A 69510-nucleotide genomic window follows, 5' to 3' on the forward strand; every position below is an offset into this window, starting at 1 on the left:
GTATATTCATGTGGGACAAAAATAATGTGTTGTAACAGTATGATATACTGAATAATTCAACAATAATTCACCTTTTTTTACCAAGAGAAGCCACTTTCTAAATACAGGCATTTATGCAGGGATACAGTAATTATTATTTTAGATCGTCTATCTGGGTTACCTGTTAAAATTGAATGAAAGAAAGACATTGATTAAAAATATAAATTCTTCATTCAGTATTTGAACTATCAAAGAGTCTAGAAAATCTTGGTCAATGTTTGCCACTAAACTAGTGCTATACATTTTTAGATAATATACAGGGTGTTTCAGAAAGATGGACCCAATTTAAAATCACTGTATCTCTGCAACCATGAACTATCAACTACCATCTTGATGTTGTCCATCCAGCTGGTGAAGGGAGCACGGGGAATTTACAAGGAGGTTACTGCAACTTGACAACTCATTAAACTGTTTGTAAATTTTTGTGTAATTGTAATATGTTGATCCTTTTGAAGCACCTTGTACTACAGGGGGCACTCTGAGAATCATATATATAGCATAAAAGTGCATATAATATTTTCACAATGTAATACACACTTTTAAAAAGAATCTCAGATTTTTCACTGTTACTTCTAAATCTTAGAGAGACCTCTCTCTACCAGAAACTCACACTCATTTTTTTCCGAGATAGCATTATATTGGTTCTGCCTTCTTTATTTTTCCTGATAAGTATTATCATAATATATATTGTATGCATATTTATAGGTAGACTTTTCTGTCAAATTTGTTCATGGGTGGCCTGCAAGGTTACAGCTGAGACGCATTTGTAATTGTCTACTTTCCCAAGTAGGTTCAGAATGCAGCTTTTTCTTTTTTTTTAATGCAGTTATGTGAATACAGTTTTTCATACATGTAATTATTGTAGAAATACCTTTCTCCTGTGTGCATCACTCACATGTTTTGCCTTTATTATTTCACAAGAGCTTTTGACCTCAAGTGAAGTAAATTGACTGAAAACAGATGTATGAAAACTCTGTTTATTGCTTGCCCCCGTGAAGGTCAGTGACAATCATAGTGCCTGAGAGAGCAGATTCCCAGGCAGGCCATTGGGTGATATTTATTCTGTGCACTTATTTCCCACAGTTCAGGGAGCTGCTTCAAAGCTCATGGAATTACTGGGAATATTGTAGTTATCTCCTCTGTGTCTTACGTCAAGTCCCCCAGGTCTCAAAAGAAAACCATTTCTGGCTTGCAGATGTTATTTCATTAGAATACTTGTGTCTCTTATGAATGGGGCGAGTGGTTTTATTGATTCATACAGTGTGATCTGGCAAACATGTGACGGTGGCAGTGCACCCAGAGGATTTTCAGAAGCACCTGCTGCTCCTGCCACTTTTCCTGAGCTCGTGACCTCAGCTGTGACAAGAAGACAGCTGAGTACCTTTTGCTCTGTTTATTTCTGCCATTTCTTCTGCCCTCATTCTGGTTTGTTCTTAGTTAGATAATGGAAAAACTACAAAATCTTTATTATTTAGAACCTGTGTTCATTGAGATTTTCCTGTAATTTTTGCAGTATCATCAGTAGAGCATTAGCCATTATGGCAGACTGTCATTTTTTTAATATTTGTCTGGATCTACTCTGTGGAAGAGTGGCATATCTGACAGGAACACTATCAGTGATCTACAGCCACTTTTCTCTCCCTCTTCTCAGCACCAGTGAGGCTGCTTAGACAGGAACAGAAGAATTCCAGAAGATCTCTATTAGGAATTATTCATGTCACTTTACTGTAGCCACAGATACTGGAGGAACAAAAAGGAAGAATTCATGGCAGGAGAATTTTACCCTCAGTTATATATGTGTTCATTGCCAGTGTGTGTTTGTGTTCCTAGTTTGCACTAATTGTTTTTTCTTTAGAGATGAGAAATAGAACGGTCCCTTGAGCACTAATTAAATTATTGGTTAGAATAAAGTCTGTTTACAGCTACTGCAGCCATGATGCTGTAAAAATACGAGGCAGGGCAAAATTTCTAGGTAAGGCAGCAAAAATCTCACCTTTTCATTTTTTGATATATTATGTAGATATTTATCTGGACAGAAAATTTAGGGTTTTAGAGAGGACAGACTGTTCAACTCAGAATGGTGAGGTGTTTAGACAGACTAATAATACAGGCAAGCAAAGTGGTTCTTTCAGTCCCTGAACTGGACTGCTCGATGGTGCTGTGATTTTTTTATTCCCCTGACAGTTTGATTTTGCTGAGGGAATATTTTGCCTTTTACCGCTTTTAAGGCAGAAGTTCCCTGCACTAGTTCAAAATCTTAAAAGGAACTTATGCTGTTACAATGACTGCTATCCACTCAGCTGCAGCTGATCAAGGAGACAGAACAGGTGAGGGTGCATAACATACAAGATTCTTGAGCTTTCTATTCCTTAGATTCTCTCAGAGTAGAAGAAACTTTATAGCTCTGTTTTGTTGTTGTTGTTGTTTGGGGTTTGGAGGGTTTTGTTTGTTTATTTTGTTTTTAAAGGAAACTTAGTTGTTCTAATTTTTCTAATTTTTGTAGGAACTCTCCCAGAGGAAAAGAGTGGGTTGTATCAAACTCCATCTGCCCCAGCTGTGATAACTCTCTTGCAGGTGCTCATGGCACAGAACCACAATTAGGGACTAAGACCTTGGGGAATGCATTTGAGGTGCTGCCAGTTTAACCGCTTGCCTCCTACTCCTGAATTAAGCTGCAATCTTGCCAATCAAGGAGTTGGGTAGTATGGCAGCACAGTAAATTGTGATCTGGAAAAGAATGTTACCATGGTAAGAACCCAGAGAATCTACTTTAGAGTGTTTGTTCTGCACAGGGCAGCAATTATTTTTGCTTACTTTATAGTGAGATGTGTTTACATAGGAACAGGGTGACTAATGACAGCTTTTGAGTCATCTGATCCTCCAAAACAGTAATTTTCAAGCCCTGAAGAAAGGTAAAAGTACTAAACTCCAAGGCTTGGGTATTGTTTTCCACAAGAGAGTGGGACAAGCAGTAGAAAAGAGAACTGATTTCTTGAGCTGCAAAGACAGTTCTGAATGTTGAATAAAGAAGACACAACCCTCCTCCTTTCAAAAACCTATTTTCTTTGGAAAAACAAACGCAAACAAAAAGCTCTTCATATTTATGAGTAAAATAGTGTTTCAAAAATCCAGAGTGCCCAAGTGCCTATTACTTTAGCCTCTGTGGAAGCAAAGTGGGGCTTTCTTTAAAAGAACTCAAAAATTATTATAAAAGTCTTTGTTTTCTCAATTTTCTAATGCTGAAAAAAAACCCTAGAATGTAGATGCTTCACAGAAGTCTGAAGTCCATAATTTGGGTAGGCATTGCAGGGATTTGGAGTCTTGATTGATGCATATTCAAAAATCAGAGAGCTGTGTTAGAAACTTGACAGAGATAGACGCTTGTAAGATTTTCAGGATTTCCTGTGTTCCACTGAAGCAGGAAAGAAATATTTCACGTCTGTTTCCATTTTTTCAAAGAGCATAGGAAATGACCTTACCTTTCTTTGATTATTAAATTAACCATATCCTTTGAACTACTTATTTTTCAGATTGGCTTTTGTTTCAAAATATCTGCTATTCCTTTTCAAATTCAGTTAAAATCTATATAATGTTCTGATCAATGTAAATATCTAATCAGAAAAAGTTTCATCTTCACTAGGTATATTATACCAGCACCTGAAACTGAGTACTCTTTTAGAGAAGAAAAAGAGAGGGAAATAATAATACTAATGCCTGCTTTTATTTGTTCTATAATAAATTGCAATGAAATAAATTACTGCAAGGCAATTAAGCATTCCATTGGAAAGAAAGAGGAAAGGAAATAATGTGAATATAAAATTGGCAGAAGAGGAAATGGATAGAAATCTTCACTTCTATTTATCCTCTAAGCAGTGAAGCACAAATTTTTCTGCTAGGGTGTTTTAGATCTACAAGTGCCATGTGGAAAACTGAACATTGTCACTGACTTTAATGAAAGAAGTGTAGGACATTGGATGTGATTTAGGTGTCTTGGTATCTTCTTGCTCACTTTGGTGAAGAAAAAATAGGCAGACAGGTGTACTTCTTTTAAGATAAGCTAGGTTGTAACTAAAGTAGGTGAAGTTGCGCCAGTTTACGATAACGTGGTTCTTGCCCTGTGATGACTATACCAAATAATAAGGGGAAAGCTGATAAAGTAATGCATATTAAACTTTAGTATCTGGTAAACAGAAAGAACTATTCACAAATAATCCTGTAAGATTGCTAGAGGTAGTCAAGACTAATTATTTTCTTTATTCTATTAAAAAATCAACTTTCTTTTATAAAAGAAATAAGATGATTACGAGAAAAATTATGATCTAATTAGATATTGAGACCTGTGTAGCCAACATTCAGTGTATCAGCTCTAAAGTACACAATGAAATAAACACGTGAATTGAGTTGGTTTTTCACCAAAATGGTAATCTAACTAAAGAAGCCTCAGCATAGGCTTCTATTTTGGTAGGACAGTTGTCTAAAAGGAATTACAGTATGGCTGCATAAGCAGTGTGGATTTAAAACTTATATTTGTGGATGGTAACTAAACAATATGAACTCAGAAATCCTGTGTCCCAAGTCCTGAGCTCACTGTAAGATACAGGACTGACATAGGGGAAACCATGAAGTGAAAACGCCAAAGCAGAGGTGGACATACTACCCATATTGTAAGTTTTCAGTTCATATCAGAAATTCAGTACTTACTTGAGTTGTTAAAAGCTAATAGTGATTAGCTGAACCAGTCATCAATTTTGAGGCACTGATAATGGTGAGAGAGGGTTAAATGTGTTCTTCTGTCTCACAAGGTCTGATGGTGCTTCTTGCAATCCAAATATAGGGATATATGAGTAAAGAGGTTTGAAGAAGAAATTTGGTGCAGTTTGAGCAGGTCTGAGACAAGATCCCTAGGGGCATTTAGATCTGGCAAACGTTAATTGGTTTTTGAACAAAGACGTGCCCCATGAAAGGGCAAAGTATCGAGTGTAAGACAGTTGCTATGTATGTGACTTATGAAGATATGTACCCATTTCCCACTGATTTTAGTGGCATTTAAACAGGGGATTGAATGTTTTCTTTAATTGAGGTAATTTTCTGAAGAAGGGTCTTTGATTCCTATAGTTTAGGAACAAATGGGGAAGAAGGTAACAAGTACATTTTGATGGAAAACATTAGCTTATAGGAAAACAAAGAGCAGACTTCCTCCTTACACTGGGTGAAAGGCTTAAATAGATATTTTATTAAAATTTGCTTGAGGAGTCCTGGGTTGCATTTTTTTAAGGTTACCTTGGCCTTGGGAAGTGGTAATATTTGCTGGAGTTGTGCCTAGGTTGTTAACTGACATCAAAAGCTAAGGAAACCTCAGTTCTGACCAACTTATCTCTACCCAACAGGCACAATGAGAGTCAATGGAAAAGTGAGTCTGGGTGAGTACATGACATGGGGACAGTCTGCTCATATCAAAGAAGATAACTAAACCATGGAAACGTATCTTTAATCAAGCTTCTGCGTTAACAAGCAGAAAGAGTTTTCTTGAGAAAAACATAATTTTGTTGAATACTTCTTTTAGTTAGTTGGTCAAACCTGTTTACTGCTGAATGTGATAAAAAAATACTGCTTCCTGCTATGTAAGTAAAGAGTTAATAAACTCTTAGAAAATTTCTCCTGGGCCTGTTGAGTGAACTTGAAGGTATCTTGTGCCTGAGGTATCCAGCTCAAGACTGGACATCGGGAAAACAACAGTCTTATAGCAAAAAACAAAAGAAACAAACAAACAACCCCCCCCAAAAAAAACCAAACCAAACCAAACAACAACAACAACAAACTTAGGGTAAAAGTTCTCAAAACAGCAAAGGCTTAACTAATGACTGTTTGTCCGCACACTCCAGGGAACAGCTTTTTATATGTGAATGAAAAAATCAGATGGCAGCAGATGACAGTAAACAAACACAAATGCTCTCAAAACATAGCTGGAAATTATGTTTTTCTGTATTATGGTTGAAAATGTCCAAACAGCACTACTGCTGAAGCTAAAACGATGTGCTTCATAAAGATGATAAGGTATTATTACTTTTAAAATCAAGGTCCATATTACCAAATTCTGTCTTTAAATTAGAACATTTACACACAATTATTCAGGAAAAAAAAAATCAAAAAATATCTACACTGGTCAAAACAGCTAGGCTAAAAGTGGATATCACAAGCAAACTCTCATGTTGCTTATAGACAGGGTGTTCATGAGGAGCTCAATTACAAAAGAAGATTGTGATTGATGACTTTTTTTCCTTCTGAGTTGTTGGAGATGGAGTAGTAGGGACCACTGACCTATCGTTAAGGTCATTAAATAGCACTTGCTTTCCTTTAGAAGGGAAGAAGAGGCTGAAAACAAGACAAACAAATAGTTAAAATTTAATTTAAAAAAACATAAGGGAAAAGTGTTTCTTTTTATACAAGAAAAAAAAACCCACATTGTATTGTGGTAGCTAATAACACAAATTAGTGATTTCTAAAGCTTTGACTTTGAATAAAAACATTTTCCTGTTTTGAAGAGCCAGATCCTGAGGCCTTTACTCATTTTTCCTAGAAATAAATATACATTGATGCCTTGGCATGACAAAAGGGTAAAACGTGGGAGGAAAAAGCGGGGAAAGAGAGGGACAGGGAGTGGGAAAGGGGGAGGAAAGGAGATGAGGAGAGGAAACTGCTAGTTGGAAGTGATCTACAGTGATCATCTAGTTCTACTGCCGGACCACCTCAGGGACGACAAAGTATTGAAGTCTATTATTGAGAGCATTGTTCAAATGCCCTTTTTAAGGTACTGGCAGGCATGGCACATTGATCACTCCTCTAGGGAGCCTGATCAAGTGTCTGACTGTCCTCTTGGAAAAGAGACTTTTCTTAATGCCAAGTCTGAAGCTCACCTGGTTAGCTTTGAACCACTCCCACATGCCCTACCAACTGCATCCCAGGGAGAAGAGCTCAGCAGTTCCCTCTCCATGTCCCCTAATCAGGAAGCTGTAGAGATCAGTGAGGTCAGCCCTCAGCCTCCTTTTCTCCAAACTAGACAAACCCAGAGCCCTCAGCCGCTCCTCACAGGACACTCCCTCCAGACCTTCCACCAGCTTTGTTGCCCTCCCCTGGACACATTTAAGGACTTTCACATCCTTCTTAAATTGTTGTAATATTCAAGATGTTATTGAATCACTAAATGCAGTGAATACAGGACCACCAATACAAACTTGCAGACTGGGTTTTTGGAGGGAGTTTATTTTAGAAATTCTTATATAGTAAAAAGGCTTATAATGGAATGGAAAGACTTTCTGGAATAGATTGTGTTAAGTTGTGAAAACTAAAGTTTCTTTGTCATTACTTTAACTTTATCCTTACTTATACCTACATTTCCTCTTTGCAGATTTTGCAGGCTCACATCAATGAGACAGTCTTCATGGCAATACAGTCATGGTGCCACCTGAGAAACTTCCACAAAATTTTAGGTTGTCTCCCCTCCATCTCATTGGCAGCCTTTTAGGAACTGAATCCATTAATGACCACAACCTCTCTCCACCCCAAGAAACTGGTGCCCTTTGTTCATTGTGGAGAATTATGCAACCGGTTGAAAATTTTCCTATTGCAGGTTTATACAGTCTGGTTATTTTATACACTTATACACTTTGTTTTTTAAATGCATTATTCATAATGATGCTTTCAAATCTGCTTTAATCTGCATTTATGTGATTAAGTATATGCAGCTGTTAACAATCATTTAGCTTCAAAATAATCTGACATTAGGTAATAGTTTACAGGGCTTTATTAACAGAAGTTACAGACTGTTTTGATCAAGATCATCTCTGTTAACATCTAGTCTGTACATTACACAGCATTTTTACCTCCTCTAGTATGTTGTTTTCTTCTTTCTTTGCAGCAGGTCCATTAAATTGAATAGAGGGTACTTGCAGGTGCCAGAAATAAAACAAATAAACAAAAACCCTCAACAACCTTGCTTGCCTTTCTTTATTAATGTCTTCTTCCCTAGCCAGTACAGCTGTACTTAAACACATGAATTATCTTGTTGCAGTCTTTCACTGAGCTTTGCAGCATCGATTGTCTATATTGCTTCTTCATGTCATGTTAGTGCAATGTGAGACTAATTCATGGTGAAGACTCTTGATCACAGAATCACAGAATGGAAAGGACCTCTGGAGATCATCGAATCTAACCCACCTGCTCAAGAAGCTTCACCTAGAGGAGACTGCACAAGAATGCTTCTAGGCAGGTTTTGAATATCTGCAGAGAAGGAGACTCAACCTCTCTGGGCAGCCAGTTCCCGTGCTCTGGCACCCTCAAAGTAAGAAGTTTCTCCTCATGTTTATGTGGAATCTTCTGTCCTTCAGTCTGTGCTCATTGCCCTGCATTTGATTGTTGCACCACTGTAAAGAGTGCCCATCCTCTTGACACCCACCCTTGAGATACTTATAAACATTGATGAGATCCCCTCTCAGTCTATTCTTCTCCAGGCTGAACAGAACCAGCTCTCTCAGTCTCTCCTCATAAGAAAGGTGCTCCAGGCCCCTAATCATCTTCATAGCTCACCGCTGGATGCCCTCCAGTAATTTCTTGTCCTTCTTAAACTGGGGAGCCCAGAACTGGACACAGTACTCCAGGTGCAGCCTTCACCACAGCAGAGTAGAGGGAGAGGATAACCTCGCTCGACCTGCTTTTCTTTATGCACCCCAGGATACCACTGTTCTTCTTGGCCACAAGGGCACATTGTTGACTCATGGTCAGCCTGTTGTCAACCAGGACTCCCAGGTCCTTCTCTGCAATGCTGCTTTCCAGCAGGTCATCCCCTAACCTGTACTGGTGCCTGGGGTTATTCCTCCCCAGGTGCAGGACCCTATACTGGCCCTATTGAACTTCATCAGGTTCTTCTCTGCCCAGTCCTGCAGCCTGTCCAGGTCTCACTGAATGGCAGCACAGCCTTCTGGCGTGTCAGCTCTTCCACCCGTTTTGGTATTGTCAACAAACTTGCTGAGGGTGCACTCAGTCTCTTCATTCAGGTCACTGATGAACAGGTTGAACAGGACTGGATCTAGTACTGAGCCCTGGGGAACCCCACTAACTACAGGCCTTCAACCAGACTCTGCACCATTGAGCACAACCCTCGGAGCTCTGCTGTCCAGCCAGTTCATGATCCATGTCATCAGGCACTCATCCAACACCCATTCTGTAAGCTTACCTGTGAGGAAGTTGTGAGATATGGTGTCAAAAACCTTGCTGAAGTCAAGGTAGACAACATCCATGGCTCTTCCCTTGTCTACCCAACCAGTCATAACATCAATTAAAAGGGTTTTAATTTGATTTGGTTTTGAACAATAGTGTGAAGACCAAGCCAACATCCTGTTAACTTGAAATATTCCTTGTTTTTTTATTCTAAATAAAGGAATAAAAATCTGAGCTCCAGGAAGAATGCTATTAGATTTTTGTTTAAAGAATACATTAATGTATGCAGTCTACTAGTCATCAGTATATTACGGTATAATCAAAGGTTTTCATCTGAGGGAGAGGAAATCCTTTAAAGGCTAAAATAACTTAATAAGATGGTGCTCCATCCTATTGAATATTATATTATTTGATAACTCCTTAATTGTAATATTTCCCCAAATCTGAGTGCATATTATTAATAGAAAGTATGGATTTTATGGATTCGACCATGCATGAATGCATGGACATGTGTGAAAAGCATTGTAACCATTCATGATGTTCAGAAGACAGAGCATGCATTTTGAGGAAATACCTTAAGCTTCCCCTCTCCCATACTAATGCCTTGCTGAGACTGAAATTTTGTGCTATGTTTCCAGTAAAAATAACATTATGAGATTTTTCTTGCCAAAAACCTAGAATAACAGCCTTGTCTTCAGCATTTTATCTTTATTGCTACTTCAAAAGGTGGACATTCTCATTTAATTGGACTGCTACTTGCATGTATTCTATGCTTACTTTTTACTAGTAATGTTCTTTTTATTATGACTGGGTGAAAATCTATGAATTTTCCAGTTTCTTAGTGGAAAACTATTCAGGATTTGTTTTGGAAGTTTCTGCTGCCTATGAAAACATCCCATTATCAAAGAGGAAAAATTTGGTAAAGTTCCCTTCCCTTCCCTTCCCTTCCCTTCCCTTCCCTTCCCTTCCCTTCCCTTCCCTTCCCTTCCCTTCCCTTCCCTTCCCTTCCCTTCCCTTCCCTTCCCTTCCCTTCCCTTCCCTTCCCTTCCCTTCCCTTCCCTTCCCTTCCCTTCCCTTCCCTTCCCTTCCCTTCCCTTCCCTTCCCTTCCCTTCCCTTCCCTTCCCTTCCCTTCCCTTCCCTTCCCTTCCCTTCCCTTCCCTTCCCTTCCCTTCCCTTCCCTTCCCTTCCCTTCCCTTCCCTTCCCTTCCCTTCCCTTCCCTTCCCTTCCCCTTCCCTTCCCTTCCCTTCCCTTCCCTTCCCTTCCCTTCCCTTCCCTTCCCTTCCCTTCCCTTCCCTTCCCTTCCCTTCCCTTCCCTTCCCTTCCCTTCCTCTTTCCTCCAACATATGTTAGTTGAGCCAGTTAGCTACAGATGGACTGGACACATGGCACTCAGAAATGATGAAGCCTGCATTGAGCTGTAAGCATGCATATGAAAGAGCAGTTCTTGCCTGTGAGATCTGCTAGCTCCAGATTACTCATTCGCAATTAGTTTTGCTCCGCTCTGTTTTCACCATCACCTGGATTTGTAAATCTGACTTAAACAAACATTACAGTCGTACTGCTCACACACATACCTGAGAAGCTAGACTGAAAACAGTGGGGATAGCTCAGCTACTAGCATAGATCCACATTACATCAAGGCATTTGTGTTTAGAATGTTATTGCCCTCTTCAGCATTTCAGAGACACTCATCACTATTGCTTTGTGAGGGACCTGATATAGTCAATTTCCAGTGTAAAGAGTAGAGATTCCATTGGGAGGTACTGCTACATGACAAAAAATTAGAGTAAGGTTTACATTTTTCAAGTGCCCAGTTTTGTCCAACTGAATGCATTTGTCTTTCTTTTCTTTGTATTTTCTACCGGAAAGTTTTCTCCCGTGAAAAGGGAGGTAAGAGTTTCTCGTAAAGTACTACCTCTTGTTCTATGTTCAACAATTTTATCTGTTCTTCTAAACTATGCTTCATGAACTATAGTGACTAAAGTATCACATTTCTTTACAGCTCTGTCTGGACCACAATGATAATGATCTCTTCTTGTGAAGATATCTCTTTCAAGCCAGCTGCTCTTCTTCGCTGTGAAATCTGACGCACACTCCTCTACAACTACATCCACTGTATGATGAATAATCATTGGTGCCTGGCCACAGATTTTAGACTTATACTCTTCTTATCATCTTTCTTTGCTTTAACATACCTTTAATAATATTGGCTAAAATCTTAGTTTCTTCTTTCACAGTACTGTTTACCTTAGAATCTGCTTATAATGTATGACTTGCTTTTCCTTACTTTTTTAGAAAAAAAAATTGTCCATGTGTTTCTTTTCTGTTTCCTTCTTTATACCATCTGTCTCCTGGATTTGGGGTCAGGAAGAGAATACACTTGATTTGTTTTTGGAAGTTGCTTCCATTTCCAGTCAGACCCTTATGAACCTTAAATAATATTTGTACTTTATTTTCAGTATATGTCCCTGTTTCATACTGCTCTTGATGGCTGCTAGCCCAGTCAGTTTTCATTTTCAGTGACTTTTCTATCAACAAAATGAATATACAGTGGAAGTCCAGTACAGCCATTATCATACAGCAGCAGACAGTTGCTACTGAGGGGTTAAAACCTGCCCATTATCACTTTACATTCAGTGTTTTCACTTAAGTCCTGTTCTCCGTGGTTAAATGCCAAATGAAAATGTAAACTCTCATGTTATGTATGTTCACAGTTATGACAGAGAAGTTTGAAACATGACATTATTGTAGAAGCAGAGAAGTCAGAAAAGAAGTATAAATATTTCGATTTCTTGTAATATCTTTATTTTTAAAGAACTCAGGATTTTGGAAGGTAACTGACAATACTGTGTCCTTGACAGAGGTTTCTGGATGCCAGTTAGCAACACAGCACAGCGAATGACTGCCTGTGACCGTTCCCGACGCTGGTGCCTGTGAACTTCAAAGAATGAAATATCAAGGTATGTAAATAAATCATAGGAGCCAAAAGTCTAGATTAAAAAAAAAAAAATAAATAAAACCAAACACGAAAAAGAAACACCGCCAAAACAAACAGAAAACGAAAGCCTTTCTCTTGCCTTTCTCTTGTGTGTGACAGAGCCCTTTCACAGTTTATCCTCCTGAATGCTTGATTAAAACAGCAGCTGGGCCTCAGAAACATGTAATTTACTTTCCTTCCCTTGTTCTTTATTAAGGAAAATATTTGGATAAAAAGGTATTTTTGTTTCCCAACAGTTCTTCCACCTCTCCTGTTTATTCTCTACCTGGTGTCATAGTCCTCTGAGTTTTGGTGGTGTAATAATTTCCATAGCAGTCTTGCTGTGATGTCGGAAACAGAGGATTAGGATTTCAGATTTTAATAAGTAGAAACAGAAAGATGAATACTTAAAGATAGATTTTGTCTTCAAGTAAATATCCTTAGTAACCTACAATAAGGCAAGAGAAGTAAGGGAAGTCTCTAATACCTAGGCAGAACTGCATAAGTGCAGTACAGATTTTTCAAACTTTTCCACACGCACCCAGTTGGATTTGGGGCATGCCACTTGCCTTTTGTCTTCATCCTCTGTTAGTAAGCTGGTTCTGTATTTTTTGAGCAGAAGAAAGCCCTTGGTGAAGTTTCAGACTTAAATGGATTAGATTTTAATGACCTTTTTGTAATGTGAAATGGCAGAATCCCACTTTAACTATAGGTCTGTATTCCCAAAATAAATAGTGCAGAGAGAATTCCTCTGACATGGAGCCAGAGCAAGATGGATATGAGGTGGGCTGGGGAGAGCCAGACAGTGCTGCTGCTCAGCATGTTTAGGGCCTGTGGCTCTGAAAAAATATCAGATGTGGTTCTAAGCAGGCCACCAACTACAGCAGTCTTCAAGGTCATTCTAACCTGCATTGCGGACCACACATTTTTCTAAAACAGACAGAGGGGTTAAACAAATTCGGTGGGTTAGTCAAGCACATAAATAATTGAGTTTGTAAGATTTTAAGAAAAAGCACTATGAAGCCTATGAAGCAATTAGAGTTTGAAACCATGAATACAAACCTCCAGGTGTAGCTTACATAGCTCTGATGCAAGTTAAAAACATCGCTAAGGGCTAGATTGTGCCATCAGTATTCCCATGGGATAGTTGTTTATTCTCCAAGTAGTCCCTTTGAAACTGAGCATGTTTAGAACAGCAAAATCTGTTCTAAATACCTGCTGGCAACTGACCAGGTGGCAAATAAGAACCCTCTGAAAAATTATGCTTCCACATTTTTCTCATAACTGTGTTACATCTAAAATAAGGCTTTAAGGGAGGTGTATTTTTACTACTGCCATAGTAATATTTCAGTGTTAGCTATTCAAGTCATAGCATTTCACACGACTTCATAGATAGAATGATACAACCAGAGCCCTTGGGAAATCTGTATTTGCTCTTGATTGAAGTTGTAACTTGCCTGAGACAAAAACATACTGAAATAAGCAGCTAAACATAGGCCAGTTTTAAGACCTGCAAAAAATAATGTCCTGTTTTCCATGAAACAGTAACAATAACCTGTTCCACTGCATTTTTACAGATACAGTAGGGACAGAATTTTTAAGTCTAGGTTAAAAGAAGCAGTACACAGTTTAAAAAGACTGATCTTTTACATAGTGTATTTGATTTTCCAGCAGTAATAATGTCTTATGTGAAATGCTCGTCACCAAAGCACTGAATGGCTTACTCCAGATGTACACTTTAGATGTTCTGAAACTGATTATTTTCTTGTTTACATTTGAGTAAAAAAAATCTACTCAGCATCTGCTGTAAAGGGAAAACAGGTCCTCGGTACTTAGTACCTTGCTGTGTTTACGCAGTCTCTTATACAAGTTCAGCAGTGAGAGCAAGGTATAAGGCAAATATATTCTGCTACTTCAACTACCCTTCACAGTTGTAGTCAGTCTTGTGTCAGAAATAAACCAGAAGCATGCTGGGTTGCAGTATGTTTCTGGATGTAAGAGCTTCCAGGAACTCCTTCTTGTATCTTTCTGCATCACTGGGCCAAAGCTGTCTGCCTACTTGTATGGCTTCTTTGTTATTTCCATTTTAGAATACAAAATGTTCACACTGGATAACCTATCTGCTGTTAAGGAAAAGAGTAATAATTTTCTGAAAATTAAGCACAAAAATAAAAGGTACCCCTTGAGTGGACTGGATAAAGTCTGTGATCATCTAATTCAAGCAGGTTTTCAGGACTGCATTTGCATTTTATGTATATATTACATGGAAAAATTAGTAATACTGTGATGTGTTTACTTATGCATGCCTGTAGCAAGTTCTCATGTAATTTGCCCATACACTGGTTTCACCTGCACACACAATCATTGCAATTATATTTGCAAATTAACTACATATTCATGTACACGTGTGATAACTGTATACAGATTTTTTTACTATTTGGACTATAATTTTTTTTTTTAAGTGAACATTTATCTTATCCATTTATCCACCTAATCTGCATAAGTCTTCCTTCTGGTTGAGCTATGACAGCCTGCAAATTAATTTGTTCTTATCTGCACTAGAAAATACATTTTCTGGCATTTGTACAGCTCTATCTATACACCAAGTTGTATAATCTGGTAATGTCAAAACACTCACACTTTCTCTTCATTACACTTTCTATTTCTGATGGTTAGAGTGCAAAGCCCTCCACAGCTGAGATATTCCCTCTAGCAGTTCAGCTATGGCAGCATAGTCTAATCATCCAAGTATTTCCACAGCTTTTGGGGTAGTCTTCTGATTGGCATTTAATTCTGTATTACTGTAGATGAATTTACAATGGTTAAAAATAGTAGTCCAAAGCTAGCCCTGTTTTCCCTATTCCTGTATCCTGTAGATATATGCAAAGACAGCCAGGGAAGAAAAAAAAAAAGGGAAAATTTAGTGCCACTGAAGGCATTTGGATACTTGGATGATGTGTTTGGGTTTTTTTGCTCTTCTTTTATGAAAAATTGATTTCTTGGTAGAAGATATTATGTCAAAGGCAAGGAGAGAAGGGGAAAAAATACAGCTGAGGTGAATGTTGAAGTAACATAAAATTGTTTTCTCTGCTGTCTCAGAGCAGAAGAATCTGTTACTTGCAGATCCATTGCATAGTGGCAAGCGGTGGCAGGTTGCAACTGCAGCTATGTGGCCTTTGGCCATGGGGTAGATGCCTCTGTACAGGTACCTACTGTTGAAGAGTGTTGCCACTATAGATCCTGTTTCCCCTACCAGCTCCTCTGAGTATCTGTTCCATGTACGTAAGCAGTCTCACTTTTTCTTCTGCTCAGGGAGCAGGAGCAGACCAAGACAAGGTGAAATAGGAAGCACAAGCTCAGCAGAAAGGGAAAAGTTATTGGGGTATTTGTGTAGCAGGTAAATGATGCAGACATACCCGAGACTGGGTGAAGCTAGAAAGGGACATGAGTTTCAGTGTGTAAGAGGAGAATTATGATGAATGGGCATGATATTGGAGAGGAAATGGATACAAGAAAAGAAAATTAATGTATATGCCTTTCTGTGAGGTTGTGTTAACTAATGTTCTTTCAGGGACTGCAGGTGCTCTATCACCACTCACAGCATATAATCAAAGTATGCTATGGAAGCCCTGGTATAATACTTGTGGTTCTTTAGTTGAGCGAAATTTGGTAAAGAACTTGGAAAGTGTTTGGTCACCAAATTGTCAGACAGCAGTAAATGCTTCAGTCCTCAGCATTTCAGAATCAGACTTGGGAAGCAGGATATGGTATATAGCGTGCTGAGAAGGGAAAAATACTACATTTATTTAGAAAACATGAAAAATAACAGGGAAGTAAATTCTCATAGTGCCAAGAATCCCTAAGGATTTAAAATGGGGATCATCTTTCCACAGCAACATATCCGTAGGTGCAAGTGAAAAGGTCTTTTAGTAGGAGTCACAGACATGATTTTTCTTAACTATGGACAGTGCAAGAATATATGTTTAAAAGTCAGAGGGCCTCCCAAGTGATTTTAGGGTAGTTTTGGTTTTGATTATATTGACAACCTGCTACCATCAATTCCTATTTTAGCTGGATTTATTTAACTGTTTATTCCTGAAAGGACAGACTTCAAAACTACAGCTCATGTGGGACTGAGGGTCTACGTGAAACAAAAAATCATCTTACCTTTGTGTATGTGTCCTGATATGTCACAGGTTGGCGTGCCAATGCTGTTCGAGCAGGCAAAAGCAGCTGCTGCTGCAAAGCTGCATGTCAAGCCTGATGCTGCACAGGGCTGTTATGGGAATCAGTGCTCCCCAGAGAGGACACGTGTACCGCTTCACCATCCTGCCTTCTGCTGTGGAAAGAGGGGGTGCTGTAAAATCTGCTCCATCATTTCTGCTGCTTTCTGTTGTTTTTTTGAGATTCAGAATGAATATTGTTCGAAGAAAAAGGTAGGGCATAGCCCAAAGTAATTCCAAAAATTTACTGTGTAAAGTGCCTCTACAAAATCTTGAATACTAAGGATCTCCCTGCTCAGACTGAACTTCACAGATTTCAGAGGACTTTTCTGTAGAGGGAAATTTCCCTCTGAACCCTTGCCATAATATTGCCTCCTATGCATTAGAGCTGCTGATTCCTAAAGTAGCTGTGTTACAATGGTCTGTTTGCATTTTAAAAAATCTGGAAATCCCACAGCTTTCTAAAGGTAATAGATCCATTGAACCAGACTTTGCCTGCAGCTTCCACTGAGAAAGTGTGCAGGCAAAGTGATTCAGAGAGCAGAAGTCTTTTCTAGAAGGCAGAATGACATTGTTACATTCGGCAAGGTTGAAGGTTCTTTATTTTCTGGCTGAGAAGTTAATCCTCAGATGACCAGAGGAGCTGGATTTAGGCTATGCATTCCTGTAACAGCCTGCCTGACAGCTTGTTTTGGAACATCATCTTATCTTTTTTTAATTAACAAGGATTAATGAGAAAAGACAAAACAAAACAAGAACAACAGTATCTAAGAACTCAGACATTAAAGGATCTGTAAAAAGAGAGTTTATCTGGTGAGGAGATGGTGATGCTGTGGGTTTCTGACGTATTTTTTTGTCAGGCAGCTCCTCCTTCTTTCTCATGAAGTTACATTTTATGGCTATTTTGGAAATACTGTCCCTATCCTGTAATGGCTGGGTTGCTTTCATGTCTTGCTTCTCTTTCATTCTCTCCTCTTTCATTAATCACTATTACCATAACTTCGTTCTGAGCATAATTGTGTGGATGGAAAAAGTATTTGGGTCTAAAAATCAGAAGAATGTGGAGCTTTATTGTTGCAGGTTTACTCTCATTTATTTTAAGAGGAGAAACTTTATTTGAAATTAAATTAATGAGAGAAAATCAAGGTTCTTATGTTTTTAGAACTTGCTGAGGTCCTTTTACAGACAGCAAATTAGTTTTTAGGAGTCACAATTTTTGTTTTATTTTAAAGTTGGTATCAAGGATATTGCAACTAATCACCTAATTTCTTCTGCTTAATATAGGACTTAAATAGCCTTTCATTTGCAGCTTCAGACTTTACTGAAAAAAAATATTGTTTGGATGAGCTATAGATCAACCCCTGTGAGCTGTTTGATGGAATATTTTCATTGGTTTCAGTGGAAGTTTAAGTGAGGCACTAAGGACAATTCCAGAAAATTTCTTAGCATGACTTCTGTCTGATTTTCTTTCAATTTCAGAGTGCTTACTGAATGTTCAGAACTTAAACCAATTTGGACTGTAGCTCACGGTCCTGGTTAAGAAGAGTAAAATACATTCTTGCCTCTCAGTTTGCAACATTATGTTTTGGAGCATTTTTATAAATGATTTAGCTATCTATGTTCGTATTTGTAATCTGATCTATCAGCAGAGAGTCTTTAAGCCAGTGTGTAGCCTCTTTTAGACTCTTTTAGCATCAAATTTTGAGCAAGCAAGAGCCAGCAAAGCAGCATGTGTTTCTAAACATACTTTAACTTCAGTGAGACCAAAATGTTTCATGTATCTTAACATGCCTAATATATCCAATATGGCAATATCATGAGATCATTAAATGCTGTCCTAACTGTGGAAACAATAATGATTATTAATGTTTTTCTTCAGTTTTTCATTCAAAAAGTTTACTTTCATGAATTAGCACCCCCCCCTTTTTTTTTTTTTTTTTTAAGAGGAAACTGCACGAATTAGGCAGTTGTATTTTAACTTTCTGTGAGTTTGATGCTGTAGGAGTACTGCTATCAGAATTTTGTCTCTGAAAGTTCAGTTTTGTATGTTCATTTGCTTGTAAGCCATATCTGTTTGTTTTGTTTGATTGGTTTGGTTGTGTTGGATTTTTTTTTTAATAACATCAGGTAAATTTCTAGTCACAGGAGTATATTTTCTATTAAAATCAAAGTTAAAAGGAAATATGTGAGCTGAAGAGTTTTATGAAAATACTTTCTGGAATTTCCTTTAGTGCAGAAAATATAATTCATCAGCATTGTGCTGAAGAATAAGAATTAGAAAACAAATTGAAATTATGTGTTTTCACTGGTCAAGATGAAAGGAAAATCAAATCACAGAAATAAGAACAGTAGTATTATCCAACAAAAACATCAAACTATATAAATAACTGCTCAATTTGTAGTATGTGTTTTCTTTTCAAGTATTAGCTGTGGCAGACATAGGCCCTAAAAAAGGGCCTATGAAAAAGGTGTTCTTCTGAAGACAGTCTTCGGAGCATACTTGCTAAAATTAAGGGATTAAGTCATTGATAAAATTGGTAAATTTTTTAGCAAGTAACTTTAGAAACTCCACTTACACATTCAATTAATTTGATTATTTTGACTATTAATTAATCAACAAATCAAAATAATGTCAAGTGCTGTCCAGTCACAGAACTAAACACAATTCCAGTCCTTCAAACTTGCAGTTTTACAAAGATACAAATTCAACAAAGTGCAATGCTTCTGCATCCAAATCTCACCTGGTGAGCTCAGGGATAATATATAGTTCAGTAGGAACAAAGTCTGTTGTCACTGAGAAGAGAGACGATATATTCTTCACAGAGCAGTTTGGAGCCTAACAGAGGTTGTCAAAAGTCATTCAGCCATGCTCAGACATTGCTGATGATCTGAAATTTCTATCACTGGATCCCTGGCTAGTGGGCTAATGTACATAAGATATAGTGCTACAACATCAGATGCTGTGAGGAGCGTCTTAAATATACTAGAAGACTTGGAGCTCGGAATTTTCTTTTTTTTTTTTTTTGCCCTCTCAATTGCGTGTTTGATAGGCCTCCTCTTTAATGTACTGTAATTCTTTAATTATTCCTCTGCATTACTTTGCATTTGTGTAACCACAATAAAATGCAATTCTGAAATGTGCAACATGTAAAAAAACATTCAAATATGTGCACCAATTAATTACATATAACTGTGTCTTATCCAGAAGACTAAAAGTGAGTTATCTACATATCCAAATAGCAGACATTTAAGGGTTTCAAAATGTGATTAGCAAAAATACCGTTATGCCTTAAGTAACAAGACATTTTGCACTATGGAGTCATTTTATCAAGAGTAAACAGACCTCTAAGGCTACTCTTATTTTCAAGAAGTGAAGCATGTGTACTAGTAATTTACCTCAGAGTTGCCTACAGTAATGAAATTTTGAAAGTGTTTATTAAAAATTTCATATGGAGAGAATGCAGAGACATAAATTAATCTGGAAGAAATGTAAATGACTTCTGTGTGCACTCTAAGTTGCCTTATTGAGCAAGCTGTGAGGGGGAACTGAACACTTGCTTAACACTGATGGCAACCTAAATGAAACATCACATACTGATTTATCGTCAACAGCAGACATGCAAAGGTCTTTCACATACTGCTACATTTGTCTAGTACAATTTGCTCTAGGAAGTGACCTACTTTCATATCCAGTACATGCTGTAATACCTGCAGAAAAACACTGATCTGTTCCACTGCAAGAGGAAAAAAATGGAGAATCAGTGGAAGCAAGACTGCTGAAGTGTTTGAGTAGTGTGGATGCTAGCTTTTCAAGTTTCTTGGTAGCACACAAGGCAAGCTACTGGGAAAGGTGTTCCTGCTCCAGCAGAGGGATTGGACTGGATGATCTTTTGAGGTCCCTTCCAATTCCTAACATTCTGTGATTCTGTGATTCTGTGAAATACGGAATGCAGCAGTAGTAACTATGTGGTCTCATGAAGTAGGACTCATTTTAAACATTGGGTTTAAATATTTCTCATAGTGCCCAATCTGCAGCTTTCAATGCTTGAAATGTCACAAGGAATGATCCCTATCTTGTATTATTGCCATCTTCCTCTGAAGAATATCCCAACTGATAGTGTTAGAGAACAAATTATACTTCTATAATATCCATGAAGAACAAGATACCAAATCCACCACAGCATCAGGAAAATAATTCCTTCTATTGCCCTTTAATTTGGACTCTAACTTTTTTTCTCATGTTTGCACAGTAATATCTTCATTGAAAATATATTTCATATCTTAGAACTCCCAGATGCTCTAATAATGCAAGTAACAATATAACAAAGAAATATCCACAGTAACAATTCTCTAATTTACCTTTAAAAATGGAAAAAGGACTTGGAGGCTATTAAACAGCTTTAGCTGATAGAACTGCTTTAGGTGACTGAAAGATTTTCTCTTTTTCATGCTAAAATAGTACTTGTTTGTTAATGATCACATTCAGATTTCATGGCCAGGGTTATCCACATTAGAGAACAGTACAGATTGTCAAAGACACTCAAGATGTAGGAAGACATGAGCATACTGATAGGTGAAAGATTGGACATGAGCTGGCAATGTGCACTTGCAGCCCAGGAAGACAACTCTGTCCTGTGCTGCATGTAAATAAGTGTGGCCAGCATGTCAAAGTAGGTGATTCTCCACCGCTACTCTACTCTGGTGAGACCCCACCTGAAGTCCTGTGTCCAGCTCTGGAGCTCTCAGCACAGGAAAGACATGGACCTGTTCAAGAGGGGCCAGGGGAGGCCACAAAAATGATCAGCGGGCTGGAACAGCTCTGCTGTGAGGACAGGCTGAGAGAGCTGGGGTTGTTCAGCCTGGAGAAGAGAAGGCTCCATGAAGACCTTCTTGCAGCCTTTCTATATATAAACCGGGCTTATAAGAATGATGAAGATTTTTCATGAAGGCTTGAAGTGACAGGACAAGGCTTTAAACTGAAAGAGGGTAGATTTAGACTCAATATAAGGATGAAAATTTTTATTATGAGAATGGTAATACACTGGAACAGTTGCCCAGAGAAGATGAGGATGCTCCACCGTTGGATATGTTGAATGTTAGGTTGGAAGGAATTTTGAGCAACCTGATCTAGTGAAAGATATATCTGTCCTTGGGGAGTGTGGTGGGGGTTCGACCAGATCATCTCTAAAGGGGTCTTCTAACCCAAGTCATCCAATGGTTCTATTCTATGACAGTTGTCTGCTTCTCTGTTCACAAGATTACAACCTGCTTCAGCTGTGATTTCCTCTTTGTTCCCCCAGAAACTTGAAAAGTGTCAGAGGAGTTACTGCTGTGTGCTGCATAAAGGTGCTTTTCTTATTTAATTCACTAACTGTCTAAATAATGAGAGGCTGAAACAATCAAGTCTTTCCTGAGTATCATTAAACAATATGACCATTGAGTACATGTTTTCAGTGTAAAATATCACCTGAAGACTCCTCAGCTTTTAACAAAACTGATAACAAATCTCAAAAGAACATGCTTATTGACCTTATTTCTTGACCTTAGAGAATGTTAAATTGCACAGTTGAAAACATGAATTTGGCTTTGTGTTTTCAGATTGTACTGAAACATCATATTACTCCAACCTTCTGCTTTTGCACTTGCTGCTTAGATGAGAAATGGCAGGCAAAGAAGAAAATATCCGTAAGCATTTATTACTACATATATAAACAGGAAATGTTCACCACACAGAGGCACTGGTACATTTACCATAGAGTTCGATGCATATTTACAGCATGGAGAAAGCCAGTTAGTTCTCACAGGGCCTGGAGCTTTCTAAGCGGTGAGCTTATATTATTGACCTCTATTTATGGAACTTCTGTTGCCATGTATACTCTGTGGGGAAATGTTCAGTGTTTCTTACATAAAGTCGTGTTTCAAATACTATGTTAGAAAGAATACTTCATGTAAACAGATAAAGTGCACAAGCAATGTGGATTTCATTAAGTTTTAGTTTCCCACTGCAGATGATTTCAAGTGTAGCTGTAGAGTTGTTTGGGTTTTGGTGGGAGATTTTTTGGTTCTTGGTTTTTTTCTTTGTTTGTTTGGTTGGTTGGATTTTGTTTTGTTTTGTTTTGGTTTGGTTTGGTTTTTTCATTTGGTATTTATAAAAACTAAGCACTTTGTTAAATTATAAACTGAAGCTTACCATAATTGAATAGTAGAGGTAATTGCATGTAGAAATACAAGAGGAACAAAATACCTGGTACACTGAGACAAATTGCATTTCTGTGGAATATCCTTGAAGTTATCATCTCTTATTTCTTCTTATTTGTTCTATCTACTCTAGTGACCTGTGAATTCAAAAAGGAGTAGTAATCTGGATTTCCTTTTCTGGTAGTTGTTAGTCATTCCTGATTTTAGCCTCCCTGAGTATTTGTATTTCTGTGACAGATGAATGAAAGCTGTGACTAGACCAAATGTATTAACAGTCTTGTGGATTGTCCAGCCCTGTTCTGGGTAACATAACTGTAATTTTGCATTTATTTGAGGGGTTCATAGGACATGTGAATGTCACACTAGCTAGTTCCACCAGATTCACAGCATTCTTGCGCCCAGACACCAGCACAAGGCTGCTTTAAAGAGCCACAGAATCAGAACCAGTTTCTTCACTTTTCTTCAGGTAAGAAATATAACAAAATTGTTTTAAAATAAGCAGGGAAGTATACATTTTAGAACCAGTAAAAACCAGTAAAAAAAAAAATAAAGCACAAAACTTGCTATGATAACCTAAGGGGCCATTTTTCAAGGTGATTCAGATGTTTCAGGGTAGGGAGGTAGACAAAAAATTGTGTTGGTCCCATTGGTTTAGGTGTTTAAATCCCTTTAAAAATCTGGCTGTCAGTCATGTGTACTGTACTTAGCTATCGCAACGCTTGCAGCCATTATTTTTCAGTCTACAATTTTTTAAACTGTATTTTGTTAGGACATATAACTGCTGTGGATCCTGTACTTAACACATTTCATAAGCTTTCCTTCCTGCTGTCTTCCCCCATTTTGTTCTACATCATTTTCAGGAACTGAGGAAAGGGGTAATTTTCAACAGCATGGAAAAAAGTTGTATACTGGATTTGAAGATCTTAGCATTTGTCATTGTTTAAGAAGCTAATAAACCATCAGATATTCAAACTCATTCTATGGTTAGCCCAGAGATTCTTCAAGTTCTATTCCAAATTCCTCTCTGTCAGTGTCATCATAGCTGTTAGCTGTTTGCAGCAGCGATAACAATCTGTCTTCACATACTTGGTATCAAAATATGCAGTGGTTAAAACTTCAGACAAAAAAAATAATTAGAACTCTTCAGATACAGCTGGCGTAGGTTTAAATTCAGAACTTTTCCAGCAGGAACATACACTTGTCAGCATTGGTTGCAAGTCCTTAACCTGCTTTTTGACTTTTCTAAGAATATGAATAACAAAGTGACCAGAGGAAAAGAAAATGTCTTATTTGTGTCAGGTGAAATTAAGACCGAACAAACTATTTTTAAAAGTGTATTTTAAAGGAAAGAGTGACAGAAGAGCTATGTAGAGATCTCAGACCAGTGTGGGAGAGAGACTAGGCTTCATTAGATTCTGGTGTCATCTGCTCAAGTTTCACTGTAGCATGAGAAGATAAAGCAACTGGAACAAACTTCAGAGTAAAGTGAAAAGAAGATGCAGCAGCTGGTAACAGCTTTTAAGTCCAAGGTTATTATGGTTGCTAAAATATCTTAAAATTATTTATCAAAAGTACCAAATGGCAACAATGTCATGACAAATTTCATGGAAATTTCTGAGAACTGGAACTTCCTTAATTGACATTATTGAGTTTACAATGTGATGTCAAATCAGCTAACTTTCACATAGTTCTCTGAAGTAAAAGGTACAATAATATTTCCCAACAAAAAAACCCCAGAACTTCTTCCTGCTTTGTTACATCATTTAGAACTAGAAAATCAACAAATTTCAAAGCCAAATCAGAAAGTGGAGCCTTCATGATAAACTTAATCATTTCATTACCAAGGTATGAATAACCTTGGACGAGATAGACACACTATCGGTTAAACTGGGAACAATGCGGCAGTCACACATTAGAGAAATCACCTAAAAATAAACAGAAAACTGGAGTTCAAAGGAACTAAACAACTGCATTTAAAGGATTAAATGTTAAAATACACATTTCTCTTCAGAAGTCCTAGTTATTGAACTGACTGCAAAATTGTTGTTAAGCAATAAATTATCCTGGGAAGTTTCTTCAAATATTATCTCAATTTTTTTTGCTGTTGTTTATCTTTTTTTTTTTTTTTTTTTTTTTGTCTGGAACACAACTGATTAACGCTTAGTAAATGTTTATAACACTAAAACCAACAATCTAGGGAAACTGTGGTGGGATAATTCCAGTCAAGAGGGCAAATTTCCTACAGTTGTTAAGATTACAAAGCTACATGAGAAAGCACAACATGGATACCTTTCTCTCATGTCTGTAGGTGCCTAAAAAAGGAAATGGATGCACTAATTTGTGTTCCACCTTGTTCAGACAGTATGGTGGGAGTAATCCTTGGGAGAGAAGGATTTTTTAAAGGGGAAAGAGAAATTTCAGTAAATCTAGAACTACTCCATGTCTGACCCCTGTACAGAATGCCAAAGAGCTGACAACAGCCTTACAAATGTTATGGGTCGGTCAGAGTTGCAGCCTAAGCACTTTTATTCTTCTTCTTCAGCTGATTAAATCCCACAGGCTGGGCAGAGGTATAGTCCTGACCACAGTTCACCAGCAGCTCAAGGAGGAGGAAAAGGGGGGCATGTTACTCCTTGCAGAGTAAGGTCTTTTTGTGTGTGCCAGTAGGCTCAGGGAAAACTTTGGATTCTTATATGATCTATTGTTTAGTGTCACAGTATAAAACATAATAAAATATGAAATCATATTAATACTCTGCAATCTGTAAGGATGACTTGTATCTTCACAGATAACAACTCTTTTTCATAACAGTTTAGATGTAGTGTTTCTGCTATCAAGATTCCAGATGAGGCTCTCCTATGGACTCTACAGTCTCTCCTAGAGACTGATGTACGATCTCTCCTAACTGCCAGTCATTATTATTTTCAAGAATTTTTTACAGGCCTATGACTTCTTTAAGAACCGTAACTTATTTTGTTTAATGAAACATCTAATTACAGTGCGGAGGAGAATGTTTAGGTAGACTTTGCATCATTTTATGGCGTAGAAAGAGAGCTGTATGAAGGACATTATGAGATATCAAACCACTGAATGGATCCCATTCATGTCACAGTTTAATTTTGTCACATGCCGTGAGATTATATATCCATAACACCCTTCAGCCCCTCTGGACTTCGAGGCTGCTGATACTGCACAGAATTAAACCCAGGGCTGGTAGAAAAAAAAATGTAAATAATTTTCCACTAGGGAGATCTGCTGTGACAGAAACTTCTTTGTTAAACAAATAATAGCAGTCTTGATCTATTTTTTTTTTTTTTAAATAAAAATTGGGAAATGTTTAAAAAATATCCAAAGGCTCATTTTTTTATTTGAAATGTAAGTTTTATTTTCTTTGGAAATTTCTTTCAAAGGGATTTGGAGACCAAATGAAATATTTCACATTTATTAAAGTAAAATACTTATGTTTATCTAATTTGGTCTTTCCAGACATGTGAAATTATTCATGAGCTTGAAAACCAACTTTCTGACAAGCTGTAACCAAGCTTGTGAGAGAAAATATGAATTCATCAACTATAATAATTAGCAAGATTTATAATCTTGCATAAAACAGTGAGTAAATTCACTTAGTCACAGAACAAACGCCCTGTAGTCATGTAAGAATTTGGTAAATTCAGAGAAAAGTAAAAGTTATTAGGGAGTCAGCAAGTCTCCTTCTAGAATGACAAAGCATTATTTTCAAAACCACTGTCATCAAGTTATGTTCATGTACTTATACTATTGAAAAGCTATAATCTGCAACTTCATTTGATGGATCTTGTATTGAGTTCACTGGGAGACTTGAATAACTATGACCCAAAGTAAGTGAAATGTACAGAGCAAACGGGTCTTTTCATATCTATGTACTTTACATGGACAAGCTAGCATTAAGATTCTTATTTGGCAAATACAGAACTTGAATAAGGTTACACAGGCAGACAGGCAGTTATGAAGCTGGTGAAAGAGCCCTGTTCTGACAAGCTCTGAAAGCCTCGTTTGCCATGTTTCCCATCAGAAATTATCCAGCTGTAGGAGAGTTGAGGAACTGCTCTGAACAGCTTCTGTCTGCTTTTTGTACAGCATGCCTATGAAAATCACCAAATGTAATATTTTAAATTTTTTAGAATGACCGGGTTACTGCTAGTTATCACTTAGGTTCTGACAAAGCAAAGAGTTTAAGCATCATTGTTCAATGCTTTGACTCCAAGGAGCTTTGAGTTAGTTGCTTTTTTGTATGCATACCCTTTATTGTAAGTGTTTTCTGATGCAAAACAGAGTCTAAGCTTGTTGCATTGCCTACTTGCATACAAATTCTGAAGTTGTTTTTTCTTTATGGTTAGTTACCAAATCCAGAAGCATGAGACTTGGTCAAAGTATCCAAAGCAGCATCATATTGCATTGCTTATTAGCTACCATCCCATGTACACAATATAATATGAGTATACATGACAACGTGATCCTGCGAGGAATTTGGTACCTTTAAACACCATTCCTTCTTGCTAAAGACATTGAAATCTCTTTGGAGCTATTTTATGAAAGAGACATCCCACTTAAAGAAATGCAAAGATGTTAATTCTGTTAAAGTTCTTCCTGTCAAAATGTATGAGTTTGTGACTGTAATTGTTTCTGCAATAGAGTCTGGTGTAATATTTACTTTATGTAAGAAAATTTTAGCAGGGTAAGCTAAATGTTTAGCTTACATATACAGTTAAAAACCAACCAACCAACCAAAACAAAAAACCAAAATACAACAACAACAAAACCAAACCAAAACAACAAACACCCCTCCCCCCACCTCCCCAGACACACACAGACAGCAATAAAAATACCCAAGCCCAGAAACAAACCACAAAATAAACCAGGCATCCGGCCTCCAAGCAACCAGTGGCCCAGGAGATACATTTAAGCTCAGGCCCTGGTGCCCTGCTCCCCACCTGAGCTGATCAGATCTTTTCTGGACTGGCAGACTAGACTTGCTGGGTTGATGTTGCCTAGTAGTTGTCTGATAATTGCTGGATTCTAGATGGTACTTGTTGTTCTCACCAGCTTGCCCTGCTCACCTTTCTCAGGTATGGTCAGACTGCAGCTTTTTTTGGGCGAACACCTGTGCCCTTGCCTTACTGTTGTAGAGCAGCCCCATGCTTGCTGTTTCCTGACAGAAAGTTAGTCTGTAAACTCAGGGTGCGGGATAGTAGACTGTAAATCTTTACAGCATACCTTACAGAGAAAATGTACTTATGAACATAGTAAAGGTATCACCTATTTGTCAGTTGTTGTTACGTGACTTACAATGCTTTATCCATGTACCTTTAGAAGGCCATGACAGTGAAAAGAAGACTGCAATCAGAAGTCTTCCTCACCAGAAGAAGTGGGATGAAAGGTCAGGAGTCAGTCTTTCTGTCCATGTATGCCCATTGTACCATGGGGCATACAGGCGCGCACTCAGAAGAAACCAGGCAGCAAAAGGGATATAATGACCCAGCTTGGAAATGGCATGGAAAAGGAGATCTGTTTTTAGGGTGCATTAATATTCTTTGGTTAATGGGGATAGATCTCAAACCTTTAGCCTGCCTTTGAAGTTATGGGTCATGAGAGGACTACATAAGGACAGAGTAGCCATCTTAGATAACAGAACAAGATAGACTTCATCTCAAAGGAGGGAAATTTCACCTTAGTCTAAGAAAAAGATACAGAAACTGATGGGCTAAACAAAGAAGGAACTGCAAAACAGCGTTTTAAGAGGAGCATATTGTTTTCTTCAGATATTGCCTGTCATTAAAGCTCACAGAGAAGACTGACATAAGAGCTAGCATCTCATTTCCACAGGCATGCTGGAAGTGAAAACCAGCAGTACTGGGACCTCTAATACAAACTGCTTCAGTGTATGTGAAATATAGAAAAGCAGACCTTCATATGACTTGCAGGGACCTGTTTGACAGCTGGCAAGAAAAAGAGCCTTGAATATAGGCTCTTTCCCTGCTGATTTCCAGCTTGGTTTAGGGGCTAACACGCACTTCTGGATGAGAGTGTTTGCAATAATTTTCTGTAAGCATAGACTCCTCACTGTCATATGTGCAAAAGCAGGCATCTCTGGTGGAACTGCCAGTAGAACAGCCAATGCAGCAGCTTAAACCACTTGCACTTTAGCTGGTGTCAGCCATCTTTATTACTGTTTTTCCTTCAAGGCAATTATCACCTAAGGATGTTACAGTTTTGGTTCTAAGTCATTGAAATAACTCAAAATGTGGATAGAAGCCTCAGTGGGACTTTCAAAAGCTGACATGTATCTTTAAATTAATTAGATGTGTAGAGTTTTTTGCAAGTTCTGCATGGGTATGGAATCTTCAGATACTCTTAATACCTTTAAATATCCGCACCTTAGTACATATCAATAAAAGCTTTCAGGGACATCATTCCAGTAAGTAATAAGCCCTCCTGTACAATGAAACTAATTTATTTCTGACGTTTCTTTTATTGCACATCTAAACAACAAATGCGTCATTTCAAGCTATAGAGTGGGGAAAACGAAGTTGATAGGAGTGCTACAACCTCTGGCAGATTACATAGAATATAAAAAGTGTGTGTTGCAGAGATCATTTAACACCTAAGTGTTTAAGCATTGCTATCAAATACAAATTATTGAAATGTGTACACAATCATTTCTTCAAATTTAAAGAGTGTGGCAATGTATGGAGAATATAGCATGATATTTAAGTTCGATTTTTTAACTCTTGCAAGAAGAAAAGCGGAGACTGATATTTTGGTGTGATATTTTTATTTACTGTATGCCAGAATGCTAACTAAATAAATAGCTCAATCAAGTGAGAACTTCTTTCCCGCTTGTCATCTTTTTGGGTCTGCAATAATCTTGCAAGTCACAGAACAGATCATCTCTCTGTAAACTTGCACTCACATAAAGTTCAAAAAGGTATGGTTTTTGCTATATTTTGTCTTTTAAACCTGCAAGTACTAATGCAATATTAACAGCACTTGGAATGAACATTTCCCAGTCTACCCCTAATAGTCTTGAAATTGTTTTCACTTCAGTCACCAGTGTCATACAGTTCAATAACACACAACAGACAGTAAAGACACTCCCCTCTTGGCTACATGTCCTACAGGGCAATAGGTCCCTCTTCCTTTTTTCCTTCTTTGCCCAAAACATGGGAATTTCCATGCAGCTTCCATTCTCAAGAGACCACCCACTGCCAAGTGCTGACAATAGTTACTACATACTCGCTGTGGATTTCCCAATAAGGAATGAAGCCAAATTCTCTGACCTTCCATTTAGCTTTCACAGTAGTTTTGTTCCACTGACAATGCATAGTCCTGCCTAGCCAGGTTCTGCAAGACTGGCTGTAAAACCAGTTTTAAGGGCAAATGTTTACAAGTGTCACTGCTTACTCACTCATTAACCTCTCAGTCAGAATCCAGGAACTGAGTATCATAGCTATGAGCTCAAAAATAAACAACCGGGATTATTAGCCTGCTCTCCCCCCAGTTCCCCATTGCCCCTCGCTTTCACAGAAAGCATTGTGGTGGCACAATGTGAAACCAGCAGCTGCCACACGCTGAATTTCGTACATAATTCTGAGTGCTCCATATTGAAATGCAAGAGGGCAGGAGAAGGTTCACTTAACCCAAGGAAAGCAGATCAGCCATGAGCAGGAGAGAAATGGAGGCAGGACCACATACACTGGAGTTCCTCACTTTGGAAAGGCTGAAAATGACCCAGAAAGCATTCTGTAAAAATCACTTGGGACAGGGAAAAGGCAAGTAGGCAATGAGTGTTGATTGCCTCTTCAAATACCAGAATTAGGAAACATCTAACAGAACTACAATCTGGTAGGTTAATCTAAAACAAAAGGGAGGTAGGTTAGGTAACATCTTGCCACAAAAATTGGGGGAAGATGAAAATTTTCATTTATTCAAAAAGTGACTGTACAAACTTAACAGGAGAAATATCCAGCAAAGGCTATTAAATATACTGGAGGAGTCCTTGGAGTGGCAGTTACTGGAGGCTGTGACTTTTCTGGGAAAATATTATTACTAAGTGACGTTAGCGTCCTCTGTTCTTATTTTACGTATACAATGTTGGTGGCCATTTTCTGGCACGCTCTTCACTACTCTCGTTGTTTGGTTTCTTCTCTGCAGATTTTGAAAAGGCAACACTGACGCTGCTTGTTGTTGTAATTTTTTTGACATTTCCACAAGTATCACTGCATGGTGATTGCAGAGCTCTGTCACTGACAGTATACTACGAATCAAACTCTTCCAAACAGGAGGGTTTCCCAACAGTACGGGTTTGATTCACTCTAACTTCTTTGGCAATAGCTGTCCTTATCCCTCAGGATAACTGGGAAGTCCCCATTTCTCGCCTCCATTTTGTTACATGGCAATGACCCTCTAACTTTGACTGCTTCTTGCTTACCTAGGAAAATCAGTGAGAGAAGCCTCACAGATAAGAACTGTCAGTTACGTAATAGCTTCTGTCCACAGTAAAGCCCATTGAATGTCTTTAGCATATATGTTCTTGGAAGTTTTAGGTATTATTTAAATTATTACATGCAAGTAGCCATTTATTTGTACATATCACATAGTGGGTTTTCTCCCATTTGCACTTAGGGTGCAGCCAGAACTTGGGTCCTTGCTTGTTGCTGGAAGTTTCCTGTCTGTCCTCACGGGCTGGACGACCACAGCTTGAGAGGCTACCGTGGAATTCATTCCAATTAAACTTGGTATTTATTGTGACCCTGCTAATTTATTCTGGCAAGAAGGTAAAGTGAGTATCTTTACAATGAGCTAGCAAGAGGGCTGTGACAGAGAACTGTTTGTAGAAAATTCTGTCTATTGCTGGTACTGACTTCAGCTGACTGCCTAAATAGTGGCCTGGATCCTGTGGAAAGAGGAAGGCCCCAAGAACTGAATTAAACAAGGCAGCAGCTGCCAAAATAATCACTTAATGTAGTTTACATGATGAAGCCTTGAGCACTTCCCATACACACACATCAAAAATTAGTGAGCATAAATCTCAGATTGCTTCTGAGCTGCCCTGCAAAAGATGACAAGGAGGTTTCTGAAACTGTGTCCAAGGTGACTGGAGAGGGTTGAGGTATTTGAAGCACAACATGCACATGCCAGCATCTGTGCTAATCCGTGGTATATGCAGTGTTGTAGCCTAACTATATATTGACCTGAACATTTTCTTGCCTGAAGATCAGTGCTTTGATCTTTTGGAACAGAAGTGAATTCTACATTTAACAGTGTCGAAATTTTGTGCCACTTCACAGTTGCTGTTTTCCCACTTTTCAAATTTTCTTTACCATCCATGAACATGGTAATCAAACTGATCACACTGTATTTGTGCTTTTTGCATGTCCTGAGAATATGAGGAAAAAAATGCACCAGCTAACTGACTTAAAAGAGAGAGCCATTCACTTTACCTGCCACAAGGAAAGTCAGAAAAGCCTCCTGAAACTTTTTTGCTTTTGAGAGGGATTAATTATTTTTTTCCACATTCCTGTGAGCAGAGAGTAGAAGCACTGCTCTTTTACATTCAATGAAAGGGGCACAAAGACATTTTCAAAAATCAGACTAAGAACAATCTCCAGAGTTTTGACTTTGACTTGGCAATCCTCAAACTAACAGGAAACACTGAAAAACTTTCTCACATACAGATTATTCTGTTCCAAATATGAATATAAGTATAAATATAAATAGTAAAACCTCACCACCATTTATAGGTGTGGTTTTATAATTCCAAAAGTAGCTGCAAGTAGAGCGTCTAGAGCAGGCATATTCCCTACAGAACTGAAGCAAAATTCCTATGATGTGATCACAAATTGTCATGTGCCTCAGGGTAATCTCCTTTATCACAAAACTCTATTTTTCAGCCTTGGTCTGTTGTTGAGACACCCAGTCATGGAAAATGGTGATTAAAACCCTCCTCCTAACACACTGTGGGAAGAGTCCTTTCAGTTGCTACCATGGCTACAAGATATAAGCCAAGGTCATTGTTTGTTATGATTGTAGCTGTGCTCAGCCTGTTGGGGTTTTTTCTGTTGTGGTGGGTTTGTTTGTGTTTGTTTGGTTTGGTTTGGTTTGTTCGTTTGTGGTTTTGTGTTTGTGGGGTTTTTTGTTGTTTTTGTTGTTGTTGCTGTTGGGGTTTTTGTTTGTTTGGGTGGTTTTTTTGCTTTGCTTATTTTTGTTTTGGCATCTGTTGCTTATCAGTGAAATTAAATCATGTTTGAAGCAGATGTAAAATATAGGATTTTTCTAGTTCAGGTGAATCATTCTGATATTTCTATCTCCTCTGAGGCCCGATCTCTGACCTTCATTATCACCATACTTTAAATACAAAGTAACACCTCTGCTTGTCCTGCAACATTAAAAAGGATATCAGAATGCATAACTTCATATGGATGATTTGAAATAAACTGGTAGTCATGGAAGTGAGTTAAGTCTGCATGCTTGCAAACTTTGCCATTTTTTAGAGATACATTTTCTAAAACTAATGACATTGCTGGCAATCTGTATTCATGCTTTATTTAAATCGTATTATCCTCTGAATTAATCAGATTTATCAGATTTATTCTGGGCGGATTTGCTATCAGTCATTCACAAGCAATTTCCCAAATAAGATCAACAAATAGATGTGGTGTAAAAAACAAACACCCTTCTCTTTTTAACTATAAGGTTGATTTGGCTAATTTTGTTGATATTTCTAACTTAAAGAAGAAACTTTTAAGTATCTGGACTGTAAGAAAATCTGTCATGTATTTTTAATGAGGCCTCTGTGCTAAGTACCACTTCCATTTTTCTGGTTAAACCATAGTGTAGGATGCAAGCAGCTGGTCCAATTCTACCTTCTTTTTTTCAGCCCCATTCAGGCAACAACAGAAGTAAACCCCTTTCCAAGAGTAAATTGAAGCAAATCCAACATTGCTTCATCGTATAAGAACAGGGATTATTTCCTCAAGTAGCTCTCAAGTGACTTAATCCTTATATTCATTAATATTACTGCAGCACTCTAGCAAAGGTTTCGTTACAGGGCAGAAACCAAGACAGTAAATATGATATGGTATGATATTGGCTGAGATACTAACTCCTTTGGGGTAGTTTTTAATAAACATAACAGACAACTTAGATATCAAAAGCACAGTCAGGTAATACTTTGCATTTTATTTAATTTCTGTTTCAAAAAGCTGCTGTTCTTGCGTAACTTTCCAAAATACATAATGGTAGTTCTGACAGGTATTTATCACAAAAGAGAAAAACTGCTAACATGTATATTCCTCTGCAGACAATTTTCCATACTTCTGCATTCTCCTTTAAAAATGGTGTAAAACAACATACTTGTTACATCTAGATCAAATATGATTAGTCTCTAAACATCCACTTCCTTAAAATAAAATTAGATATATACACACACATAATCTAAACTGTGCTTATCTTCCATTTCATGTGAACAGTCATGTAACACATGTTCTTAAACACACCCATGACCTTAGTTAAACCTTAGAGTGCAGGCTCCTGTTTTCCATCATTTCCTTTCTGACAGTGTTGACAGTAAACCAAGTGAGCAGAGAGAATCCCTATCTTGCTATATACTGAAAGGTACATTAAGCACATCACTTTTCCAGGACTGAATTATTCATTTTCAGAAAAGCATATGGAATAAAATATTTCAGAAATAATTTCTAGATATTAATTATCTCTTTACTCTGAAGCCTTAGCATATTGCAGTATTTCTGAATGTAAACAGACTGAAGATTTGTCGGTAAGGACAACACTGGATGACAAATTCTTGAGTAAAATTATTTACAGGAAGATAGGAAATGAGTCAGGAATCTCAGGGAAAAAATAGCAATCTTAGAAACTATTTTTTTTTTTTTCAGATGGAGAAAGGAAGCAGAAATGTATCAACAGAAGTTAGAATCACAAATTCCTGACTTCCTTCTTAGCCGCATACTAGTTTTAGATTTTTAATGCTAGGCACCAATGGGTAAAACAGGCAAAGGAGACAAATTGCTTAGCTTCATTCTGTACATTAAAGACTCCTTGATGCAGACACTGAATAGAACTTGAATAAGCAATTTGCTCTGCTTCTGAAATTCTTTGGAAATATCAATAGAACTGCACAGAAAAGGTTTCTGAAAGCTGCTTCAGAAGCTTTTAATATGCTATGCAGGATGCATTTTCATATGCTAAGACGAACAACAGAATAGTTGGTATGTAGTGACTACAGTTTCATATGCTAGGAGAAGTCCAAAAGGTTCTCAAAAAGAATATTTACTTATTTTTAGATTTTACCTTGGTAAATAAAATGCAGAAAATAAGAAGAGTTAGAAGTATAGGAACAAGTTCACAGGCTAGAAAAAAGACAACTTTATACTCTTCCATTTGCTCTAAGAAGGTATCAGGGCATAAAATCACTAAGTAACATTGTTTAAACTTAGATATTTCAAAGAAAAAGCTTTCTAGTCGAGAGAAGGAAGACTTCAATAGCATCAGACGGCACATTCTTTCGGGATGACGTGCCATTCACAAGTGTCAGTACATGAGATGGATGTCTTCCTGTGTTCTCAACTCTCTCCTTCTCCTTGGTATCCAAGATATACTAAGGAGTCCGTGAGACTCTTGCTAAGATCAAGTGCAAAAAGTTGCTTTCTAGTCAGAAATTCCAGGTGGATGAAGGACAGAGAAATACTGAGGATCCCTTTGATGATTAATTTTTGTTTTGCTAAACAAGTGAGAGGAACTTGTAAGATGTAAGTTTGCAAATGACATTAAGTTGGGTGGGAGTGTTGATCAGCTGGAGGGTAGGAAGGCTCTACAGAAGGACCTTGAACAGCTGGATCATTGGGCTGAGGCCAACTGTATGAGGTTCAATAAGGCCAAATGCCAGGTCCTGCACTTGGGTCACAACAACCCCAGGCAGCGCTACAGGCTCAGGAAAGAGTGGCTGGAAAGCTGCCTGGTGGAAAACGACATGGCAGTGTTGACTGACAGCAACTGAACACGACCCAGCAGTGTGCTCAGGTGGCCAAAAAGGCCAACAGCATACTGGCTTGTATCAGAAATAGTTTTGCCAGCAGGACTTGGGAACTGACCACTGCCCTGTACTCAGCACTGGTGAGGCTGCACCTTGAATCCTGTGTTCAGTTTTGGGCCCCTCACTACCTGAAAGACATGCTGCAGGGAGTTCAGAGAAGGGCAACAAAGCTGGTGAGGGGTCTGGAGCTCAAGTCTGATGAGGAGCAGTTGAGAGAACTGGGGCTGTTTAGCCTGGAGAAAAGGAGGCTGAGGGGAGACCTTATCACTGTCTACAGCTACATGAAAGGAGGTTGTAGCGTGGAGAGTGTTGGTCTATTTTCCCAAGTAGCAAGTGACAGGACAAGAGGAAATGGCCTCAAGTTGCACCAGGAGAGGTTTAGACTGGATATTAGGAAAAATTTATTCAATGAAAGGGTTGTCAGGCACTGGAACAGGCTGCCCAGGGAAGTGGTGGAGTCACCATCCCTGGAGGTGTTTAAAAGACGTGTAGATATGGTGCTCAGGGAAACTTGCAGTCCCTCAGGTACACATATATCAGCAGTAAAAAAAGCCAGGCCAAATGACTTTAAATAACAATATATGCTTATATACTAAGAAAAAGCATACACCAATAAGTAATGAAGTTTGGGTTTTTTTTTAAATAGAGGCCTGCTTATGTCAAATTACTAAGATTATATTTGCTGCTACTCCCCAAAAGCAGCATCAATAATTGAGTTAGGTGCATATTTAAATCCAGAGCTGCCCTTGCCTAAAAATATCTCCAGCTTTGACTCTGACAGAATAACTACCTTCCATTGTGCAATGGTCCCAAATGGTGATTTGGCAAAACAAACAGAAAATTACCTAGTTGATTCTCTGTACTCTTCTTAGTTTATTTCAGTCTTTCAAAAAATGCAGGCGAGTATTATAGGTATATAACCTATACTTCAGATAGTCTGTGTTCCCTTAGAAATATTATTCACTGAAAATAAATACTTAGAATATTTTCATATCAGAACAGTTCAGTCCCTTCTTTTATAGTTCCCAGAATGGGTTATCATCACAAAATGAATCACTAGCAAGTATTGTTATGCTATCATTTGGTGAGAGACCTTGTGCATTATTTACTGCCTGTAACTGAAATTATATTGTACATAAAGAAAGATTAATTTCCTCCTGGATTTTTCTCTGGTACTCTCATGTTTTTAGGACTTCTTCTAAAGTGATTTAATCAGCTTCAAAGGTTCTGTGTCTATTTGCTCTTGCAAGTTTTTAATATGAGTATTTCATCTTTGGATACTTGTTGCCATTAATCACCTCCCTTTTGGTTGTTCATACATGTTGCTTAATAACATGAAGTTAGTTGGTAGCTTTCCTACTTGAGGAGGGGAGGAGGGTAGGAAAATGTTAAAACTAATTCAAAATTGACAGCTTAATAATAGTTTGTTGGGTTTGTTTGGGCTTGGGTCTTTTGGGTTTTGTTTTGTTTTTGTTCTGTTTTGTTTCATTTTTTTCAGAAAGTTTAGTGTGTAAAGTTCAAGTCAAAGTCAAACCCTTGACTTGAACAGCAGCAGTAATTTCTCAAGTCTGCTGCAGATCAGATCCTCTATATTTTATGTTTAGCTCCCAGAATGCAAGAAAGGCATAGCATCTGGGAAAATGTGACTTGGCTAGCATTTCATACTATCTCATTATTCAAGGTTATATTCAAGTACCATGGATATGAAACTGTGTTTTTTTTCAGGATTTTATTTTGCTTGATTTGTTACCCACCTTCAATTACATGCAGTAAGTTATACAGCAAGACTCTAAATTTTTTTATAGTTGGAAAGGCTAACACAAGTATATGATATTAGCAATGCAATGTATGCATTATGTATGCTGGTACAGAATTACTATTTGTTGACTAAACATTTCAAATGTTTGACTCTTTAGCTTTGGATAAAACGTACAAATTACTTCTGCTATTAGGCTACTTATTCATTATTGATAAATTTGACAATTCAATGACTGCCTATGGATTACTAGTAAGGCACATTATTTTTATAATTGAGTTTGAATACACTTGCTTAAACTTGCACCTTTAGTTCTGTGATATATGATCCCTAAATACTGAAAATTATTTAATGTATATTTGTATGTACACTGGGCGTGAATGCAATAATTAGATGGGGGCGAAGTCCTTGTTTCTGAAATACCTGCTTAAGCCAAGTATTTTACAAACTCTCCTACTAAAATTAATATCATGTATTATGCTTTTCTTTCAGCCATGTAGCTGAAACAACAGTAGTTTTTGTTAATTAATTAATGAGAAGCGAAAGAAAGAAAAGAATCAGCTTATCAGCAAACACATTCAAGAGTATTCGTAATATGGTGCTCTCACCACCCTGTCAATTTTCAGGATACAGGACCAAGGAAGGTCAGGTACTGTTGATATTTCTCTTCCAGACAATTTGTGCAACCATCTGAATTCTCACCAGGCTGAAGCTTGTCAGCCAAATCCAGTTCAGCTCTCGAATTTTCAGGTCTCGTTTGCCTTTTTACATGTTGATGGATACAAATCTACAGAGTTTATTTATTTGAAATTTGATAATTTTCATGTAGAATCATATTTTGGTCTTAATTGCTATAGGTGCCAGACTTCTCCTTTCAATAGAGGGCATGTTCTGTTTTAAGAGTTTAAATTAAAAGCCAGAAAGCTATTTAAGATAGCAGTCCGAACAACTGTATATAGCTTAAAGATGGTGAGGAGGAGGGAGGAGGTGAGAGAATTATATTGTAGTTTTAATTATATAAATAAGCACTAGTACAGTTTCCTGATTCTTCTGTACTTATAGCAGTATTTGAGTATTTCAAGCAGGACTGAATTCTTACTCTGTTACATATTGTGCAAACACAACAAGAAACAGCCTGTTCACAGAAAAACCTCTGGTTTAAGCTGAGACAATAGTAGAATCACGAATACAAGTTGAAAATTCATATACAAAATTGCAACATCAAATTGTTATATAGATAGCTGTTGATTATTTTAATGTATTTATATACTTTCAATTAGCTTAATATTTATTTATCGCACCTTTCTGTTGATAAATAACAACCCTGCCTGTTCAGACTTTGCCCATACAACGTACACAGAAGCTCAGACTGTATAATTTGCATTATAGAGCTGTTACAGACCTCTTGTCAGCAACGACTGCCAACAAACCAAACAGTTTTACAGATAACTAATTAAAAGATGCATATCTATGCTTGTTACAAAAAAGCCTGAAAACATTGAGGGCAGGTTTAAAACCTAATGTTAATAAAAGTAGTACTGTATGAATTCTGCTACATGGATTAGCAGTTAACTCTCCCATTACTGCAGCAGGTTGACTGAAGCATGGCAGTTTCATTTCTCATACAAGATAAAACAGGCAAATCTGTGCAGCTGGTAAAAATTATTAAAATTAGAAGTGAAACTCCCTTAGGTTGTCTTTTGGCTTTTTGTCTATTTAAGGAGAAAGTAAGTCTGACAACATGAATTTTCCACTAAATTAGGACAGCAAAATAATTAGAATCCATGACTCACAATAGATGGAGCTTCATGTTTTATTATGCTTTCCTTTTCTCTCAGGACTGCAAGTCATTGTCCTTCTGGAATTAAGATATTCTTGACTCAAAAAAGAAAATTTGATATTCTTCTTGACCCCCTGCATGGGATGTTACTAGAATGGTATTTGTTTTCAATGACAAAGCACTGTGTTAATCATGCCCCAGATTAGCACCACAAATCAACTGTTTTGGTTGAAAGTGTTTGGCTTTAGCCTGTAAATAATCAAGCACATTTTCAACACATAAGAATCTCGAATTGCATTCATTAATTCATGAGACATCACAGTGGAAGAAAATGTGTCCTGTTGATTAAGTTCTTGGATGGGAATCAATGGCTTCTTTGCTTGGACATATTAACTTTCTAAATATCATCACTGTGGGTTTCATTACAGAGAACACAATAGATTGCACACGGCTGAGTGAGATATACCCAGGAAGCCAGTCACTTAGAATTAATATACAGCCCTCCATGAATCAAGCTGTCCTGCTGGTGTTCTGCAGAAAGGGAAAGAAGGACATACTTGAACGCCCCGAATCACAGCTGACATTCAATCTGACCACTCTTTTATGTAGCCTGAAATGAATGTGATGGGCCAGGTGTTTGGTTGGTTTTAGAATATGTGCTATTGTGATAAACTGACAGGCAAGGTGGTCAAACCCAGGGGAAGAAGTGAGGAGATGTGGATTTGGTAGTTTTAGGGAACACAGACAATTTGACAACAACACTTTCTTTGGCAAATGGGAATTTTTTCAAAAACTAACTGGAAATGAGTTCCCAGATATATTTTTCTTCTCTCTTTTCTTCCTTCTGTCTCATCCCATTATTCTTTTTCCCCAATTGAAGACAATGTAATCTAGTATTCAGGGCTTATTTTCTCCTGTTTCCATCTGAATCTTTTTCAAAGTGAGAGATGTCCAGTGAAAGAAAAAGCAATTAATTGTATTTTTTCCTCCAATTTTCACATTTTTTATAGCTTGAGAGTTTCCTTTTCTGACACACTCAGTTGCAAAAGAGAAAGAAAAAATAATCAACAACAACTTAATTTGCACTGAAATAATCATAGTGTTCTGGAATGAAAATGAGAAAATGTTTTTGCAAAAAAACCCTTCTCTGTCTGTTTTTTGTTTGTTTGTTTGGGTTTTGGTTGTGGTTGATTGTTTTTGTTTTTTGGTTTGTATTTTTTTCTTTCTTTTTTTTTTTGGTTGGTTGGTTGGGCTTGTTTGGTTTTTTTACCACTCTGGTTACAGGAGGTGTGGAGTTTCTAGCGTGTAACATAAGTATGAACTCTGCAAAATCCTGAGACGCTCAACTCAGACTAAATGTTGCCCTCATTTACAAAGAGAAAGGCTCTTTGGTGATGTCCCTAAACACAGTGATAACACTGGTAGGGGCACCTGCCAAGTCGGCTGTTATTGTGGAAGTGTGGTGTGTATGGGATGCTCCAAAGCTACAGTCTACAATACCACACTGTCTTTTGTTTTAATGAGTTCCTTGGGTTTGCTTTTCTTTTCTTACCTCTTTTGTATCAAAAACTTAATTGCCTTGTGGTTTTATTTCTGTTTTCAGTGCTTTTCTTCTAAATCTGTTCTCTGTAAGGAGAAAAAAAATTCTGAAATAAAGATGGAAATTGTTGATAATCACCATTCAGGAAATATGCCGGCGTCACTGTGCAAATCACCTATGTAGCAGCTACTGCCTTCCTAATTGGCATAAATTTGGCAACAGAAATGTTATGTAGTTTATTCTGGCAGTGGCTTCAAATGATGGTGGAGAGGCCTGCAGGCTCCCCCAGGATGTCCCCTCTTGGTGCAAGGGTGGGTTAAAGTACAGTTTCCCTTGAAGATGAGCAACAGCCTACATCTGTCAGATCTTTCTTCACCCTGTGATGGGTATGGTATACAGTGGATCCCAAGTACTACCACTACCTTAAAAATGTAAGCATTGCAGTAAGGTTATTTCCCCAGTCACTCTGCAAGTCTAGTGTACTTTCTGTGCTGTTTTTTTGTGTCAAGAGTAAAACTTAGAAGAGTAAATATAATCACGATATACTTTCTAAAGTATTTAAAATTCCTCTACAAAGGCTGCCATTTCTATAGTATTCTACACAGCTTGCCATTTTCAGAGTTGGAAAATGTATTTTACTTCACTTTATTTGATAGCTTGAATGAACACATGGTTAAAAATGTGTTTTCTCTAACAGGGAGCTGGATTCCTGATGTTCAGAATATGCAGAGTGTTGAAAAGATAAATAGCACTACTCTGTTAACATCTTAATGAACTTACTGAAAAGCCCATCTGATGTCTTAAATTCACATTTCACATGTGCTGAACAGTTTCACATTTCTTTTAGATTCCTTTGAAGTCCTTACATGCTAAAGAACATCACAGAATTATTTTTTTATCTCCAATATTAAGAGCAGTTGAGTGTCTGACTCAAGGCATGTTACTGGCTGCTGTTACGTGGCATATCAGAGAGAAAACAAAGTACCAAGCCTTCATCACAAACGCTACCTGTTTCAGAAACTGTCAGTCACTGGCCTTTCAAACTTCTCATTTTGTTACCAAGGGGACATTGAAAAGGAGGCAAGGGAGCTGGGGAAGGACTGAAAGGTTTAAAGGCAAAACCTCCCCAAACAAACTGCGGTTTCAGTCCAACTCAGGGACTAAAGCAGAAACATCCCTGCCTGAAACAGAGTGGAGGGAGGAAGGGTGAGACTGAATTGTGTGTTTCAAAGACTATCTACCTCAATTCCACATGAGTGTTTATTACAGATTGGGCCTGAAACATAGCTCTTTCTGCATCAGCACAGATGAGGCCACCTTGTTTCAACATTTGCTTCATAAAATAGTTTTGCAGTTTCATAGACACACCCTTCCATGGTCTGTTTGATCTGTGAGACTTATGATAATTATGAAGGAACCCACTTTTCAATCTAAGCCCCTTTGACAGGGATTTTGGTAATATCTTAAAAGGCTGAGTGGGAATTGAGTATTTAACTCCAGTGTCTGAAAATTCTTTCCTTACATTGTAATTTCAGGAACCAAATTCCAAACCCTTTAACTCCATCAGGCTCACTGCTTAATAAAGTGATCTGAAGACATTTGTTTTTTTATGGTCATTGTTCAGATAGGGTAATTATCTGCAAGATGATGTTAAAGAAATAGCTCTTCCACGATGTCAGTGTTTGTACCATGGTACAGAAGCCTAAGAACATTTTATAGAATTTTATCTCATAACACCAAGTTATGGATCCTGGAATTATTAACACTGTGGATTTACATTTTTGTTCACAGAACTTACCATGGGTCAAGGTTGAGAACCATAAGCAATATTACTACTTGTTCTTGAGTTTTTCTGGAACAACTTAATCGATGTATGTGAGGTGGAATACTTCTCAGATTTTTTTTTTTTTTCCGTCTCATTCTGGTTATATGGATGAAGAGGCATTTACTGAAGAGCTTTTTTAAAAAAGGTCTCTATGAGCAAAGTGCAAACTATGCACTTTTAGAAAGCTCAATAAACTGTGGTACTAGGATTCTGGGACAAGAACTAGGATTGATTTAAATTCTTGCATTGCTGTTGTCAATGAGAAAATAAGGTTTCTTACACAAGACTGTCATATCAGTAAGCTGTTTGACACAACAAGAAATAGTACCTTAATCACACTTATACTGCTTAAGGGAAAGTAAATGTTGTAAGGCACATTGAAGACCTTAAAAAGCAGCATTGGCTTGTTATGATTGTAATTCATATCTACGTCACTTCAGTTGTCACAGACTCATAAAGACCAGATAAACTGAATCATCCTGGATAATATCCAAAACCTCCCACATACAACCAGGAAAAATCTGTCCTTTATAAACATATATCTTTAAAATCCTATCCATTTTCTGTAGTTAGTTTGATATCCTGTTGTCTCCATATTGCAAGAGCCTAACTATACATGGCAAAGAATATGCTATTTCCTACTATTTTTCTAGTAAGAACTTAAAATCCTCAAATCAGCTAGAAGGCATCCTCATAGTAACATATAAACTACTGAGGAAAATAAGAAATTAATAGCAAATCACTGCTATTCTGATACGTGGTGCGTAACTTGTGTTTCTGTAGACTGGAATTAAATTTCTGTTGTAGGTCCTAAGTGAATAGGATTGAAATATTATCAAAGTATTCAATACAACCCAGATGTGCACTGAGCTACAACTGGACCTACTTGGCAATTTCCCATCAGTAACTCCCCATTAAAAGTGGGGACAGTTATACAGAATCAAGCCAAACTCTGAGAACCCTAAGGACATTAGGTATAAATGACTTACAGCTGTAGCAGATGTTGAATCATACTAAAAAAGCATAATTTATCTTTTTGGATCAAGCTGGAGAACCCCCTTCTCTGCTATATATTTACTGTAATTGGGAAAGTTACTTTAGTCAATTTTTGTAGAATCAGGAATAAAGGTTTTATTTATATGTTCTCCCTGTGCATATCATAGATTATAAACTCTTCACCTGAAATCATCTGATAGTTAGCTGGTCTGTATAGTACCTAAGAGGGTGAGCTTTATAACTATAACACTTATTGTTCCCTCATTGGGTACTACCGATTGCCTTTCTAGTTTGTCACTCAAGGAAACTGAGATGTTTAAATGTCATGATGTCTGGATTTGTTTTGTTGATAATCAAAGGGCATCCTGTGTTCAAATGAAATAGCTGGACCTTGGTAAAATTGTCACATCTAACTTTATCACTGCTTTACCAGTTTTCATGTGTTGTTTCTGATTCTGACAATGGAGCCCCATAGCAACTTATGAACTGCTGGATACTTTAAAAAATTATGCTGGCAAACATTGTTTGCCCGCCTACTAGATTCTCATAATCTCTCTTTTAATTGCTGTATATTTATTGGAGTATGACAGAAAGTTGCAAAACATGCCTCTGATAATTGCATACATTCAAACACATTTAGATAGCTCTTGTCTTAAGCAATCAGTGCTGTGAAAGCAATCCTTGTATAAAAGAGGCAAAAACCCTCTGCAAACTAAAAAAGAGACAATGCTCTATCATCTTCAGAAACACAGAGTCACACAAACACTAAAGCCAAGTATGATAAAACCATGGAAAAACCCCAAGCATTTAACAGCAGCATTACAGTATCTTAACAAATGCTTCTTGCAGCCTTGGGGTCTTGGAACAAGAAGACACAAGACAACAACATTCTCCCTAACTGTAATAATAATATCACTTGGAACACCTCTTTATTTTCTTTCTTTTATATGCATGATAAATGTTTCCTCCTGCATTAAAAGGCTTCAAAATATATATGGAGAAGTGCTGTATCAATGAAAAACATTATTGGAACAGTATCATAATTATACTGGTCTAAAGATAAGTGAGAAGTAAGGTATGTAAGGCCAGGTTTCTCTCTTCATTTTATTTAGCCAGCTGGAAAAAAAAATTTGAACAGAATGTTCTATCATCTAAACAGTTGGGTTGATTGGCTTAACAGGTCATAATGTCCTCTTTTTTCTACAAGAAGATCATCAGCATTCACACATCACCTTGACATAATAATTAGTATTGGCAACTGGTTCCTTCTTACTCTAACAGTAGAAGGCATGAAAGAAGTGCTAGTTATACCAAGAGGAAAATGTAGAGGGGAAGGAGTATAACATGAATTATAATTTTAGGGAAAAGTGGGCAGGAGTCACTAATATGATTGAAACAAGGAATTCCTTAAGAAAACGAACTTCAGTGACCTATTTCTATCATAAGTATTAATTACAACTCTGGTGTGTCTCAGACAAAGCACTTCCAGTGCACAACAGATTCTGCTTGCAAAATCCATTAAATAACAACATGAGAAAGTGTGTAACCGGCTATCCAGTAATTTGAACACGTGTGCCTTCTTTCCGCGTGCTGGCACTGCCTCTTCCTTGAATTCAGTAATGCAGAAGATTAAAGCTGTCAGTTACGTATAAGGGTTAAGAACTCCAAAAGGATTTATGATCTCTGTGCAGTCTCCAGGGAGAATAAGCAGACTCTTCCCTGCCAAAGCACTCCTAAGCTGCCCTGCAGTGAGAAGCGTTACAGGAAAAGTACCAGTTAGACAGGGAGAGGGGCAACAGCAAAGGAAAAGGGAAGTGCCGCTGTCAGTGTCTTGCCTTTCTTACTTCAGTGCACATCCTCTTTTCTTTCAAGAAAGGTATTGTAAATATATTTAAATTTAACGTAAAGTTGGCTTAATACAAGTCAGAAAGCATCAGTATATCTTCTGCCGCATAGAGATACTTCCTTAGAATAATTAACTCAGAGAATTTAGGAATAATGAGCTACTAAAAATACTGAACCACTAATGAAGACGGCTTCTCTCTCAATTTGTGTGTTCATTGACAGGAATCTAGCCTGAGCTACTACTCATAGTTTAGAAGTCCATTAATGGCTCAGACGACTTTTTTGTCACTCTAGTGCTGTCCTGGAGAACAGTACTTATCAAGTTGTAATTAAAAGTTACAGTCCAAAAATCCTGGAATACAATGTGGTTTCAGTTCTTATAATTTAGGTATTAACTAAAGGAAGATGTCCTGGAATTATCACAGTCCCGTCTCTTGTCAAAACATAATCATATTATCTGCCTCCCCCTCTATCCCAGTAACTTTTTCACAAAATTACCTGTCAGCAGAGGTCTTTCTGTTGCTAATTTCTCAAAGGCCTTGTGAATGTGTCAATGAGAAGACAGAAACCCCAGCTGAGGAAAAAAAAAACCTACGATTTGACTACAGATCTGCAATTGAGACAAACTGCTTATGTGTTGCAGCTGTGTGAAACCTCCAGCTGGAAGAATACATGTCTTTTTAAACATCAAAATCAAGCATCGACCATGTTTCATTCATCCTATTGCTTGCTGAGCAGTTTGCTCTTCTACAGTTGCATTCAGATTGCAGCAAAGGTGAAGGTGATGATAAAGGTTTACAAGAGCTTAAGCTAACCCATATGCTTATTTGTGCAACCCATGTCATTTGAGTTACCGCGTTAAAAGCTGTTCAGGCAGCATCGAATCTGCTGCATAAGAATACACTCAGCAGGGGTCAAGCCAACCTTGAATGTGAAGGACATATTGTTTTTCATTGCACAGCTCTTCCCCATTAGTGATGAAGAAGCAGTGTTTTGTCAGACCCAGAAAGGGAGGAAAACAAGCCAAAGGGAGGGTTTCACTCTCTGTCGCAGGGAAGGGCCATGACAATTTCACCTGAATAGACTTTTCAAGCATGATGTTGCGTGTCCTCACTTGTGCAGCAATTTATATCTTGTTTGCATAAGGTGTGTGAAAGAGAGGCATCTCTCCCGTGAAATGGGAGCATTTCTGAACAGTTATGTAACAGGAGTATTACTGTGCTTGTCTGCATGCACAACACCAAAGGAAAAGGAGAATAGTGTCTGAAACTGGAGGAAACATGAAAAAAAATTTAAAACTCCTCTGTAACTTCAAATTAAATTTCTGTTCATCTTGGGTCAATATCACCCCAGATTATACAACACTGGCAACAGGAAATGTGTTATGTACAAACAATGCAACTGTGACTTCGAATATGCTACACAGCTCTGAATACTGCTAAAACTGGGTAGGCAGGGAAAGAATTTGTTAATTCTGTATATTAGATTGACTCCAAAACACACCTTAGTATATCTGTGAAGTAATTTTCTTATGTTTTCTTTGGGTGTTTTAAGCAAACAAGAATCCATGTGTAACAATTCATAAACAGGAAAAACAAACAAAGAAACCCACAAAAAACAGCAACAACAAAAACCAAGATGACCATATTACCTAGAGGTTCAGTTCTACCTGAACTCTGTAATTTGACACAGTTTGAGTTAAAGTGGCTGTCCAAATGGGTCATCAAACCTAGATGATTACATCGGAAAAGAACTGTTCTGGAAGGAAATTAACAAGTTGAAGGTACAACCTAGCAAGACCCAGGATGCCGATATCGGTTCCAAGCAAATTGGTGGTTTCTTTATGGAACACATGTATTTTTGGATAGTACTAAGACAGTGCCATAAGGAACTGTAGGAGGATAGCAGATTACAAGCCAGGATTTCAGAGAAAGTCAGAGGCAGGAAAAAAGCAGAAGTCATGGGGTGTCTGTCTAGATCTGAAAGCCTCTTTGGAATGCCTCTAAGTTAGGAACTGAGCAGACACAGGCAAAGAGAGACAAGCTAATATATTTTCAAATTATATGATGCTTTTATTGTTATCCCTGTCCGTTCCGTGCCAAAGGTAACAGCTTCATAAATTTTATGACTGTTTTTGTCAGGAAATGAATGGAAGCAGGACTGCAGCATCCCTTTTTTCTTTCAGTTCCAGGCCTGAGCCCCAGTTGACATCTCGCTTGGCTCCTCTTCCAGGAAATGCGGGATTTTTTAGCCCTTTCCAACGTGGCTCCTCCTCCATGTGGCCCAGAAGTCCAAGGCAGATGGCTGACAGCAGCTGACAGCATTGCATCTCTAGCCACTGAATGAATATGCATAAAACTCAACCTAAGAAAAAAATACATGAAATGCAGTAAAGCAATCACAAAATTATGGTGAATAGAGCTTCTTCCAGCATTTCACTGTTACAGACACTGAAATCAGGCTATTTTTATAGAAAGCTGGAAAAGAATCTTAATATTTCTTCTTTCCTCAAGGACAGTCGCAGGATTTCAACTTTTAATTTATTGCTTTAGTTGTGTAATCTTGTGATCAGGTGACAGTGATTTTGTGTATTCCCTGCCAAATTCTGCTTTGGTTTTCCTGTTCTGGAATATGTAATTTCTTGTGATTTCTTTCAACACATTTTACCTGTTTGAAAATTAGATATCTTCTATACATGCATCATCTAGGTGATCTCTGTAATGGAAAGACAGGCACTTCCCATCTATCTTAGATTTCTATCTCAAAGTGGCATGAATCATTCACTGGATGTGCTTATCTCTCTCCATTAGCGTAGTGAGAGAATAGACCAGTAATTTAAACTTGACGTTTAAATTTGGATGGCTAAAGTTAGGGGTGACAAATCCCACCCTTAGAGACTTTAACAGCAGCTTAAGTTACACTTCTCTCTTATTTCCAAATGAGAACACTTTAGGGGTATTTCTAACTGCTGATGCCATACACTTCTTGCAGATGATCCCAAAGCAGTCAGATGTGAAACTACTTCATAAATATTTGTTGAAAACAGAAAAAGCAAGCCAAATGTTTTTGTTCTCTGGAAGATTTTAAAGACATTCAAGGACAGAAGAGAAAATCCTTACTGATTTGAGCCATTTATTTGTAACAGAGGAAGATACTTGAATCCTCCTCAGCACTGTTTTGTAGGCTGAATCTCTTAAAAAAATTTAGCACTCCTGAACGCTGTGTTAGAGAAGAGGCCATGTTTTCAAACTGCAGATACTAAATCTATAGTAGTTTGGTGTCGAAGAAGTATGTGGTTTGAACTCAGTTTTGCTGAAGCTGATTATGGGAGAGTGAGCATAATTTATACACAGATTATCACATGGTATTATCAGCAATTAAAATAAATCAGTCTGTAAGTGAGCAGTTTTTGTGACCTCTCAAAAAAACACTGTAGTCAAACACTGTTTCTTAGAGGTATTTATCATTAAATACATTGATGTCCAGAACACACTAACTCACTTGACATTTTTTCTTCTGCCATTCTGCCTATAGTGGCAAGAGTTAGAAAGGGTAATAGAAAAATTTTTTAATCTAAGCTCTATTTAATGGTAGTGCTCAGTTCAGGTCCGTGCCATTTAATTTTCCTTTGTTGAGTTCTGATACCCCTACTGGAGTGCACTGGAGCCTCACAGGAAAATCAGTTCCTAGACATCTTTAATTGACTTTGCAGGATCAGGGGATGCTTTTGAAAGCTCTGATATTAATGATTATTCCATGTTACCATCAAAGACATCAGTCACTCTAGGAACAAAACCTATTTCTTCTCAATCTGCTGTTTCAAATATTTTTTTTTCTGGTGTCTAGAGTTAGCCTTCTACCACGAAATTGGGGCAATTATAATTACAAAATGCCAATATCATGTGCCTTAAATATAGTCCTGGATGCACAGATGAAATTCCCAGAGACATTAATAAATCAGTGTAACACTTGGTTTTGTTTGCCTCCACACATTTTCTTTCTTTTTTTTTTTTTTTTAATAATTAACTGAAAGAACTAATTTCTTACCAATAATGAAAAAAAAACAAAAAACATTTAATCATGACTTTGATTCATGACCTTGCTGAGGCAACAAAGCAAAAGCTGACAGCTCTGTAACTAAAACATGTACCTAGACTCAAACAAAAGAAAGCTTCACAGAGCTATCATTTCTCTTTAGAAAATGGCTGGCAGATAAAATGTGTAAGTCAGAGCCTCAGCAATGAGTTCTGCAGTATGACCTTTCAGTCCATCAAAAACAACTTGCTTGACACGGGTTTTCCTTTTTTATAAGTCAAGGGCAAGAGAAAGGCTGTTTCCTTGAGCTCAGCTGATCAGAGAGAGCAGCAATTTTTCTTGCTACCATCACTTGATCTCTAAAAGTGCAATTAGTGAGAAGCACTATAGCATTTAGGAAATGTCTGTCTTTATGAGTTTCGATTGCTTGTTTTACTTCATAGCTATCCGCCATCTAGCTAAAAAGTGATTTCATCTGAGAAACTTTCAACAAGTTACAGCCAAGTGTTGAAGAGCGCAAACAATAAGCGAGTGTAGAACTTTAATATTTACTTAGTTTTAAAACAGACCATCTATTCCAACATACATAGGATTTATATGCCACAGAAAAGACAGAGCACTAATCAGAGAATCAGTGCATTGTGCAGCTGTTCTTATCCCTTTGTGCTTTTCATCTTTAATGAGATTTTACAAACAACTGTGGTTTTAGATTAGTTTACACATTGCCATTTACTTGTCGGAGTAATTTTTTGTCTGGAATGCTGTTCAGAGGAGAGATAACTGAAGGATGTGTGCTAATATCAAACACTTGCAGATTTGTATAAAGTTAAATATTTTCTTGTTTATGTTTCCCATGACTGACTTACAGAATTTGGAAACAGGCCCAAATCAATACAGTTAAATACATGCATTGTGTAAATATGGCCACATCCCAAAGGGAAGTATTAAATGGGAGGGCATTGGACACTACATAGGTCTTTGCTGATGTTTTGTACATCAGTACATCCTGTAAAAAGGAAAGATATTGTGTAAGTAGGCACTTCTATGACCTATTTTTCAGAAATTAGCATAGTAACAGCTAGTAGGTTTCTTGCTAATCTACTTGGATGCAGGTTTAGACCTTTGCTTTAGAGTTTTATCGCTCAAAATCTTGGCCACAGATATTCAAGTTCTGTTTTCTACACCCATGCCTTTATGTTCCAGGCTGCAGTTCAGAACAGAATAGCCCAAGCCTGCACCACAAACTCCAGGCAGTCCCACAGGCACTGGCGTTCCAGCATCTCGCTGGGAGCTGAGGTTCCCACGCACCACTTGGGAGAGCTGGTTCTCAGTGGAATGGCCTTTCAGAAGATAAAGTGTGCACGAGCTTGAAAGAAAGGCTTACAAGGGGAGCTTATGGCTAATCTGAGTCAGCCTGCTGATAGGTATGTATCTCTCCTGAGATAATCAGCCTTCAATCCTTTCCTGGTGGCAGTAATCATTCAAGAAGCTTAGTTTGGATCTGCTAAACCCCAGATCTATCATTTGCTCATGCTGACTTCCTCTCATGTATTCCTTAAATCACCAGTGTTTTCTGCATGAGTTCTATGCTGTGTCTCACCTATTGGGGACCTGTCTGCTCTCATGATACTGCTAAGTAATAGTTATCAGGCACATTGTTAAGAGTGCCAGTGATAAGAAAAGGCTGCCTGGGGCTCATGTCGTGGATAGTTAAGTGTGGCACCCATAACAGTCTATCTCACATGGCCATATATATGCTAGACTGAAATGTCCTTGGTAGTCCCAGTCTTCAGTTGTGGCAGGAACTAGGTTATCGTGAGATCCAGCTGCACAGTCACATCCAGTCCAGCCAACATCCAAACTCCCAGAGCTCTTTCCTTTTGGCCTCTCCATGTGTTCCTGTGGTCCAGCCTTTGTGAAGATTTTGATGGATGGTTCATAACATCAAGAAAATTGCCTTAAGGAATTGTATATTTTCAGCCTAACTACACAATCCCCTTCAGGGGCTTTGGAACTCTTTGAAGTTGAGTTCTGCATAACGTTTTAGTCCTGGGGAGGCACACAGTGGCTTCTAAATATGAAAAGGTAAAAAAAAAAAAAATTGTAGCAGACAGTCATCTGAGTAATTCTGAGGTTTTGTGCTGGATCAAAATGGAAACAAAACCTGAAATTGCTATAATAACTTGCATGTCACCCACAATTCATCTTATTATTAATTGTGTTTGTTCCAGTAATGACTAAAGAGTAAACACATACAGGGCCTCACTTCTCACTGTACAAAGTTAAATATGTAGAAATATATATTGTTGCTTTTTTAGTGTTTCCTATCTAAAGTACGTTTGGAGGCTCCCTGAGGCACATGTCCTGCTTGTAGCCAGCCAGTCAGTAAGACAAAAAAGCATTCTGTGCTGTGCAAAACTGCTATTCTGGTAACATAGCACCTCCTAAACACTAGGCTGAAAGCAATTTACCAGTGTATAAACCTGAATATCCTCATATTTTAAAAGTTCTTGGTGCTGTGGAAGTAAAAGAATATGAAGATGGGGACAAACACTAAATGACTAGAACCATTCTTTTAAATATAGGTCAGCATAATTGCAGTAAACTTTAAAAATGCTCAGCAACACCTTGTGAGATGTGATTCTCTAGATCCACTCTGTTCATACTAACACTTGATTGATCATCCTGGGAAAGGTCCCTGTAACAGGAATAAAAGAAGAAACTAAACTTATGCTCAGGCAAATTTTCAGAATACTTGCTTGTACTTCTGCTTTGTAGGGCTCTTGTAAGCATTTAGGTGGCCCCATCCATTTGAATGTAGTGAGAATGGACTTAGGGTGCTTGAAAAGCAAAGACAGTTGCACAGGTACAGAAATGTTGATGCTGGCAAATGTCTACAAGGGAACCATGTAACCAAGGGTGCAAGGCTTTAAGACCCTTTCATTGTCAATATTACTATCATAACATAAGTGTTGTTTCCAACTCACCCACTATTGGATGACTTCTGGATCTCTTAGTACCCTCAACATTACTACACATACAACTTCAAAAGGCCTAAGGTACAACCTTTTGTCTCCCTCTGTAAATGTTTAATCACTGGCTCACAGCATAACATCCAGTTGAAAGAAGCATGCACACATCCTGGTATCTATATTTCCATTACGTTATAGGCACACAATATTTTATCAATGCTGTGTTAGAAGACATTTAAACATCTAGTATCACAAGAAAATCACTGTGCAGCCTACTGGGTACTTTCGCATAGATATGCAAAAATCCACACAATTATCACAATCTTTTAGTGTCTGATAATTTAAATGCAATTTAGTCATACTTTAAATACATTGATAAGCATTAGAAAAATATAAAAGAATAAACTCTCAAAATTCATCGATCCACTTTCTAGAAATTTGACATACAGAAAAATATTCCTGCATTATAAAATTCAGCAATGCATGAAAATACTTATACTACATTTACCTTAGACAATGTAACTCTAAGCTCTGCTGAAGTACATAAGTTTTTATCACGATATGTCAAGTAAATTGTTCATCTTTTGAACAGAGCAATACAGCAAATCTAACCCAATATCCAAAACACAGCAGAATGCACCTAAAATCGTAACTATTCTGCCTGACAGTAAGTGGTCTGTCTGGGTACGTGATAGCTTATTCAATTTCTAATACTTTTAGTAGAAAACAATTGAACCCAGAACTCCAGAGGTGAAAAGTCTGGAAAAGTGCTTATCAGTTCATGAACACGTGGAAAAGATGGTACTGTCTCTGGCTTTGTCATTATGAAAATCAGTATGTCTCTCAAAAGGCACTTAGCCTTCTGTGCAACAAAGTGCTTTACCATATGCCAACACTTTAGCATCAACTAATTATATTCCTGCTCACCAAAACATTTAGTCATTTTAACACAATTTAAATATATATAAAAGTTATAAGTTTAAATATTTTGTTCAAAGCAACTCTTCTTCTGACACGGAATTTTATGTCAGCTGAAAGGAAATGCCACAAATTAAACAGAAGCAGACTTCTTTCACTCTGGGGATTTTTTTGATAGATCACTTTTAAATTAACTCAATTTAACTCATACAGCACTTAGTTTGATGGCACACTACTGAAATTAATCAGTTTTTCCATCAATTATGCATGACAGTTAGATTTATATTTTAAATAATAATAAAAATCATATTTCTGTCCACTTCACAGTGAGTGCTACACTGAAAAACAGGTTTTGTCTGATGCAGATTTCTAACTTTTAACAATGTAGATGAGAATGTTTTAATTTAATTTCCACCTAGACTTAAAAAGCAGCACACTTCAAACTTCAAGGAAAACCTTGTATTCCCTGAAGTGCAAGTTATCGAAGTACTTCATAGCTCTAAGAGTAGCCTTCTGGCACTAACAACCTAAAATGCAAATGATATTCACTGGCTATTGGTTAACTATGTTTTTTTAATTGCTTATGGTTACATTATTTCTATTTATAGATGTCTGTTTTGGAAAGCATAAAAACCCCTCTCTCTTATCCAGACCCTTTACATCTAAGACGGGAAGTCCCCTTCTTTGATATCATCTGCTCAATAAAATACAACAAACTGCTGTTCTTCCATAATATATATGGAATATCCATGTGAATGCATGACATTGTAGGCCTCTAAGTTTTGTGAAACCATTTGTGAGAACTCAAGAAATGTGGAAGACTAATTAATTTGAGACAGCAGTTGTATATAATGCTTTCATAGACTTTAGTGTTCTGTAATCCTTCAGGAATAGGCTATGTTCAGTTCAAAGGAATGTTTATCATACCTATCTGAATGTCTTGAGATTAGACTAGACTGTAAATAACATAAAGTGAGCTTTCTTACTAGGCGTCTATTAATTTCTCTTTTGATCACTCGGAAACAATTCAAGCGCAATCAGAGTCTGAGCCAAAACTTGGAAATGTGGAGCTATAACATTTACACAATGTTTTGATAACGACCATTGAATTTCAGAAAGTTCTGACAAAAGCTGAGGTTTGATTTGTTTTAGCTCTTCAGCTTTACTGAGCTGACTGAATCAAAAGAAGTGCTGTAGGTATATAAATTTTCTCCCCAGTTTTAGGATCACTAAGAATGTAACATCTAGTCCATGTTACAGGAGCTCAAATATTCTGTCCTAGCATTACTGTCAATCCCCATCTCTTTCTAACCCAGGAGGAGGAAGAGACACAATGAAGTACCTACTCCCCCATGAGTGTTTCCAATAGAAAATGTAAGATATATTTTGAAAAGTAAGAAGATGTAAATGAGAGCAACAATGACTTAATCCTGAAAATGCTGTGGAATGATCTCTGCAGGAGATGAAATATTGCTACAATAAAAACAGATATTTTAAAAATTACTGTACTTATCCATAAGTTATTATAATTATGGTGTAAGTAATAACGATTAAATTAATTGCTCTTTTTGCGTAACCAGGAGATAGCCTCTTAAGAAGCCTTATCCTGTTTTTCCAGAAATGTCCTTGAAAAGTATATACTCACTGCAGACACAAACATTTACATGTTGCAACTCGTGGTACAGATAAAAAAAAATTCCATAAAAACATATTGCGTATGTATTGACAAGTTGGATAAGAATGTAAAGACCAATCCAGGAACATGTATCTACTACTTTTGGCACAGAATAAGCCCAACATTACACCTGCCCTAGCTAGGTGAAAGATTGTCTAGATACAAAAAGGCAGTACAAACACTAACAATGAAGCTTTCATGTGAGGAATTGAAGAACTATGTGGCATGAGAGTTGGGCAGATCGAAACCTCCGCCCAAATGAGCTCTCCAAGGACAGAGCATCAAAGCTAGTTAAACATTAGGAGGGAGAGATGGTGGGAAATCTACCATTGTGGGTTTTATTAGCAGGTTAGACAAACGTAAATCTTGAATGTCATTGGCGCAGCCGATTTATCTTATTCCAAAGCAACTTCTACATACCTTCTCAAAATCTATTTTCACTCCTTCCCACCCTGCCCATTTTTGTTCTAATGTCCACTGCATTTTTTTTCTTGGTCAGATTTGCCTCTATATGTCATCTTCAGCCATTGGAACTCAGGGCAATAACTCTATTGCTTCCTTTCAAGAGGGAAAAAGAATCAAGAAGAAAACTGGACACATTCAATGCAGAGGCAAAGGTCTTATTCTCCAGTGGCAGAACCCTGTATAAAACAGCTTTCTTTTCACAAACTGGTTGACAAAAACCTGCCCCCTCCTACCCTTGCCTGACAGTCTCTGCAGTGCTGAGTCTTGATGCAAGCATCAACACACCTCTTGGGTTTGTGTGTCAGCTACCTAATTTCATAAACCTTAAGAACTCAGCTGGCCTATCTGCTCTTCATAGCTAGTAAAAGGAGATAGGACCCCCCAGGGGGTGAATAGACCTTGGCTAGGCCAGCTGCCTCCTAGAAGTGCTCTACCTACCAATTTCGGGCTGACTGTGGGAACCTCAGCTGGATGGGTTCATTCACTTCATGTAAATCTAGACTTATGTGCCTACTGAAATAATTTAATTTCCTCAGAGAATGGGATTGCAAAACTAAAGAGCACTTGGAGTTAACCTTTAACTTGAATTGCTAATCCAGTGTTTTGTACTCTGAGGAGAGGTGAGCTCCTAGTGTTCCCGTAAGAAGAAGAGAAGGTACTTTGGCTCAGTCAGGATGTAGGATGTTGGCCCTGGGAGGCACTTCAGATGCAAGCTCTGGAAGAGACTGTTTTGTTGCTGTCTTTGGGCAATTCCCACTTGGACTAGTCCTGCAGTGCTCTCTATCCTGCAAAACTACCCACGAGGAGAAACAAGGAATAAAAGCAGTACATTTATATACAGATAATAGCTCTTTACCTGCTAGAAGTAATGTTTACACTGGCAGCTTTGTAAGCTTGGTGGTGGGGAGCAAAAGAAAGACCTGGCTCTTACTGACCGTGGGAAGGGAGAGAGAGGAAGTAAAGGAAGAAAAGGAACAGCCTTATCCCATCAGGAAGAATGGCGAGGAGGACGAGAAAGAATTTTCCCTGTATCTTTTCACAAGTCAGAACACCGCTGAGAAAGCGTCTGTTTGGTTTAGTACTCTGAAGGTCGTCTGCGTCCCGGAATCTTTGGCAATAATTTGATGTACAAGATATTTACGCTTGTATTTATTGCATATGAAAAAACAAAGTACAGCATTTATTTTGTGAAATTAGGAAAATGACAAATGACTGAGACCAAAACAGCCACACAGCTTATAACATTTTTGGCAAATATATATGTGTACTTGTGTAATTTTCTAATATTGTACTGCCTAAATCAGAGTAACTGTCATAGCTAACTCATATTTAACTAAAGAATCCCTACTTTTCTGCATAATAAATAAACAACTATTTTTTTCACTTTGCATTTTCAGCAAAGTTTTAATGAAAAAGTGGTGATGTTTTTTCTTCCTTATTCTTCCACAGCATCTATGAATTACTAGGATATGTTTCAGTTAGTGTATTGTTATGATGAACTTCCACATGTATTTCTGAAATATCACTGTTTTGAAGAAATCTTAGTTCATATTTAGAAAATAAAACTTAGGAAAATAAAGCTGGCATAAATATATCAACTTACAGACCCACTAACCAGATTCAGAACAAGGCAAAAAGGTACCTACTAACAAATCAGTCTCCAAAACAGAGAATAATTTGAATAAAAGTTATAGTATTTCATGGAGAGGGCAGGACTGAAATAAACAAACTGATAATAAATTTTGACCCTGAGTTTTGTTTTGTTTTTTTTTTTTAAACAATAAAGAAGTGAAGGATTTTTGGATTATTAAATTTTTATCAGTTAGACAAAAAAGCAGCACAACATCAATCTAAGTTAGAACTGAAACAATCTTGCTACAGAGTAATGGAAAAATTAACCAGCAGAATCTATGTTTTATCTCGGTACTGTGTGTTTCCCAATGTCAGTTAAAAAATAGTTCTGAAATTTGACCCAAGTTCAAGTCAGAATGAGGGTGAAGAAATCAAGAGTGCCTTCAGTTGTGTGTGTGAAATGTTTAATGTTCAATATGACATTATCCAGATTAAAAACCACGAATTTTGTTACATCTGGATAGTATAGTACAGAAAGAGGAACAGCAACAGCTGCGAAAATTTAAAATGTATTGTGTACGGTATCCTTTTGTCTTGGATTTCTAAACTTTCTCTCTTTGCCCTTGACCTTTCCTTCCTGTGCATATTGGATAAGCAAAACCCAAAATTTTTACTGCAGAACTCTCAGTGAATCATATTTATAAGTCAGTTATCTTAAAGGAATACAAATTCATACACCAAAAGTATACTATTTACCAGAAGAGTAATTTTCTTCCAGAAATGTAAGGACTACATTATGCAAAGTATTCAGAGCTAACACAACAGCTTTAATGCAAAGTTATTTTCTAATTTCATTGTCCTCATACAATGTTTTAAAGTCACCCTGGTTTCTTAGAGAAAAGTCATCCATTTTCTTTGGGAAGAAATGGATTTTTTTTTTTTTAATTGAAAACAAAATTAATTATGAAAAATGATCAGATTATTAAATCAAGGTTCAGTTTTCACAGAGCACTGATAAGTGTAAGTTTTCAGGTAATCTTACTAAGGAAGGCCTTTCTAGTGTCTTCTGAATATTTAATAATGCCTACACTTTAGTACCAAGATACCATGGTAATCTTTCATAAATTGACAAGACTGTTTATTTGTATATAGTTGCCAAATGCCTGACATGTCTACACTTCATCAATCTGTTGACAGGGAATCAAGGAATGCATGGAGTGACAAGCATTGCCTTTCAAAATGTCATATTCAGCATTTATCTACTTGATTCCATAAAACAAGAAGACACCTGTCTCCTGTTGGAACACAAAAATTGGTACATCAATATTTTACCTACATAGAAATAGTTGTCAAATAAGCAAAGTAATGGTTGCATCCATGTTCTAACGGAAGTAGTAATTTTGAAAAAAAAAATTGTTTGTACAATATTATATTTCTGAACTAAACTGTATATTCCTCTTCACAGAAAATATGCTATGTGTTATTTCCTGCAACAGCTGTAATTTCAATTTAAAATTTACCAAGAGTTTTCCCCAAATAATATGCAGAATATTTTACTCTATTTAATACAAATACAAAAACAAGCTACAATGTTTATGGATGGACAGTTCTGTTGCACATGACAGTATATGTTCATTTGAGGAGAAGGAGATGGAGGGTGAAACAGAAAAAGCCTGTACAAATATTAAAATAATATTTTATGGGGCTCACTGTCTGTGGCTTACAACTAGGCTTAGTTGCTAGAAAAATAAATGCAGTGAAATTAAATGTGTCATTACTCAATTCTGTTTCCAGTTTCTATTAAATATATTTCCATAAAAAAGCCCAAACAAACAAACAAACAAAAAACCATACAAAACAACAAACACAAAACACACACAAAAAAACCACAACCCCCCCAAATAAAAAAACAAAATCCCAGAGCAACTAAATAAATAACCTCAGTGAAAACATTTAAACATGTCAGGTGACAGGTGAAATATTTCAATCTCAAACTCTAAACCTCCTCATTAGCTTGTATTTTTTTTACCTTTTTATTTTTTCCCCTGTACCAAACTGCAAAATAACATTTAATGAGGGATTTCTTTTAGCAATCTACTTTTGTTTGGCATGGCTCTTAAACAAACTGCTTGACCTTAGTGGACCTGGACAAGTTTAATTCTAAATACACTCTTCAGTGCCTTGCTGAATAGCAAAGGAGACAAACACATACTTAGATAACTAAGTTGGGTGTCTAGCTATGTATATAATACACCTAATTGAACAGCTGTTCAACTGAATAGCTGTATTATACATCCATTTATGTAAATAAGGTATAGGTCATTAAGCAGTTTTTAAAATTCAGTGGCCTAGAGAAGTACTGAAAACTATAATCTGGGATCAGATACCTTTCAGCTTGCTAAGATCCAAGCTGTATTACTGGGCAAAGGCCAAGAGGAAAGACAGAAGCAAAACAAGATAAGAAATCTAAAACAGAATACTAGCAATAGCTTTAGGAGAAACAATAAGACAGGGATTCAAAATCTCACTTGTAAATGAGACAAGGCAGTGATAGAATGGAGGCAAATTCTCTTCTAAGGTGTGTCTTTGCTATGGGAGGTAGCTGGTCACAAAAAGAACAGCCTTGTAAGGTTTGTCATTATAGGGCAAACCAGGAGGACAGAAATAATGAAGAATCAGTTATAATTTCCATTACAAAACAGAACAATTCTTTGATGAGATCATACCATACTGGGATAGGAGGAAAAACTACAGCTTACTGACAAAGAGATAATAAGAAATACTGAGCAATGCAAAAAGACAAATTCAGATATTACTGCATTTTGACATTCTAAATGAGGATAACCACAATTAGAGGATGTGCAGAGACAGCTGCAGGAAAGTATTTCTACTGCATTTCCTTCCAGTCCATTCTGAAAGATTAAGGAGTGCCTCAGATATTAATTTCCTTTGACATAAATGGGTGATGACAATAGACTGCAATGTGTGGGGGTGATGCTTGCCATATGTTTTTTGGCATCACTGAAGTAGCTATTTTTGAACCTGGATATAACAAATTTTGCAGTAGGACATGTGGGATAGAAATGAGCTATAGTTACAGCAGAAGTTTTCCCTCTTGGTCTAAATGAACTGTTTACAGGATGTTTTGAAAATATGAACTGGTTACCCGATCAAAGTAGGAGCAAGTCAGTGTCTGTTTTGCTGGAATTTTACATACCTTTCATCAAGAGAGAAGAAAATCGAAAGAGTAGATTCTCTTTTGAACATTTGTATCAGAATTGGCATCAGATTATAGCCACCAGTTTAGTTTTCCAGCATTTATAAAGGTACCTGATGACCACTTCTGCCACCAGCTGCCTCAGAATAGGGGTGTTTTCCTAAGTGCAAAAGCCCTATATAGTGAGCTAATGCAAACATTATCTGGAAACCTGGTCTCTAATGGTGACCGGTGACAGGAGTGAGCATAAGGAAATTCAGAGTAGCAATTAATACAATGATTTCGGGAGAAATTCTTTCTATCCTTATTACAGTTCACCTATACTTTGACAGAAGCAGATAAAGATCTTTAAAATTTTCTTCTGCCTGAAAACTGCTGATGTTTCTGTTGGTCATTTGAATGGCTAGTCCTTTATTCCCACCTACCTAAGTCTATGGCATCTGCATCAACAAGTTAATTGTGCCATGTGTCATCACTTTTTAACTTAATTGTCCCATTCTAGTAGAAAGGTAGACTGTAATTCCCTGTTTTCTCTATTCAATTGACTTACAGCAATTTGCACACATCTACTGAGTCCCTTTCTATTTGATCTCTCTAAAGAACCTCGGCCTTTTTAGTCTCTCATTACCCCACTTCTAAGTATTTTTATTCCTCTGAATCTGGAAAATTTTGTCTATTGCTGTGTTGTTGTGGTGTGGTTTTTGTTGATGTTGTTTTGGTATGTGTGTCTTGTTGTTATTGTTCTTTGGTTATGCTGGTTTTTGTTTTTGTTTTCCTAATCAATCAGAACTGTCCAATTTTGAGTGGAGATGAGTAACTGACTGAATATTATTATAAAAATTTACTGTGTTTTTATCCCGTTTATTTTTTAACTGCTGATGTACCACAATGTTTTCATTAAGCTATGCTAACATAATTTACATTTTTTTTTCTTTGAATCATTCATGTTGACTTAGAAATATCATGTACATGCTGTCTTTTTCAGTGAATTTTCACCAACACTGGATTTCTTTAGCTCTCCAGGGGCCATTAATTAAGTCACCCTGAACTTATCCAAGGAAAGGAGTTCAAATGTATTTTTAAGGACAAGAAGAAAAAAGTTTGGATTCTACTCTGTGTAGAGACATGGGGCTACATTTTTTTATAAAACTTTGGTGTAATGCTTTTCAGAGGTTAGTGATAAACTCTTTGAAAGAATGCAGGTGAGTCACTATCTAAGCTTTTAAAGACTTCAAGAGCACATACAAAAATACCCCAAGAAAAAAGAAGACTTGACCACAATATTTAGCATTGTTCAGGAATACAATAAATTATGCAGCAACCTACCCTGCCAACAGGATAAGCTTAAAAAGCTACACAAAGGACGTACAAATAATATCTGTAATGCAATCTGTAGTTCTAAGATAAGTTCTAAGACTGAAAGCAAGGGAAAAACAAGTGCATTACTACAAACCTCTGTTTTCACCTCCCACTACTTATAAGATTATAATGGATTTGACTGCCTTTGGTATTAGTAATTTCTCCAACGAATCTGTGGGTGGAACAAAAATGTGGAAATGAAAACTGAAAGGGTATTGTATGTTCAAAATATCCACCTCCACTCACTCACGCACAGTAGATTTGATTCAATGTCATCTTTCCATGCCTCAGTTTCCCCTTTGTAAAATGGTTCAGGGCAGAATACGCTCTTTTACCACTATTAAACTTCTTCTTCCACCTTAGTTCCTTGGTGTTTCCACATTAATTTCCTCTTCTGAAGAAACAAGGAGACAAATCATTATTAAAACTGCTTATGAGCAAGCTGACTCGATTCCCTCACAATGGCTGCGCTGGCAGGTGCGACCGCTCCCAGGGCTGAGCACGTACTGGGACACAAGCAGCCAGCAGCCAGCCTCAGCGACAGGGTAAAGGTCCGTCTTCCTTCGCTGGTCACCCAGGATCTGACCCCTTGATGCCTACATAACTTCATAGACAATCACAATTACATACCAAAACTCCCCAAGTGTTCGAATATGAATTAATGTTAAATGAGTAAGAGAAGATCCTGGTGACATAGATGGAGTGTAAGCTTTCTTTCCCATAACCTTAACCTCCCAAACATTTAAACAGTTTAAATTGTAACTCATAAAACAACAGGAAGAAAATGTATGATGAGTGGATAAATTTTATTTTATGCTGCTGGCACATGGAAGACATGTAGTTTGTCATATCAGAGGAGGGTATAAAGTTTTCTGTTCACACAATTAGACTTCTCCTTTCAGTCTGAACTACTCAGTTTTAAGTGGTTATTTTACTCTACTTTTTCAAATACCATTATAGCACCTACCAGCAAAAGCCTGGAGCAAAACTCTGCTAAGATTTCTAACCATCTTAAATACCATCCTGTAATTAATTGGTATCCATTTTCCTGGCATAAACTCAGCAGTAGAAAAGAATGAAAAAATCTTGCATTGCAGGAACATGTAGCACACATGAATGTCACTGGCAGTGCCTACTCAGGTTCCCAGTCTTGTTAAAATGCATGTTAGAACTTCTGTGGATGAGTGGTAAATCTCAAATCTAACTCAATCTGACTTAAATTCTATGAGGTCAGCATACAAGATTTGGCAAGTGTAAGCTGCTGGAGTGCTACATTTAAGGAGACCACTGATTCCACACAAAGAAAGAATCATTGAGATATGACTGGGATCAAGTAACATCTTCCAGTAACTATGAAAAATTCCTTAAGAAATGCTCACACTAGTAATTATACTTTGCAGGCAAATTATAACAGTTTGGAACATGAGAGGTAGTAAAATAATTTGAACAGCCATGATCAAAAACGAGTAAAATAAGTCTACACAAATCTGTCAGCATTATTTGGACTACCGACACTGTGAATGCAAAATGTCATCCTGTTAATTTCTGTACTTTCTGTACTGGATTATTGTTTACAAGTATAACCTCACTTCAGAATATTAGGATTTTCTTGTTTTCCTTTTACAAGAAAACTGTGCTATAATCCTCTAGAGGTATAGCAGTTGATCGATATTTAAATCATGCATGTGACTCATTTTTTTCGGACAAAATAAAAATAAAGTAATTTCAAACTGAAGAGGTTGCTGCCCAGAGCTGAGGAAAAGGTGGTGAGTGCAGGGGAAGAGCAGCTTGGGAGCCCATAGGATTTATTATGGCATGTTAGAGGAGGAACCAAAGGTGAGAAAAGGGGGTTAAGGTGATCGGAGGAGGACTAGGCAAAATGAGGGGCAAGGGGGCAAAAGTGGCCATGGGCAGGTAAGTAGCTGGCTGGTGGGTTTGCCTATCAGCTGTGCCCAGCCAGGGGCTGCGGCGGGACGAATACAGCATAAATGATTGGTAACTTCCACTCCATTTTGATAACGTGAGCTTGTAGAACATGAAAGAAAAAAAAAAGGAGAATTAAAAGGACTTAAAATTAATTGTATGAGTAGAATATAGTTAGCTGGCTTGAGTTCCTGGAAATATTATGGACACCTTGTTTGTGGGCACTGGTGGGCTACTGGCAAACCTACTTCCTTAGGCTTCTTTATACAGGTGGATGTCCAAAGGACATCCATTTCAGAAGCTAATGAATGGGATACAATGATGTGGAAGTTATTTTCTCTTCAACAAACATGATTAAGTAACCGAACAAAAAAAAAATGACTTTGAAAAGGAAAAATGAGAAACAGAAAACACTTAGATAGACTCGAAGCGTAAAGCAGTTTTTCATCCCTGTATTCTGGGAAAGATACTATAGATGAAGAAGATGAAGATATGAGACCTGTACTCCCAGGATGTGACATGGCTATTGAAGTGTTTGATCTCCCTGGAAATGATGACATGTTCTCCCCCAGTGATGTGGAGAGCAGCAAGCTTGCTCACAAATTTAGAGGTAAGTTACAGATGAGAAAATATTCCTGAAATATCTAACTGAAATTAGATTTCTAATCCTCTAATTGCTCAGTGCTTATGTTATCTCTTGAACACTAGAGTTGATTTCGATCTGCTTGCATACTCAGTGTTGTTGAATGACTCAAAATGCTCTGCCTATAAGAAGCAGAACTGTTCTTCAGAGTTGTTTTAACATCAGCTTTTGGGTGATTGTTGGATTGATGGAAAGTGATGTATCTTTTACTTTTACAGCACAAAAGCTATCAAGCCCAAACAGCAAATACTGGATTTCAGTGAAAAGGGACATGTGGAGCTCTTCCTATACCCTTACACAGCAACTCATCAGTGTACAGCACTGTCATATGTTTGGCCATGTGTATAGAAAGATGCTATATTGAGGGAGCAACCTGATCTAGTGGAAGATGTCCCTGCTCATTGCAGGGGGGTTGGACTAGATGACCTTTGGAGGTGTCTTCTAACACAAACTGTTCTATGATTCTATATATGGAGAAAAATCTTCACAAGTTTGTGTTTGAGATGTCTTGCATGCAGTTTTAGAGGGCAAAGAGATGAATGGAAGAAGTAATCGAATCACACAAAAAAGACTTAGTTCATGCAGAGGTGCCAGGAAGAAAGTGTCAGAACAAGTTCCCAGTGCATGGAGAAATGAAATGAGAATCTCTGGTGAGAGAAAGGGTGTGACATCTGTCCTGAGCTACTTGGCTGCAATCTGCATGTAAGGTTTGAAATCAAAATTAGTACTCTGTGGCCTGGACCAAACAGTTACTGAGCATTCAAACTGTTACATTTGAGCAGTGCCTCAGTGCTACCCTGCAGCTTTGTCTACTATAAAATTCCTTAGAGACTGAGACACATAGAAATAACTAAAAGTAGAAATATAACAAAAAAAAAAATAATGAAGAGTATCATTTTGCTCTCAAGATATTTGGACTGAACAAAAAGCCTGTTTGTTTGCTTGTTTGTATGCTTATTTATTTATATCTCTAAAACTGTTGCAATACGTTAAACTATATCCTCAAGTTATTCTTGATGTAACAGCCTATGACTACAGCAGTTTAAGATAATCAACTCCATTTCCCCTTTGAATAATTTCTTCTTCCTAACACATGTACATACATACTGCAATGTTCAAATGCTGAGAAAAAAAAAGGAATGAGTCAGATATTAAGTGCTCCAGATGATATGTGATAATTAAGCCCATAATTATAAGATCTTCATATTTTATCGCACTTTGTCACACGTAGACTTTGCCTATGGTTTCTAGAGCCTGTGAGGCTTCGCTGGTCTCAAATGGACTAGTATGCGCACAGGATGAAGGCAGCCTCTTGGATGCGAAGACAACCAGAATTTTAAAGATAAACCAGCACCCTAAAGCTAGACATGGAAACTCACAAACTCAGGGCAGGGAGAAGCTGCTGAATGTCCTTCCTTCAGCTACCAAAAAAGCACAATATCTTACAAAAACTTACATATCTGGATGGACATGGCACATACCCTCCACCTCACTCCTAAGTAAATACATTGCTAACAGACTATTAACATTGAAGTCCTTTGAAGAAGCTATCTAAAACCTACCCTGTATGCCAGCCTTCAAATTGAGAATGTTACAAATAGTCAAATACTATAAATGACTAGAGTTGTTACAGAGGTACTGTCATACCCCCAGGCCAATAAAAACAAGGCAGTGTTGTGCTAGGGCAGTGGAACATTAAAGATGCACAGGAACACATCAAAAGCATGGTCAGAACAAGAAAGGCCCCTGAAACAGATTGTTCCACCACCACATCTGGCTGCCAGCAAACGGGTTTCATTTCTGAGTGTCTTAATAATACGATTTATCTGGCAGCCTTTCAGAACTGTTGCTGCATTTACCTTTTTTTCTTGTAAGACAGGATTAGTATAATACACATACAGGTAAGTTGCCACATGAACACACAGTATTTGTTAAAACTTCATCCAGATTTCTGGGAAAAGAAAGACAGTATTACTTAAACAGCAATATGGATGAACACCTGGAATAATTATAAAGGGCACAATAAACAGCATGGTAGTAGTGCACAAATATTACCTGTGCCTCTATCTGTTATGAAACAGGAAGGAAAAGAGATGGAAGGAAAGAATGTAAAATCAGAAACAAAGGAAGGAAAAGAAGGAAAAAAATAAGGCCGTGTGCTAACTAGGAAAATGTGACATGAGATCATGATGCAGAAACAACATTTTCAGATGTTAACAATGATTGCATCAAGGAGTAGGTGGTATATAAGAGGGGAAATAACCCTCATTATGGTACAAGCAGTGCACACAAAAGTGCACACACAAGATCTGTTTCAAAATTTTAGCACTGAAAAGTGCATTGCAGCATTGACTGCAACTTGCCCTGCAGAAACAAGAAGTATGCAAACCCCCAAGATTCAGCAGACCTATGCTCAACAGAAAAAAAATACGAAATGAGAAAGCTGGTGAAAGACAAAGCTGGAGAGCAGACCAAACCGACTTAGGTTCTTACAGGTGCTGACTGAGAAAAAAAAATCATTTTGGAGAGACAGCAAATTCAAATTTATACCACCAATCAAGAATGACTTGAGAAAAGTTGAGAGGAAGCTGGCAAAACTAAATAGCATGAATAAGGAAAGTTACTAGAAGAAAGAAGGAATGCTTTGAAAAGCTGAAGTTATGTCCAAATACATTAAACCCAAACCAAAACAGATCATAAGCATGAGATGACTGCCCAAACAGAATACAGGGAAAAAAAAAAAAAAAAGGAGCAAGAAATCATTCCTTACACGTATCTGGAACATTAAGCCTGTCAAGAGTCTGAGACCAATGGATGATGAAGATACAGAAAGAGCACTCAGAGAAGCTATGGCCCTATTGGGCAGGCAATATGAGTTCTTATCATCTGCCTGAACTGCAGAAGAGGCAGGAGATGTTCCCCTGCTGGAGCCCTTCTGCAAGGCATGAACAAAAGGGATCTCCCTGAACAGTAACAAGGCAACATGTCCAGATGGCAGTCAGCTTCAACCTGTAGAAGAACTCAAGGATGAAACTGCTAAATTATTAACTCTGATGCACAGCATCTTAAAACCAGCTTTGTGCCTGAAGACATTCGTTTTGGACATGAGACACCTATTTTCAGGATAGATCTTTGGTTCTACAGGCTTCTACATCTGGTGCCTGTCATCAGAAGAATCATGACAAACTATAACAAAGCATAGAATTAGTGGACATATCAGGAAATATGATTTTTGGAATTTCAGCACAGCTCTTGCACATGGTAAGTAAACCAGAGTTTTCCAAAGGCATTCACAAGCAAGTAGATAAGCTTTAGCTGAAACCATATACATGATTCTCTGAAATGCTTGTGACAGGATCTCTTGCCAAAGGCTTTTAAAGAAACTAAGGACCAATTAAATCAGAGGTAAAGACTGTGTTTTGAGAAATGACTGATTTAAACACAGGAAAGAGAATGGGACTAAGTGGTTTGCTCACTTACTGAAAGGAGTTCCACAGTGGACTCACAAGCTAAACACTGAGCATGCATCTCAGACAGGATCTGGCAGAATCAGAGAGGAGCGAGGAACTGTGGAATAGAGTCCACGAGTGCAAGGACTTAACTAGAGTTCTTCTGCTTGGAAAAGAGGCAAATGGGATGAGATCTAGTCAAGGTCTAAATGGCGCAATAGTCATAATGTCATCATGACTATGGCCACAATAGTCATAATGTCATTAAGTGGCTGCATTTTCCAGTGTTTCATACTTGGTATCAAATGAGCACTATGGGGTATTCAATGAAGCTAGTAAATGGCAAGCTGAAAGCAGAAAAAGGAGGCAGTTCCTCACACCACGTTTACACATGGAAGTTCCTGCCACAGGACATCGGGAAAGCTGCATAACATTGGGGGAAAACCAGACAATTAATAGGTAAGAAGGCCCCTTGGCTCACTTAGCTATGCCCTAGCTGAAAAGTGTTGGAGGCTGGGAAGGTCCCTGTAAGTCCTGTGCCTGTCATGTTCTTGGACAGTCTTTCCTCAGTGGCTGCTGCTGCAGGCTGGTTACTGGTCTAAACAAACTCTATGTCTGACCCAGAACAGCTACTCTGCTCAGACCTTCTTATTCGGAGGTTCGTAGAGGTGCTAAACTCCTTCTACCAATGCTGACAGCCATTCTCGCAGATCCTTCTGATGCCCTCAGGTGCCAAAAGAATATGTCTGGTCACAAAATGTACCTCTGATAATGGTAGGCCATTGACCCAAGTGCATCTGATATTTTCTCCAGTAAGTGTATGCATTGTACATGCAATAAATATTATTATAAACCAATGTTACCAAGTTTTTAAACTACCAAAACCAAATCTGGAATTTTCAGTAGTGCTTTTGTATCTCTGACAAGAAACTCAGGGCTTTTCTGTGCCCTGTTTTCTTCCCATTAGCATACTCTTCACGTCTAGTTCCTTCTTCCTTCTCCTAAGAAGGAACCACTTCTCAAAGCCTGAAGTGCAAGGGCTCCATCTGCCACCTGTTTTGCTCAGACTGGCATTTTGGCCTCCCTCGGAATGAACAAGGCCAACCTGGTTACTCCCTTGGAGGATGCAGAATTGTGGGACAGGTTAAATGTCTGAGTGTTGCACTGCAACAAAGAAAAAAGGAACTGACATCAAGTACATTGTGGGCCTCACAGATGTAGCCAATACATATCTGGGTGTGTATATAGGAAGCTGTTTGATTTAAAATAGCTAAGCATCATAATACAATCCTATCACCACCAACTGTACCAGAATTATGGGATTTCACAAGCTGCTTCCCTCCTCTTTCCTGTCCTTACTTATTTATCTAGGAAACTAACAAAAATAAACATTTCCAAATCTCACCGAACACTTTCCCATATGAAATTCTATGCAGGTGTTGATCATGCAGTGTTTATGTCTGCTGATGCAAAATGTACAGCGGAGTTCTTTGCACATCATCTGCTGTTATAGTGCTGTTTGCTTTCAATTCTAAACCAAAATCCTTTACTCTGTCTTGTTCTCTATCATCCACTGTTTCTTTGCTCCCTAACAAAAGCAAACGTCACCACAGTTTAATCTTTTATTTTCCAGTTCAGTCACAGCTTTTTTTGCAACTAAATAAGGTAAAATTGTTTTAGCAACTGTTGTCCAACTCTCCTGCTATTCTGTGACCTACTAGCTATATAAATCTTATATACCCTATATATACCTATAAAGACAATAAAAATACCTGGCAAAAAAGTTGGTGGATCCCTT

At 37.6% G+C, this 69510-nt stretch overlaps 2 long non-coding RNA genes across 2 annotated transcripts; one reads left to right on the forward strand and one right to left on the reverse strand.

Annotated features, from left to right (window-relative positions):
* The first annotated feature begins 2062 nt into the window (after window positions 1-2062).
* LOC110359030 (uncharacterized) lies at window positions 2063-8868 on the forward strand. Its single transcript, XR_002413924.2, has 3 exons — window positions 2063-2366; window positions 5427-5459; window positions 7445-8868. It is a non-coding gene; the product is annotated as an uncharacterized LOC110359030 (long non-coding RNA).
* A 3120-nt stretch (window positions 8869-11988) lies between these two features.
* Window positions 11989-46182, reverse strand: LOC110359038 (uncharacterized). The gene is made up of 4 exons (XR_002413930.2): window positions 45983-46182; window positions 40831-40904; window positions 16399-16570; window positions 11989-12192 (listed from the first exon to the last, which is right to left on the reverse strand). It is a non-coding gene; the product is annotated as an uncharacterized LOC110359038 (long non-coding RNA).
* Window positions 46183-69510: the final 23328 nt, after the last annotated feature.

This window comes from Columba livia, chromosome Z (genome assembly GCF_036013475.1).
Source record: "Columba livia isolate bColLiv1 breed racing homer chromosome Z, bColLiv1.pat.W.v2, whole genome shotgun sequence".
Taxonomy (NCBI): domain Eukaryota; kingdom Metazoa; phylum Chordata; class Aves; order Columbiformes; family Columbidae; genus Columba; species Columba livia.